Source organism: Cupressus sempervirens, chromosome 5 (assembly GCF_028749045.1).
Source record: "Cupressus sempervirens isolate cs-2001-9-10 chromosome 5, ASM2874904v1, whole genome shotgun sequence".
NCBI lineage: Eukaryota > Viridiplantae > Streptophyta > Pinopsida > Cupressales > Cupressaceae > Cupressus > Cupressus sempervirens.
The window spans coordinates 620223174-620295262 of NC_143122.1; the positions used below are offsets into that span (position 1 = coordinate 620223174).

Below are 72089 nucleotides of genomic sequence, written 5' to 3' on the forward strand. Positions count from 1 at the left end.
CTTTTAGTAGGGCAATGCTAGGATTTACTCTAGGCTTGACCGTTTTTATGCCAATAAGCTTTTCTTTTCTTTTTCTCTTGATAGTGTTGGCAATATTGTGCATGTCATTGCTACCACTTTATCCGATCATCATCCTATTCTGACTAAGGTCAACTTCATCAATAGTCCTATTCAGCAAGGGCCTAAAAGCATCAAGTTCATCCTTAATACCAACCTCCTAATGGATGAGGATATCCTTGCTGCTGTTTAGATTATTAGGGGTTTAAATAAAATTAATCTTCAACACCTATCCCATGTTGATAGATGAAATACTAACCTCTCGTCATGGAGGATTTTTCTGCAAACTATTGGGCAGAAAAAAGCTAAGGATTTTAGGTTTGTTGAAAAACAACTTTCTTTTGAGTTGCAAGTTGCTGAGGAGAACATTCAAGGTGACTCTTCTAACATGGCTCTTCTTTCCAGGGTTATGGCTACTGAAGATGCTCTTAGAAAGCATTAGTAGTTTAGAATTCGGGGAGCCAGGATCAGGTCTAGATCCCACTGGCTCCAGTGTGGGGATAGAGGTTCAATTTTTTTTAAAACCTTCTAAAGCATAAATGCATTAAAGAGTCTGTTGATAGACTTTCTATAGATAACTAGGGCATTTCTGATCCTGAGGCTATTACTCAGGCTTTTGCCAATTATTATGAGACTCTTTTTGCTTCAGAAGATTCTCCTGAGACGGAGCTGCATAGAGTTAGATTTGAGAATCTTATTCCTAAAAAATTAGATCTGGATGACATTGCTGTCCTTGCTAAAAATATTTCTGTTGAGGAGATTGAAGGAGCTATTAAGGCTCTGAATAATGAGAGAGCCTCGGGCCCAGATGGTTTCCCGATTGAATTCTATAAGTCCAACATTGGTTGGATATGTAAAGACCTCCTTGACCTTTATTCTGAGGCCTTAAATAATGGTACCTTGGGTCAGGACATTAATATAGGGGTTATTAAGCTTCTCCCCAAAGAGGGGGATAAGACTTTTCTTAGAAATTGGAGGCCTATTACCCTTTTGAACGTTTCCTACAAAATTATGGCTCTTAGGCTGGTTAATATTCTTCCTAAATTTGTTAACTCTACCCAAACTGGTTTCATTAAGGGTAGATATATCCTTGAGAATCTCATAACCTACTGGGAGGCTATGGACTGGTCTAGATACTCTCATCAAAACTCTGCCATGCTTCTTTTGGATTTTGAGAAGGCATATGACAGGGTTGAATGGAGATTTATCCTTATGATGTTGGATGCCTTTGGTTTTCCTCCTTTTTTTTGCAATATTGTGGCTATGCTTCTTAAAGATGCCTCTACTTAGGTTGAGGTCAATGGTATGCTTTCTGCTCCCTTCTCTCTTGGGAGATCTATTAGGCAAGGGTGCCCTCTGGCTCCTACCCTCTTTGTTATTGCTTCAGAGGCTCTATATTATATCCTTAGAGACAACTCCATATCTTAGGAAGTTAGAGGTATTTATTTGCCCAATAATGAGGAGCTCATCAACTATCAATTTGCAGATGATACCGCTTTATTCTTAGAGCTCTCAGAAAATAATTTCAATAACATGCAAGAGAAGCTCAATATGTTTTGCTCTATGTCTAGGGCTAGGATTTCTCAAACTAAATCAATTTGTTTAGGTTGGGATGAGTGGCCCCCGGACTAGTTTTTTCAATGTAATTTTCAATGGGGAGGTCCTAATAGGATTACTAGATATCTTGGCATACCTTTCTCTGTTGAGCCTGACCTCAAAGACATGTGGGCATGGGTAAAAGAGAAGATTGATAATAAACTGAACAAATGGCATAATAGGGCGTTATCTTTGGCTGGCAGAATTTAGGTGTGCCAGAAAATCTTGTCCTCTTACACTATATACTATTCTTCTGCTTGGTCTTTTAATAACTATCAGATTGCTAAAATTCAGAAGTCCATCAGACAATTTCTTTGGTCTGATGGCAAAGGAAATAGTAAGATTCATTTTGTTAAGTGGGCTTGGTGCCACACTGACAAGACCCTTGGGGGGCTTAGGCTGAAGGATTTAAAAACTCAAGGTATAGCCTTGTCTGCCAAATGGATTTTTCAGTCCATGGAGGGTGATGCTCCTTGGAAAGTGCTGGTTAGAATCAATATTGAGAGGGGTGTTCCGAGGAAAGCTAAGTCTTAGACTAGCCTCCCTTTTTGTGATCTCATTCTTGGTAACTTTAATGTTATGGTTCAAGGCTTTGCGGTTTTCAAGTCTTTGGAAGGCTTGGGATCATTTTAGGAAATTCATCACTAACAAGGAGTTTCACTCTAATTTTCAACTCCATGGTGAAAGATCCATTTGGTGGAATCTTCACCTAAATGGTAAACCTTTGGCCCTTACCCAAGGATGCTCTGCCAGACTGTGGTCTAAGAAAGGTATTAAACAATTTATGGATCTATTTGAATGTGATCAAATCATGACATGGGATGAGCTTAAGGATAAATATGACATCCCATATTCTCATAGAAGAACTTACAACATGATTGTGCAAGCTATTGTTGGTATTCGTACTGTTTGTCATGCTGATTCTCACAGGTACCTTAAGTGCAAATGGCCTAGTGGTATCATTACTACTCTACTTAAGGCCAAGAATATTTATAAAATCATTGAGCATAATACTGATATCATAGATCATATCAATGCTATTTGGTACTCTTCATACGAAGCTGATGTTTTGAAAAAATATTTTGAAATCTTATGGAAGAATCCCGTGGAACCCAAACTTAGATGCTTTAAGTGGTTACTTTTGTTGGACAAGTTGTCTGTGAAGCGAGATTTTGCTAACTTTGATATTTGCAATTTGTGTAAAGTTCCTGAAACTAGTAGACATATATTTCTTGACTGTATTTTTTCCAAGGAGATATAGAACATGTTTGGCATTGTTTATCCTATAAATGTTAATATTTTTTATATTATCTCTGGTCATATTAATGGTCTTCCTAAAGATACCAACTTTTTTTGGAATATTTTGTCATCTAACATTCTCTGGTAGATCTGGAAGTGCAGGAACAAGGAAAGGTATCAAGGTAAGCACAGGGATCTTACTGAGTTTTTTCGAAAACTCACATATATCAAAATATTCTTGCAGGTGCAGGCTACTATGGTGATTGAGTGGGACAAGATGAGGAGGTTCCTTCATGATGGGCATGCTACTTTTTACTATTATGAGCTCAAGCATGGACACCAGTGGCGAAGAACGTTGGATGATCTTCATATCTTTGAACAAGTGTGTAATAGGCTGAACAAAGAAATAAGAGAAAATGGGAATGCCATAAAAGAAGAATTATCTATGTTAATGGAGATTCAAGAGCACAAAAGTATTGTTTGGATGGAAGGTCCCTTAGGCTGGACTGCCTGGGTCGACACTCGCTATGATGCTCCCAGTTAGTTAGTTGTTCCTTCCTGTCTTTTTGTTATATGTATAGCTGATACTGTTCCTTCGTAGTGAGGTTTTGCCTCCTTTTGTATACTCGTGATGTAGCTCTGGTGTTTTTTTGGATCCTTTTGATTCTCTTATTTCTAATAGAAAAAAAAAATCCAACATTCTTGTAATGACCTATTTAAATAATTTTAAAATATTACAATATTATTTTTTATCACTACTAGCACTACACAATTACAATGGCAAGTACTTAGCCACTATGTTGCATTTGTTTTTTAAGGCTAGAGGGCTTTTTATAGTGACATCAATTTTGGTTGCAAACAATTAGACTTTTTAGAAAAAAATTGAATTAGAACTTTCTCCAATGTTATTTCAAATTTTTTACTATTTTCATTTTATTATGTAACAGATGAGAGTAGAGTCAACGTTAAAGTTTTGTGTCAATAAAAATGCCCAATTCGCAAAGGGCTTGAGGTGTTTCCATAAATTTATACATGCATCAATCAAAGACTTTGGCAGGCATCCAAGATTGTTTTTCGTTTCTTTTTCTCATTAAGAATTAGCCAATTTAGATTTATTTTTCATTACTTTGTCCATTAATTAACAAAGATCACTTGAATTTATTTTGTATCTCTGTTTTTGTTTTGATGGAAAAATCATTAACCGTGTAAAAAAGATATGCTAAGTTGGAGAATTAATTTGTACAATAAAATTTTAACATAGAAATTTGTCTTTTTCCTTTAACTTTATGACTTTATATTTTATTTTACAAAATTGATACCTCTCCACTTCTTTACATAGATTTGATAAAATATGGATATACTAGTTTTATTCCAACCAACTTAATCGAGACTTAGAAAAACTTAACCCTAGAAAGACTAATCATGCTATATTAACCATAATGCTAGCATTATCTTGTGCTTTTATCCTTCCCGAAATTTTGGGACACCCTACTTTGTTATAAAGGTTGTGGAAGGATAGTTGGCAGTTTTAACTTTATTTCCCCCACCAATATGTTTTTCATCTAATGGTGGGCTAAACATAATTAATTTTTCTTCTTCGTTGCACCTACCATTTGATTAGAATAAAATATATTAAAGAAAGCTTGAAAGAAAGACACTAAAATATATTAAAGAGAGCTTTAAAGAAAAAAAAATTAAAAATAATCTTATAGTTTAAACAATAAAAAATAATCTTATAGTTTCCATTTTTTTTAGGCCACTCAACTTTCATTAACGGTGTTTGTCCACACATTGGTGGAATCCTCAGGTCAGAAATATCTTCATTTTTATAAATATGATAATTAGCCTATTTCAACCTAAACATGTTTTTTCTTTCCTGTCTATAAAATGACAAATATTTTTCATTTTAACGTCGACAAAACCATAGCTGCCGTCAACTAACTGACAGCGGCGCAAATCCGTAATTAGTAGGTCCCGTGTTTTGCGAATCGCGCGATAAGCATTTTGTTATATAACCCTCGCCGTGTCTTTTGACGGTAACGTGAACTGACGCCGTTGTGTTTTCCTTTATTACCCTAACTGTATTTAGTGTATGTTGTGTTCTTCCTGCCGCGCTTGAGAAGGAGGCTGCCCTGTTTAACGGTCGTGTTTCTTGTCACAGGTATTTTGCGCCATCTGTTGATGACTCTCTTCTTTCAAATTTCGAATATTTTTTGTGCATTAGGAGTCGAATTTGTTTGTTTGGAGTCGTGCCATTTTTCTAATCTTGAATCGAAGAAATGAAAAGAGGGTTGGGGTTCATTGAGTGGTTGCGTGTTGAATCATTGAGATCGATAAATGCGAATGTCTGATCCTAATGGCAGTCTGTTAATGGCTCTCTGTGTTATTGTTTCCTTTTTTTTAATGTTCTATGCTTGCGTTATTTTTTTCCCTTCAATAAAATGTCACGATTAGACCTCAAAGTCTGCCAGTGAGCAGAATAGGTCAATAGCATTCAGCAACACACCGGAGTATGGTAGTACAGTCAAAGCACTGCAATTCTTGATCTTTATGAAAGCTAGAGGGAATAATAACATTTAGCAACACACCAGAGTATGAGAGATGAGTGTTAACAGACAAAGCACTGCAGTTCTAGATCTATATCAAAACTATAGGGGATAAGTGTTTGCTTTGATCGACACTAAACCTATTTAGGGACACGACTCAGAAGTTGTATATTCTAATTTCGTCCCTCTAAAATTAGAGTGAGAAGTTCTTACTTTGATAATAGTCGTCTCTAACTTTCGTTATAGATCAAATCTAAGACAGCTTAGATCTCAGTAGTTTTGCACTCTGAATTCCTACCTTTTAAAATCATAAATAGCAATTTTGACAGATTCGTAAATTTTGAGACTAGCTTATTTGACAAACTCACTGTTTAAATCAAGATTTTACTCCACATCAACAAATATGATGCGCCATCAGCAAGCATTTGTTAAGGTGTCACAAATCACAATAAAAAAGGGTTAGACTTAGTTGCCTATTAAGTCATGTTCTATTCGTGTGTCCATCTTGCATTGTATGGTTTGTTGCTTTTCGGATCTAATAAGCATATTTCCTTAAATTCTAAATAATAATTCTCTGACACTGGCAATCTTGAAGTCCCAGCCAATAGTGCTATAGTATTGAAAACAATGGTCCTTTATTCTACAAATGTTATTTCAACATTTGGATTGTGCTCAAGTATTGGGTCCTTTCCTTTAGAGAGGATATTTGAAGGTGTATTCTACATATATAGGTGAAGTGCCTCTAAATAAATCTGAAAGGGCAAGACTTTTATAGTTTGTCAAAAGAGAACATTGTCATGAGGTGCCAGAAACAGTTTGGTATCTGACTTATTTGTCACCAGGATTAAGATATACTTGTATTCATTGTGCTGTGATCTGGTCCACGCCATTAGGTTGTCCAGATGAAAATATCCCTGGCTTACCCTTATTTGTTGGGCCAAACCCTCAACAAAGCAAAAAAAAAAAGAAATGGAAAACTGCAAACTTACACAAAGTAAAGAAAGAGTAGAAAATGATTAGTATAGCCATAGTTATAGCTTCTTTCTTGCTGATTATTTAGGCTCTGAAGTGAGCAGGTCGCTATGTAGATGAAAGTAGGTCTGCTAAACAATGGCCCTTTATGTAGCTGAGTAAAAAGTGGGTGGATATTTAGAAAAAAGTGCCACAATAAATCTCTTGATTACTCAGGTTGTGAGAGAGAATTAGAATCATAGGTAAAGCTTTCTAAGTAAGAAGGTTTGAATCAAAGGAGGCCTCGCCCCAAATAGTGGCTATTTATAGACATTAATTCATTATCTCTGTTTTTAACAAGGGAAGTTGTACAGTTGAATACGAAATGCACAGGATAGGGTTAAATAATAAAGTGTATTAGGCGCACAAGTATGTCCATAGAACCCTATAATCTCAAAAGAAAGAGCTGTCCTTCATTATATATCTTGTAAGCTACTTTCTGGTCATGGCCATTAGAGTGCATGCCTTTATGTACCATTCTGTCCCTTTTTCTGACATAGGATCATTCCAGATGCTAGATTCTCTGGCCATGATTGTTAGCAGAAGGAAAACTGCTTTTTTATTTAGCAATCGTTAAACTCAATTATCTGCAGATCTCTATGGCAACTATTCACACCAACAGAAAATACCATTGAACTTGGGAACGTCCTATCAGGGATGATAGGTGATTGCTTACAATTATCAGAATCAAAGTTATGTGTTTGAGGCGAAAGACACAAATTGGTAGTTCATTTAAGAACTCTATTCTGATTATGTTCACAATACAACCTGGTAAATAATATAATGTCAAGACAGAATATCAAATTGAGGTAAGGTGAAGTTGAACCATCATTTTCTGATTGTATGCTAAGTGCTAACACCTTATCCACTTTCAAAGGATATATAAGCAATTTTCCTATAAGATAAACTAAAAATTGAAAAATCTTTCCTGGGAATATCTCGACGAGACAGAAATATAGAGTTTTCTTCATTTTTTCGCGATATTTTGGCCTAAAAATGCAGGAAAAAACAAAAATAAGAGAATTAATTGTGTTTTTAACAGTTAATGCTCTCATTATGTCTCATAAGTGGATAGAGGGCGAGAGTGAAATTAAACAGGTGTGCGCACTATGTATATTGAGATATGGAATTATCTCATTTATTTTGAGATTGCTGATTACATTGCAAACTTCATGGTGCATTACTACATGGTTTGATAGCATAGTTTGAACCCTCAAAATCAGTTACACACCACAAACTACAAACATTGAACTACAAAGTCAAACTGGGAAGAGTCAATGAGGCTAGCTACTCTGGAATATGATCAACTATTGGGTTGCAGTTCCTGATGCATTTGTAATGACTTGTACATAATGAAGTGGCAATAATCAAGCCTCTTTTTTATATGAACAAGGTAAATAGACGAGATTGTACTATATGAGTTGGATGTCATTGAAACGCTCAAAATCAATTACATACCACAAACTGCAAATTTCAAGATGCTAAGTAACACATAACAGGCGGAGAGCTGCTATGAATATGATAAATAATGGGGCTGCAGTTTCTGTTCTTTTTGCTATGAGTTATACATAATGAAATGATAATCATTATAATTAGGTTTTTATTATTGAACAAGGTAAATAAATTAGATTGTCTCTTACAAGCTGGCTGTGATCATATGCAGTATAAACTGGAGTGGTTTCAATCAGCTGGTTCAGTCATGCATTGTATGTCTATTCACTGCTAAATAATAAAATATAAGGTCCTTCATGCTTTCAGTCCAATGTGGACCCAGTCCAAATGGATCGGTTGATGTTAGTCAATTCCTAAGATACCGGTGAGTCTAGCAAATCACCGGATGCTGGTTCTGGTGCTTTTGGATGCGTGGATGCTGCACCAGTGCTCACAGGAAGCTCGTCCAACACCTGTGGATGTGCGCAGGATGCGTTTGAGAGCATCTGGAGAGAATCCAGACAGCATACGGGCGCATCTGTAGAGCATCCAGACTTTTTCAATGCCTATTCACTTGAGTAACTTTAAAAAACATGTTATTAACTTATTAGTATTACTGTAATTTCAGTTTGAACTATCAATGGTGAAGTATTATGCTATGGAATGGTTTATTTTTGTATATTTCTTGCATTTCTTTGTATACATAAATTATACTATACATATTATGTGTATACGTTTTTATAAATTTTTTTTATCAATGGACGCACACAAATGCATCCAAAATCCCCCCAAAAATTAATCACGCATCTGTGCATCAGCACCCCACACCCGCACCCGCATTCGAAGCAGCATCAGTAACTTAGGGGCAGTGTAACATGGGGACGTGTCCCCCCCCCCCCAAAACTGGGCCGTTTCGGAGACGGGGACGTCCCCGGGAAGGGGGGACGGCGTTTCGGGTGGCGCCACTTAGAGTGCCACCGCCGCCGGAGACGGCGAGACGTCTCCGAGACGGGGGAGACGTCTCCGAGACGGCTAGAGGTCTCTGAGTGTGGGGGTGCGGGGGGACGCCAAGTAGTCTCCTTCATTGAGGGGGGACGCCAAGAAGTCTCCTTCATTGTGGGGGGACGCCAAGGAGTCTCCATTGATTTGACATTTTGATTTGGACTCTAGGAGACTTGTAGTTTTTGTTTGCATTATATACTTATTTTGATATCATGATTCATGGCACATGATACTTATTGTAATCATCTTTATGTCATGACTCATATGATCATTGATTACTATTAGATAGTAGAATCTAGATACTCATACTATTGATTTGAAGGCTGATATATAGAGTTTAGACTAATATTTATTATTTGCTGATGTTCAATGTTCATTGTTTGTTTGTCATTTGATCATGAATCATGATATTCCAGTTGATATGGTATATGCTATACCATATGTATAGTATATACACCCCTACTCCTTCCACCACCCCCCCATCCCCTGCCATCCCCCTGCCGTCCCCAAATCAAGGCCCCTCTGTCCCCCCGTCTCGGAAACTTGTCCCCCCGTCCCCCCGTCCCCCCATCTCCTAGGGCGGTGTAACTATGCTTAGGGGTCAATTCTTATGCAACGGTTTAATGCTGTATATTGGTAGATAGGGGAAACACGAAGGCACCGTGTTTCTTACAAAGATCAAACACATCATCATCTCTATATGCTTAACCATTGCTTACGACAGAGTATCTGGTTTCTACAGCACTCAGAACAATCTTAACCATCATAATACCTTTATCAAGATATGTGCAAGGGTACTGACACAGCTCACACATTCTACTTCCTTTGAGCATATTGGAATCTGTACTAATTTTTTTAAGGTAGTCAAAGGGAAGTATGCACTTATATTCGCCCAAACAGAGATGACTTTCCAAGCCCTAATTCTGAATTCTAACATGGCTCTGTATAAACAGTGGTTTCCCTAATGTCATCTTTACACAAGATGCAAAGAGTACAAAGAGAACTAAAGAATCTCACATAAGAATAGGATACAGTTTCTGGAATTGAATGTCTGACATCCTGCTCGCTCCTAAATTTATTCAGCTGCTCTTCATAAGATACCTTTTCTATCCCAAAGATATCAATTTTTTTGGTGCTTGGGAACCCTAAAACCAGTCTGTTTTGTAGAATTAAGTTAAAATGAGTGAAGTAGAATTAAGTTAAAATGAGTGAAAAAGTCACATTTTACCTGTGTTACTGTTGTGCAGAAAAACCCTCGGATCTAGGTTGAGTTTGCATTTGGTATGGATCTTCTGTGGATTCCCTGTAGGGTGTCAAGGGTTCTGTGGTTTTGGCCAGGTCTGCTGCAGGGTGGTCTATTTTGTGGGACTTAGACAGAACCTCTGGAAAGCCTCTCTGAGATGTGGTGATGCCATTCTGGTGTCTCCAGCGGCGCCACCAGTCAGCTGCTGTTCTGGTGGAGATGGGGGGATGTCCTGACGTCTCCTGGGGGATGTTCTGGTGGAGATGGGGGGATGTCCCGACGTCTCATGGGGGATGGGATAAGTCCCCTGACCCCTCCAGGGGATGGCTGGGCGTTCCCTGTTCAACCAAAAAAATAAAGTTTTAAAAAAAAAACATTTTTTTAATATTCTATTGAGCGTATTGAGTATCATATCATGTTTCTCAATGTAATCATCTTTATGATGAGATACTAATACTTTTGATATCTATGACTATTATTATTTACTATTTACTAAGTTGCCAGTTCGGATGCAGGTTCAACATTTGTTCAATTTGTTCTGGGCTGGGTTTGGGTTCGTCTGCACAAGATATTTAAAAAAAAATAATTTATGTATAAATACGCTGCAGCAAATAAGCTCATATACCGCTATTCTAATATTAAAGCAACTTAGCAAAATGCACCACCACATATACTAACAATATTATAAATTTTTCCTGGGTATATTCTATACAATTTTTTATTACTTCTTTTCCAGTTCATGGGAAGAGGAACATGAAACCTATTGATAGAGATGCCAACAAAAAGAAGGAAAAACCTGGTACCAAGTGCTAACATTAATAACTATTAACAATACCAAAAGATTGAACTGCTAGCCTAAAAAGGTGAAGGAGACTAAGGGAATTGTGTCTTAGATCCGACAAATCTATTTGGACACTTCAACCACTGCCTACGTAAACAATATTAATTCCTTTTTTCTTAGTGCCATAGTAAATGGCAGGACAAGAAAAACTACATGATTGACTCAAGGGTTGCTATCAACATTATCTGCAATCTCATTTTTCTTCTGCATCCTGGAAGATAATAGATTGCTATTCCATCTCACTTGAATTGTACTTTATATCAACAAATTTAGACTGCAGATTGTGCCAGGCTTAAGCTTCTTATAATTTTAGGAAGAAAACAAGTATTATAATTATATAAGCATGCTGGAAACGAGCATGGAAATAATAAATTACAGCAATCAATATTAATATGACACATAATATGCTAAGCCCGCGTTTTTTTTTTAGAGTCAAAGATCAAGGGTTAGTATGCTAAGCTGGCATTTTTTATATAGTTGTCGTTTTCCCTGCCAAGTCCATGTTTCATTGTGGATGCCGTTTTTCCTTGCATATGGGTGTTTTAATGTCATGTATTACTATTACAAAATGCTGAGATATGAAGGCTACTTTAGGTTTGGGAAAACGAAATACAAAAAGCAATATTAAAACTTTAATAAATACTAAATATTAAAAAATGAAAGCCACTCCACGTGAAAGTCGGCCAAACATCCAAATTCGCCCAAAAGCAGACAAAATTTTCTCCAACTCACTTGGACATTTAAAATTCAGTTAAAGTCGTCGCTCATTACCAGGGTCTTGCTCAACGCTTTTACAGTGAGTTTGTCAGAAAAATATCGATTTGGCTTTGAATTTGAATGTGCACTAAATCGACTTTTGAATGCAGTGCAGACTATTTATATACTAGAAGTTAGAACTCATCCTTTTGCTCATTCGAGTATTTAAAATTTTAATCTCTATTGTTCAATGTTCTATGTTCCACTTTTATGTTCAATGTTCAATGCAATGTTCATGTATTTAAATTTTAGTAAATTTGTATTTTACATCTTTATGTCTTATATCGCTATACATATTTTGATAAATAGCATTTTAAGTAGCACATCTATAGTATATAGTATATACACCCCCCACTCCCGTCCCCCCAGGGCAGTGTAATTATGAGTTTTTCTGATAGTTTTTTCTTTATTTTCTATCAGATTCAAACATAATGTGAAATCCAAACTATATCTGATTGAGTCCAATCCATCTCTTCTATGTATAGCTGGTCCAATCCATGGTTATATGAATATCAATCATGGTGTAATGGCAAGTCCCAGGCTCTGTTGGTCATGGATCTGCTCTAGTGGGTGGACTCCTTGCTTTTTGTTAAAGTTTTTCTTCCCTGACAGTAGCTTATTTGATGATGGCCAATGTGTTATGGTGGTAGTATTGTTTGCAGTGCTGCCACTGTTTTAATTTTGTATTTTGCTAGTTTACTTCAATCTTGTTTTGGTATAAGCTTTCGGTTTTGGACAGCTGTTGGGTGTTTTAGATTTATGGTTGTTTTTACAGTAAGTCTTAATGTCATATTTTCAACCTTCAAATGTATGGTTTACCATATAAATGTATGTGAAATATGGTTTTATTAACATACACATTTAGTTTTTCTGCTGTGGTATTTGAAGTGAAAAATATATCATACACATAGAATTTTATAGTTTAAGTAAAATAATTTATATTGCAACTCGCACCTATGTTTGCTGAATTTAATCCCTGAAGTTTGAAATTTGGGGGACTTTTAAAATACATAAGAAATCACATTAGAATTTACCCCAAAAACTGTATGGAAAAACAGCCAGGCCTTTGTTTAATTAAAGTATATTTATTATAGTGTGTGGGAGTGGACTGTGATTGTTGGGGATGTCAAATGAGTGACAACTCTGTAATTTGAGGGGTTGGCCATGTTGTTTGTAGATAGCAATATATATTCAGAACTGCCTTCTGCAGGTAGTAGTGGCCGTGAGAGGCAGAGCTGATGGCAATAGCCAGCTGTGAGAGATGGCAGTGGGCATTCTCTTATTAGGTTACTCTGATTTTTTTTTTCAATTGGTAATAGGCCGAAGCCAAGATTAATTATTATGTGTTTTCATTAATTATTATTATTTATTTATTTAACTCGAGTAGATTCAAACACAAGATGTTTTAAAATTAAATACATTCATTTGGATAATAAATATTTTTAACTTTTATGATACTAACATTATATTAAAATTTTAATTTTAAAATTTTTTAGAATAAAAGTAGACATCCATTTCAATTATTTATATTTTAATAATTAATATATAGTACTTCAAACACTTAAAAATTGTAAACTCATTAACAATTTAAATTTTATTAATGTACGGTGACTTCAATCGTAATTATTTGAAGTATATCATTTCTGAACTTAATCTGATTTTTATCTTTGTCAAACTCAAACACAAACATGGACCTTGTGACATAGATTCATACTACCAATATATTATATTTTTAAATGAAATTCCTGCTTTGGGCTGCAAATATGTATATATTTATGACTTTTATGATTTTTGTATGGATATGCTCAAAAGGAAACCTGATCCCAATTATTGGCTGTACTAGCATACTCAAAGTCTGATCCCTTGGCAGTTTACAGCTTTTAATGGAACAAATTGAACACTTTTAAAAACTGTTGACCAAAATAGAGGTAAATGATTTCTTCATGCAAATACTTTCTGCAATCTGTGATCTGTTATTTCCGAGATATCACATTAATGCCTTCTTGTGGGGTGACCTCTTGCTTTGGCAACATGACTGAATAGTTAATTTTCCATCAAATTCACCTATGATTTGCACCCAGCCTCATTCATTTAGGTATACCACACCCAGGTTTAGATGTAATTTTCTTTATTCAATATTGAACTTGTGGATGTGAAGATGGGTTACAAAATTCTTGATGATAACCACTTAAACTTTATCCACTTAAACTTTATCCCATTTGACAGAGGACGTATGTTGAAATGTAAATTAATGTTGAAGATTTGGAGTATGTTAAACATGAAGTGATCGTTCCAATAAAGTACTGTTAGGAGGTGTTTGTAATGGCAATGATTGAGAACTGAATATACTAACATATGGAAATACACAGAAATTGCTCTTTACATAAATGGATATAAACTGTTTGACATTCATAATTTTATATATCAAGTGGTTTACAATGCTATGGTAGAGAGATGTATCAATTCATGAAAGAATTCTTTCTTCCAGTTCTGTGTCCGGACTCCATATATTGGTACTGGTCTCGAGGTGCGTGTTGGACCATAACTCATGGGTATTGAGTAATGCTAACAATAATAATAAATAAGACAAATTGTCTGTTCACATGCAATCTTAAATGAGTAATTACTTGGCTGTCTATAGGGTTTGTGAATATATGGCATATTAGACGGGTGTAATCTTGTGTTTGGTCAACTGTAATAAACATATTGCTTGGAGACCTTTTGGTCTTCATTTTTAATTCAGCAAATATGAGCATTATTCAAATATAAGTTTGTTCTTTCATAAGTAGTAAGAAAACATCTGCAAACTAGGGCAGCAATTAGCCAAAGGTTAAAAATCAAGATCTGGCAATTATTTTGGTCCAACTAAGAAGAGGCAAGCATGGAGAAACATATCTAGCAAATCATACTATCTACACTTTGACATTGTTTTGGTGATAAAGCCATAACATTTTAGCAGTTGCAAATTAGTCACACTTGCCTTCCTTGAATTCCAGAAGAGCAAAGTCTGGATTCTGTGGGCCCAATAAAAACACTACCTTAGAAGCATTTATGCTTCACATTGAGTGGGCGGACTTAGTTAAAATTGTTTGAACCAAAAGCTGCAAAGACATGAACAGAAAGCACTTTAAACTGTTTAACTTTCTGTCAAAAACATCATAGTTGCATGAACTTAATGAGATGCATTGGCAGATGTTGGGGTTTTCATCATAGTGGAATTGGACCATGTATACACCTGTATTTGGAGGCATTCTGCTTTTCAAAACATATGTATGGAGTAGACAGAATGCCTTTGTCGGTCAACCTTGCATTTGCCTGGCTCTGATAAGGAAGTTAAGCTCACTATAATTTTAAAATTTATTTTCCCTGGTCGTTGCACCCTTATTTCCTTTTGATATGCTTCTTTCCTTCGGCATTTCATAAATGTTCGGATCCTATAAAGGTACTCAGTTCAAACTCCCCATCAATACCTCAGTTGCTTTGAATTTGCCAAAAGCTCACAGAATATGCCCCATTGGTGCAGGGATTAGGAGAATTAAATTATGACTGATTGATATTCAAATTAGATTTTATGCTCTCTAAATGCACTGATTTCTTTTTTCATGTAATAATGAGACTTTTTCCCTTTTTTGCCCGAGTCCCGAGTCTGAGTAAAACTTTTGAGCTGCCAAATTGAATCTGAGTCTGAGTTTTCAAATCATATGTTCAACGCGCACAATTCTACTTTTCTAATCTAGAGCTGTGTAAATCAGTAGATGGTAGCTTGAAAAAACATGGGATTACTGAAAACTTGATTGATGCATCTTGTAAATGCGCTCCATTAATGTTTGTTTATTATTTGATATCAACCACATTCTTTTGAGAGCTATCACACTTTGAGTGTGGAGCCCCTATATCTGTAATGAATTCATCTTTGAATATTATTTCTTATGTGTATCAGCATTTCTAGTAATCACTCTTATCTATTATAGAAGCTAGATTCTTTCCTTATATGCACTTTTGAAGCTATGTTAATTTCATTTGTAGTGCCATCTCCCAGGAAGGACAGCCAACAATCTTTATTGAGATGGGCAAGGGACCTGGTCTCTTTTCAGACATTGGGAAGAAGGCTAAAGGTAATTTGGTGATCAACAATATATCTTTTGCTTTAGCAAATACAAAACATAATAGTGAATATCCTTAAGATTATTTACTCTTAAGATGTAACCTATTTTAAAATGCTTGAATTAACATTATTGTTTATTTCCTATGTATTTTGGAAGTTGAATTTTGTGACTTATTGGCTTTGAAAAGGATTTGTTAGGAAATACTGAGTTGTGGAACAGTTGACTCCAACATACTATCATTTGGAACATTGAATATAAGGCTCTTGGAGAGAGTTGTGATTCCAATTAAAACTATGTTCACCAGACATCTTATTGTAATAGGCCTTAACTGTAAAATATAACAGGTCTAAGAAGTTCTTATTTTATTTAGTCTTCTAGTTATCAGTAACTTATCGAAATTTCTAATTGATTACAGTTTTGTAATTACAGCCTTTTCTTTGTAGTTCATGCCATGGATAAGTATTAGTCATGATTAATAGCTAGAATCAGAAGGACTTTACTTTTTGATCATTATCTTAGTTATTTTTTGTTCTGCCCTCTTGGCATCCTGCCTCTATGCATACACTTATAACGATTGTCTTCCTAGAAAAATAAAAGAAAAATTGATCATTATCTTAGTTATTTTTTGTTCTCCCCTCTTGGCATCCTGCCTCTATGCATACACTTATAACGATTGTCTTCGTAGAAAAATAAAAGAGATTTTCTGCCGAATCAGGCTATGTGATGAACTGCTCGATGGACTTTGACTCAACATGCTCTAGATAAAATTATAGTATTCGTTGTGTGATATCAGCATTAGCATCTGACCAATACCATTAATGCTAGTTGTATCAATAAAAAACTTTACCAAAGAATTTAACTATGGAGAGTGCTTGTAAAAATAAGAAATCTATGAATTCTAAGCTAGGCAAGGATATACTTTAGGATATTTTGTTGCCTTTTACAATTTATTTGTTCCTTAAAAAGCTGTAACTGGTCAACGCTTATCTGATTTGATATTAAATTGCCATAGTCTGTTCCCAACTGTTTGATTTGAGTGAAACACTTGTCAAGGATCAAAGGTTCCAACTTCAATTATAGGAATGTTACCTCTGAACCTTTGAGAAGTAAGAAGAATTTGTAGCATTAAGTGTGTACATTTAGACAACTAGTGTAGGAGTAGCCATAATTACTAATTACTAACGTAGTTACATTTAGTTAGAGTCAGTTAAATGTGGGAATGAATACGAGAGTTATCAGTTAGGAATTTCCATCAATTGTGGATTGGATTGTCTATGATCGAGGAAGCAAAAAGTATATAGACAGCATTAGGAGGAAAGAAAAACAAACTTCTGAGAATTAAAACAAAATTCAACATCATTCCGAGGAATGTGATGCTGCTTTCAGCAGTTTTCGTGCTTGGAGACAAATACCTCCAGGTCTGTCGATTGATTACCTTGGGAATGGAAAGTAGTTCGTGGTACAGGGTGTCAGTAGGACCCTCCAGAACATCAAAGTCTTCAGATTTGTATGCCAGGGGGCATCATGAGAATAATCAGAGGCATGGTGGGTGTGCCTAGTGTTGGCTTGCCTTTGGCACCCAAGGTTTAAACTTTTAAAACCGAGCTCCATGGGGAAACCTTCTTAATTTCTTTCAGCATACTATATTTGTTTTGGACTGATAATCCGTTTATAAAACTTTGTGAGAAAGAAACATTAGAGAGGGGAATTGAACTTGAACTTCGAACCTCAAAGGTTCAAAGTTCAAAATTCGAAGTTCAAATTTCACATCTACTAATTCAGAAATGCAGCTCATGCTTCAATTTATTAATGTTGGCCTTTCGAGCCCCTTTGTGGATCAGCATCCAGTGAATACCGAAGTGCAAACTTCCAACTCAAATCACAACTTATCAAACTAATTAACCAGAGCCAAACTCGTCAGTTCATCCATCCATCCATCTATTCATGTTAACTTGTGAAACCTAATCATAAATCAACTCATAAAGGCATCCACACAAGTAACACCAACATAAAGATATTTGCCCTATTCTGAAATGCGCCCGGTTAAGAGCTTAGCCTTGTTAGGAGCTTGCAATAATGTCTGGTTGGGAACATACCCTATTAGGAGTCACCTGGTTAAGGGATTTACCTCTAGCACTATTAGGAGCTTTACCTTGTTAGGAGTAACCTTATGAAAGGATTTTCTAACTCAAATTAATGAGCCAACCTGGTTAAAGAAATTAACTTTAGATCCCACTCACCCTGTTAAAAATGACCTTGTCAGAGGTTTTAACTTGTCAACCTGTTAGGATTAACCCTGTAGAATGATATGAAAATAGAACTTCATAGTTGCTTGTACAGATCCTTTTAGTTCACCATGTGCATCTCCATGCAGACTTTTACCTATCAACTTAGATTGTACAACCCTTGTCAATCACAACTCTTCAACCAATAACTCCATACCTACTCTTGCAAAATAACTCTGCCATATACAAATACTTTTTTTCATCATTAGGTAACCCTAACCCTGAACATGTCACCATGGAAATCCAGCAACGTTTGACCAAAGTGTTTTACACAACCCTAATCCATCATTAGCTGTCACCACACGATCAACATCTTCCATTGCACATTGATCTAATGTCACACATCTATCCATTTCACCTTTTCCAATGATCAAACACAGTTCCAAATAATTCTATCACAATCTTCAATGTATAGCCGATCAATCAAATATCTTTGCTTCCATGTCATCGCCACATCATCAACCAACTCACCAACTTGAAAGATCTATCAGAATTGGCCTACATTCTACCGTTTCAAGATCAAACTTAAAATTCAACTTGTTCTTGGTTTTTCTTCTTATCAATCAAAAGCATACCTTCTTGTAAACCAAATCGAACATAAAACTTATAAATCCTGAATTTTATCACTTGAAACGACAAAGATTTGCTGACCAACCTGATAAGACTTTCACTTTAATGCTTCATAACCCGCTCACTCAATACTGATATGCAGTACATGAAATTGCAAACTTAGCAACTAGAGACATCTCTATGTCTCCCATATCAATCACACACGCTAACTCATCATACAAATCAACCGCACACTTAATTTTTCACCTGCACAGTAAAAGCTTAACTTCTTGAACAATAGTTCAACACAAACTATCAGGTTGACATCAATGACAACACGATAATTGATTGAATTTTCATCAAACATGTGCTTTAACAGTTTTTTGGGAGAAAAATGTTCAGGATAGAGTGCTAGGACGACAATGTGGAGCATCATCAGGAGCATCAATGATTTCAGAGCCGCATGCTGAAGGGCGTCACCAGAAAAAGTGGAGGCATACTGGTCGTGCTTGGTACATTGTATCAGTCCAGTGAATTTGAATGAATTATGTATTTTGAATAAAATATAAAATAAATATCTTGTTAGCGTAGTTCTGGGTATTGCATATATGTATCGAACTCGTAGAAGTTATATTATGTATGCTTTTGGTTGAGGTTGTTAAAAATCTCATACATTCCTGAGAATCCTGACCATCAAAAGTCTTCAAGGTTGCATGGGGACAGGGGTACTTGGGTACTTAGATTACGGGTACGGGTACGACTATTTTCAAAATAGGTGACCTGTGGGGGTATGCCAATTTTTTGTATAATTTAATATTTATAAAAAATCTGAAAAAATGGGTGACAACAATGGTTTTTCAAAAGAAGAACAGTGATGTTTGTAGATTTAATGTATTGGTTTCAGTTTCAGTTTTGCAATATGTTCGTACAAATAATATATGCTAAATGTTTAGATGCATACAGAGAAGGCAGACTTTAAACATGAACAAGAAGATCATAAATCATATAACAACATATTGCAAACGCTAAACTTTTAACTTGAGCAGTGATAAAAGTTTACTGTTAATCGGTATTTTATGAAAGTTTCAAACTGATTACGTTCTGAATTAAGCTTAATAAACAACAACCTGATATGCAAACAAAAAACCAAAACAAAAATCAGAAATCTCAATCAATGTCCTTAGCTATGATGCTCTTTGCTGAGTACTCGGTACTTGGGTACGCGTCTCGGGGTGTGGGTATGCATACCCATGCAACCTAATCAAAAGACCTGATAAGCATGGATTTTCCTATGCAGTACTACCTACTCGAAGCTCTGTAATAAATATACATCTTTGAGTTTACACAAGCAGAAAGTTGGGGTCGGGGGGGGGGGGGGGGATCGTATTGATAGGTATTTTGTGTGAAGCAGTCATCAAGTAGCCATTACATGTTTGTTTGTTACATCCAAGGCAGTGATAGATGGTCACAATATGCTCAGATAAAGTCTTGAATTTATCTCGTTCCTTCCACACAGGACCATGAAGGCCCTTCTTGAGAGTAAAAAAGAAAGCATTCATTTACTGCATGCTTGCTATTGAATTGTTCCGTTCCAAAGTTACCATTGCTTTTCATATTGTTTTACAGTTTGATTTAGGCTGTTGTTTTTATTGGTTAAGGATTATTTTCTGGTAATCACCTTATGCAGGTTTGGTACACACTTTGACTGTTCTAACCAAGCTTGTATGTCACGCTTTTTGAGAAATCCTCTCTCAATGCTTGTCCCTGCATCATACACATTTCATATTTCTGTTGTTTTACATGGTTTTATGCTATGTTACCAGGCCTTCAAATCTGAGCCTGTATGCTCCGGGAATGTAGGGGCTAGGGATTGCCCACTGTTGCACCTGGGAGTGCCCCCTCGGGCTTTACCAGGTGCTTTTATAGGAGCCATTGATGTTGGAATAAGATTACGGACCTCTTTGATGAATTTTTTTAATAAAATTGTGTTGCTACTGTTCCTGAAATTGATTGGTCTCATCTCTTGCCACTTCTGCAGGGTGATAGCAGCTGCTTTTTTGATTCTACAGATTAGATTCTTGGAATGCGGGATCCAATTTCTGCATTTTTTAGTATAATTTTATTTATTATTTTGTTGTGTGTATAGGGAGAGAGATGTACATAATGCTGTGTCTTTGTCTGTATGCAGTAATTTCTTCTGGGGTTCAAAATATCAAATGTGACAATGTCAGATGTTTGGTATAGCACTCTGAGAATTCTTGAAAACTGCCTGTCAAGTTTGGCATTTTTTGTTGTTCCTCACGGGCCATATTTTGAAAGTTTGTCTTCTTTGGTCATCTTTAGTATGTAAATTACTCCTGCTTGGTATGCACAAGTGAGACTCTTGGTAATTTACTGTTTACATGGCTGTGGTTATTCCTCCTGAGATAAAAACAAATCTTGGGTCATCAGGGTTGACTTTTGACAATGACCTGAAACATTTGTGCTGTTAGAAAATATGATCAGCATTCAAGATTGAGCCAGGGCAACCTATATTGGATTTGGGTGGCTAATAAGTAAGGTTGGATGATTGTGTGCTGAACCTTACTAGCTTATAAAAACAAAATTTATAAATTGTTTTGCTCACTATAGAGGGTTATATGGTTAATATAACCTACACTATACAAACTAGTGCCATCTATTACATTGGCCTTCTTAGTATGAATTTTCTGTGTGCTTTTATTTCATACAAATAGGTTTCTACTTTATTAATTCCCCTATTATTTAATTTTTAAAATCTTCATGTTGATCCACAAATTCGACATGTTACTATTTCAGCTAAATTTGGCACTGATATCACAAATCATAGAAAGCATATTCATTTGTTCATGCTTCAACTTTTAAGTGAATTTACTTTAAGTACATGTTTTTTCATGTTATAACAATATTGCTATTTCTCTAGATAATTCAATTTTCACAAAATATGTATTTAGCACATGGCTTTTGGATCTATGAACCTTTGTTATAGACCTCTCTCTTACATTATCAGAAAATGTCTTTCAGATCTTCTTACAAAGGACTACAATTATGACCACAAGTTTACTGTGACTACATATAGTGAGACTGGTCTGGTGAGATTCTGTTTTCCAGGTTTGCATGGTTTTTGTGAAAATTATTTCTGGTTATAATTTTTCTGGCTATCTTCGTTCATGTCTTTATATAATTGGATATCATGGTGATATTCTCACTTTCCAGGCTTTATTTATTGAAGTTTTGAAACATTTTTATAGCCAGCCGTGAATATCCGACAAACTCAGGAATTGTTCATATCTTTACTGTCAAACAAAAATATCATGTACTGTACCAAAATGTGTCTTAGAACTTTTCGATATGTGTAATCTCTTTTTTGCTTTGTGGTCTTAAGTAAAGCCAATGCACAACTTACATCTCAGCCTTTAATTCTTTAAAAGAATATCTTGGAAATAACTCTAAGCATCTTTCACACTGATATTTTGTCCAGTTGCTTCAATTAGTTGACTGCGGACAAGTAAAATGTGCACTCTCACTAGAATTAGTTGCCTTTTCTCCCAACCCACATTTTTAATTGGAGTCTCAAATTCAACCCTCATAGGCAAATTCTGGTCCTCTTTGTTACTTATATTGTGAGAATTCAATGACACTGCAGAACAATTTTTTTGGCTTAAAGTATAAATCATGCATATGACAGTATGCAAGGACTTAAGACACAAGGACATTTTTGTATTTTCCTTCAAGTTGTACAAAACATAGAAGCAAAGGCTACCCAAAATAAAGAATCCTTGTCTGTCAGCCTTTGTCAAACAAGGATTTAACGTTTTTTTTTTTCAATGCCACATGGAGCACAAAAGTAGAGGATACTTGAAAGATTGCACTCTAATTTGACTTGTATTGACTCTCTTGCAATGCGAATTTGCAAATAAACATTTAAATAATTAAAATCAATTTGACAACCTAAAACTTTAGTCATAAATATAAAACTAAAAGTTAAACCCCTATGCTTGTTTCAAAAAGCAAGAGCACACAAGGAGATCATTGAAGATGCAAAACAACAAGCACACATCTCCTAGGGGTTATTATAATCGAAGCAATCCAAGGTCTAAAATGTAGTGGTTGAGGTCACATTGCATGGGATTGCCCAAGATTTTAGGTTAGTGTACTATTTCTTTGTAAATAGTGCAAAGGATACACAAAATAAAGAATCCTTGTCTGTCAGCCTTTGTCGAACAAGGATTTAACATTTTTTTTTCAATGCCACATGGAGCACAAAAGTAGAGGATACTTGAAAGATTGCACTCTAATTTGACTTGTATTGACTCTCTTGCAATGCGAATTTGCAAATAAACATTTAAATAATTAAAATCAATTTGACAACCTAAAACTTTAGTCATAAACATAAAACTAAAAGTTAAACCCCTATGCTTGTTTCGAAAAGCAAGAACACACAAGGAGATCATTGAAGATGCAAAACAACAAGCACACATCTCCTAGGGGTTATTATAATCGAAGCAATCCAAGGTCTAAAATGTAGTGGTTGAGGTCACATTGCATGGGATTGCCCAAGATTTTAGGTTAGTGTACTATTTCTTTGTAAATAGTGCAAACACGGAGGTCATGATGATGTTAGATGTTGACAAGCGACAATATGATTGGCATAGAGAAAGTGATGAAATATGGGTTACTTGAGCACAAGCAAGGAAAGTTGTGACTTTGGATATCACAGTGTGAAGAAAGAATCAAGGTGAAGAATGCTACGGATAATGAATATTATCAAATGCAAATGCAGGTACGGTAATGATTGAGTTGAAGAGAGTTATTGCAAGGCAAGTACTTCAAAGTCAAACCATACTTGGAAACCTTGGACTCAACTAAAATTCAGCTTTCCCTAAATTAATTAGAAATGCTTTTTTTTGTTGTTGTTGAAAAGCTCAATGAGGAGATGCATCTAATGAGTAAATAAATGAGCACATAAAAGAACAAACTAGGTCTAGTTATATTTGATTGATTAAAATGTAAATTGTGTACAAAATGGTATCCTGACATGGAATGTTGGTGGGTGATAGCTTGATATTTTAAAACATAATTAAAATAGCACTTTGTTATTATAAAACTAAAACGAAAAGTTATATAAAGCAATTATATCTTTCGCTTCCCAACTCTAGTAAATACTAAAGGGAGAAGTTGAATGAGAGGGTCTAGTCCTAGGAGTTCATGACAGCTACACAACCTCGCTTGGCGTGATGGGCTATAGTTTGACCTCCACCTTGTATGCAGATGCTCTTGGCACTAGCATGACTCATCATCCTTAACCTCCCCATCCTTGTTATTGTCATCCAACGTGAATCCAAATTAACTGCACTTCTCCATTGCATACCTCTCCAATTCATAGTTTTTAGTGTTTGTAAACAATGTAGGCTGGTCTTGCATTGTCCAATCACTAAAGATCTATATCATTTAATTCCATTGGACCACTTGGTATTTCCTCTACCTTCCTCATATGCAAACGAATATTATATTGCACAAAGACAAGGTCACTGAAGCATTTCTATGCTGTAACTTATTCTTTTGCTTTGTGTGGATAGCCCCAAACAAGCTCCTATTGCATTCACATTTGGATGAATAACGAGGGTGGCATAAGCAAGGCCAAATCTTCGGAGATTTGGGATATTTTCACCCTAAATTTTCCACCAAGATTGTGCAAAATATAATATTGACCAGTCAAAAGTCAAACTTAAAACACATTTTATCAAATTATCAATAGTTGTAAACTTGTAAGTTTGAAATTTATAGCTTGTAAGATGAATGTCAGAGACTCCAAACATTATACATGGTGTTTGACTGGTTCTTCCTTTTTTAGCCAGTTTTGAAGAGAGTAGCTTAACTCTTGATTCCCTATCACTTTCCAATTCAGCCGCAATGAGGTCTTTGACCTCAACCTCGGGTGTCATCTGTTGAATGCATGAAGTGAGGCCCTCCATAACATGTCCATTGGAATTTGAGAATGAAGTTGAGAAAAAATGAGGGTTGAGGAAGTATCTAGTTGCGTGAATGGGTTGGTCGAGCTGATTCTTCTACCTCCTATTAATAATCTCCCTTATGGAGTCAAATCTGAGGTTTTCTCCCTTTTAATAATTTTTGATACTCTTTGACCATACCCTATCCATACCTCATAAAGATACCCCATTGCGGTTTGTTCCTCATCTACTGATTGGGAAACTCTAACCAAGACCTATGACACCTATTATATTAAAAATGAAAAGGTTAATCATTGAAGCTGCAAATTTATAACAGAAGACTTGAATAAAAAAATCAAAATATTCAATTTGAAAATAAATTCAAGTTTTAAAGTTACCTTTACAATTTGTGTAGCTGTTTGTGCAAATAGTTTGCCAAAGCCTATGCATGCAACACCAACATCTTCAAGCTTCTTCAGAGAAGTTTAGTCTCGCCTTGCTCGGCTCACAAACATTTGTTTCAAAGCCATCAATATATGAAAAGTGATTTGCCATGTTAGGAAACTTGTTGCAAACCTTGTGTTGCCTGATCTTATCAACTTTTTTCCTTGGGTGAGTTCTTTCATCAAGTGAAGAATTGAAGGGTGATTGTAGACATTTCGTGAACATCCTTGCATCCTCTAAATTTGATCTCATCCGATTTACTTTGCTTATGTTCTTGAAAAGAAGGTCAAAGGCATGATTTACAAGGTGTCTAAAAAAGTGTTTTGCGTTTCTCTTGGAGGATTCTATCACTCATACCATACCCTGTTGTATTAGCAGTTATTTGGTACCTCATTTTTAATTTCCACATCCATGACAACTTCCTTGAAGATTAGAGTCATTGTTTTTGCATTTTTCTCTTTATTAGAGGCATTACCGATTTTAATAAAACCACATTTTTGCAAGCAACAAAAAAATTAATAGTGAATCTGTATTTTTTCTGTTTCCTTTTTTCCTGTTCCACCATTTTTCTTGCCCCATCAACTGCACTAATGAGTATCTGACAACTATGAAGTGAAATGAAGTATGCAATTTTGTTGTTTAAACAAAAATAACTTAAATTCAACATAAATTACTATAATAAAATACAAAATATCAGCACATGCAATGGCTACATGCACATGTGCCTCCCTACTCCACCTCCAATTATGGTTGTGCTCCATATGTGTTTCCGGGTACAAAATAATTTCTTGTTGAGAGCGTTACAGATGTTGCTGCTCTATTGGAAGTAGATGAATGTAATCTCCCCTGCTAGTCTTTGGCCTGTTATAAGCAGAATCATGCCCTATTTAATATAATTGTGGCCTAAAATGAACCGAGTTACATTGAATCAAATTTATGTTATTTCATTATTCAAAGAGGAAATTTATACATGCGCAGAACATATTAATCAATCTTAAACATATCAATCAATCTTACTTTATTTTCTTTACTATCCATACTACCCTTGTTACCATTTCAGTCCGAGAAGAAAAGATTAGGACGTGACCAAGTTGCATGGATACCAATCACAATATGTTGCCTCAAAGTTTACAGATCCAAGCCTTATCCTGTCTTGGGACTATGCCTTCAAGGTTTTAAAGGGATGTTGATCCCTATCCTATTGTGAGAATCAACCTATTGGCTGGATGCCTTTCCTTGTAAACACTTCAGAGTCCCTTCCTCTTCAGGTACTAAATAGGAACGAATCTGGACATCGACAAATATGATTAAATACTATATGTATAAAGTTATAAACATACATATAATTCTGATTTTATTATTATTATTTACTTACATACAGATGATATAATATTAATATACACGTTTATGCATTATGATCCTGCTATATATATATATAATACAGTTTACATAAGTCTAATATGATTTTATGTATAACGTATGCATAGACTATATCGAATTCAGACATAATATTTTGTGAGTAAATACTTTCCATAACTATGTCACGGCTTTATTTGTGTATGCATAGACTATATCGAATTCAGACATAATATTTTGTGAGTAAATACTTTCCATAACTATGTCACGGCTTTATTTGTTATCACACTATGCTTACATAGTCACTGTCTTATTTAGAGTACCATTATTTTTTATACCATTACCTTATTCTTTCTTATTCCTTGTAAAGAGTAACAATTATATTTTACAACTCTTATTCTTTGATGATCTTCTAAATCGATGCTTGAAGGAGTGATTAAGACTGCCCTTTTATATTGTGCGCTTGGAAGGACAAGTCACTCAGCCAATAGACATGTCCTGTATCTTTTCATAATTGTCATTCTTTATAACTAATTGTACCATTTCAATATTAAGGCTAATCGCTGCATCTACAATAATCAATGCACCCCTTGATCTCTCATCAAAGATAATAGATTATTATTCTGTCTCTTCATTAAGGTTATCTCCATTTGTAATTGCTGACCATTAGTTGACTGCATATCTCATTATTACGTTAGTAGTTTGTGTCGTTGATTGCTACAACTTAATATCGATTAGTCTAGATGTAATGCTTAATACGCCTAGCAATGGCTGTAATTAACATCTCTTTATAACAATGATTATCTGTAGGATTATATCTGTCCATGCTTAAGTCATATTAATAGTGATATTCTAACTCTTTCATAATTGGTATATGCATACAGATCACATACCACTTCTTTTATCCTTAATATACTCTTTTCATCAATGGTGAATCCACCTTATTCAACTAATCATAGACATCTCTGTATCAACAATCTCTTCTTCCTTTAATAGTTAGCGCACTCTCCATGAAAACACTGATGGACTTGTCATCATGCAATGATTGAGTTAATGTTTTATTTCTTATTAATTATTGGTGCTTATCCTAATCGGCACCATTTCATTATTACAATCAGTGATCATTATTATGTCCGGTCTAGCCATTGGTTAGTCAATATATTAAAGGTAAGTGGCCTGGTAAGTGTTTGAGTGATGTTTTAACAGAGGATGCCGCTTTTAATCTTATTGATGTTTCTTATCTAATGTGTTATTTAAGTTGCAGTTCTTAAGCATATGTGGCCTTGCGTGTAAGTTCTCATAAATATGATGGTTGCTGCCTTAGATTATTAGTGATGGACAGTTGTGTTTAAGATTTGATATTAGAATAATATTAAGAATTGATTACTAATTATAATATTAACATATTAAAATATTATATGTGTTATGTATTTTAATTCTATTATTATTGGTTATTGAATACTATTTCTTGGAAGGGGATATTATTGTTAAGGTCTTCTGCGAGGGTCATGACAATGAAATGGCACTCGAGGTATTGGTGCTGTATTTGTGGATACATGGGCCACGAACGGAGTCTTCTATGCTCTGAAGTGCTTCTTCATTTGATTCAAGGTTGAGTAGATTACCTTGATAAGCAACTGTGGATGTTGCCATGGCTAGCTTTTTCCCTCTCCTTTTACAATTTTTTCTTTTTTCTTCATTTGTAAATATGGTACTCATTTGTCTTTTTATTTCCTTTTAGTGATGCCAGTAAGGTGGTAATGGAGTCTTTCTATGTCTCCATGAAATACTTCATATTCAAGTAGCGGCACTTGACAGGGGTATATTTCCAAGCAATGTATTTGTCTCTTTTAGATCTGTCCGTACAAATGATGATTGCAGCACCAACATTGACGGGGTACACCCTGAAGCTGAACCGGATGTAGAACCTTCTCTGTTTTCCTTTAACAAAATAACCTGCACATGCAAAGTGAAAGCTCCGGTTAATATTTTAATTGAAAATTAAGAAAACAAATTAAATTTAGATTAATTAAAATCAGTAAAACATTAATCTAAATCAAGAATTAAAAAAATTCTATTAAAAAAAGGGTTTTAAGGAAAGTAGCAGGGCTTAAAAAATTGTGAAGTTGAGAAAACAATTAAATAATAATAAAATTGTTAAAAAATGGTGATAAATCTTGTTTTTTTGGAATTCACCTCAATTTAGGATTGGCGTTACTATTCTCAATCCTACAAGCATACAAAGAATTTAGATATTCACAAAGGCTCATGGCTTTGACACCATTTATAAAATCCCTTTTTTGATTAAGCCAATTATATATATATATATATATATTTTAATATGATGTTCTTGATAATAAATCCTACAACCATATAGGGAACACCATTGTGTACATATATCTTTACAGGCAAATAATATTAGTAAGCTTAATATATAGCAACTTAAAGGCAATCTTTCTATGCTATTGAGCAAATCTTGAACATAGGGATTGAGTCTTGAAAGCTTGGCCAAGCTAACCTTATACTAAGCCCAAGAGCAGAACTTTGCCCCCCTTTGCCTTGGTGGCAGGACTTGACATCTATGCAAGGTGGCCTACTTAGTGGGACGATTGCCTTGCTTCCTTACTATACTTCATCCCTTCTAGTCGATTAGCTCAGCTAGTAGGCGTGATGGGTAGATCATAGTGGGTTTCTTGATTGATCCAATCTAAGCTCAAGAGCAGGATTTTGACACTGTTGGCCTTGGCGGGGCAGGACTTTGACATCCACCATGGTGGTCACTGTGATGGCTACCTCTTACCTACATCTCTTATAGCCGATCAATGCATCACAGTAAAAAGATAGTAGTGGGTCCTCAACTGGTCCAATCTAAGCCCAAGAATGGGACTTTGATCTCTTGGCCTTGCTGGCAGGACTTTGACATCCACCAACGTGGTCTACTTAGATGGCAGTCTTATACTCTCTTATCTACACATCCTTTCATTTCTATTGAGGTTCCTCTTATCTACACATCCTCAATATTCATACTTATTGTTAATATCATGTTGGTTCTTATAATTCAAATATATTAGATCATTTAGTTTATAATTTGAATAAATAATCCACATACATATGATGTAATTTATATATACACAATAATTCTGATTTCATTCCGATTATCATTCATACATATATACAAGTATATTTTTTCTTTCCATTTTATATAAATAAATATATATTTATATATAAATATAATTCTGAATTATGTTATATATATATATACACACACACACACACACACAAAAGTATATTCTCCATTTCAATATTATATAGATAAAAGAGTCAAGACTATAATGATTCTTAATCTCTAATGAGATTCAGATATAATGTTCTCTGTTCTATATTAACTCATAGCTGTTACTAACAATTTATATTTTATTCATTTCATTTCAACTCTTCCTGTAAAGAGCACCACATATATTTTATATTTTCTTCCACCTGAAATACATCCCTTAAATTTCTTATGTTTCTATTATTCCCTGTGATCGGTACTCCTATTTATATGTTCCTTAATTAGATGCCTATTTAATGAATGAGGTGGAGCTGGATTGACAAGACATATTGGAAAGGACATACCACATCTCTTAGTAATCATCTCCCTTAACAACAATTTTATCTATGTCCTTTCATCGTGTCTTTCAATTGTACATATGCAAAGACTAATCTTTGTTCATAGGATCTCTCTCATTTTTCTTTTTCTTAACTTTTCTGTTAATGCGGCACTTTTTTTTGCTGACTTGTCTGCCTTGTATTGAATTGCTGACTAATGCTAATCTGTCCCATTTCTTTTGCTTATTTTAACCATAAACCAAAACTGTAAAGTGTAAACTGATGTATTTTCTCTGCTCACCACTCAGCATCTTCATTGCTGTGATAAACTCTCTTTTAGTACTCTCATTGGGGACTTATTATTTGCAGCCCTGGACATCATTATTTTGGTGGCTCTTACATACTATTCCATGATGAAAATGCTGTATTCATTTTCTGGATATTTCATTGTTATATATATTTCTTGTCAAGAAGTTTTGACTATTAATTTATATTTAATTTTATCTTTCAACGACATAACAAATTTATTATTTATTTATATTTTAGTATTACTATTTATTTATTAATTATAAATTTTAAGTGTTCAAATATCAATTATTTAAAAATTCCATCTTTGAAATGTTATTATTTTGGTGAATTGGGAGCATTTCATTCATACTACAGTGAGATGACGAACTCGCTTAATTTCCTTAGTTGCCGGATTCCTCCTAGACAAACTGGATTTGAATCCGATCTGGATCTGGATTCGGGCTTGGATCCTCAATGAGGACCTGGGCACAATCCTTGATTCTGCCTACCCACAGATCCTGACGCATCCATAGGCAGAATCAAGGATCCTGCTTGGATCCTCAAGGCTTCAAGCCACAGCCCGAGGATCCAGCACAGATCTGTGGGTATACAAGGCACAAAAATATAAAATGTGGGACCCAAGTTAAGAATTTTAACGTGTTTTTTTTTTCAAACCCTAAAAACGACCCATTTATTCATGATACTTCATTTGCTCTCTCAAGGCTCCAAGCTAAAGCCCAAGGATCCAGCGCAGATCTGCGGGAATACAAGGCACAAAAACATAAAATGGGGGGCCCAAGTTAAGATTTTAATGTTTTTTTTCCAAACCCTAAAAACGACCCATTTATTCATGATACAAGTTCATTTGCTCTCTCAAGGCTCCAAGCCACAGCCCGAGGATCCAGTGCAGATCTGCGGGAATGCAAGACACAAAAACATAAAATGGGGGGCCTAAGTTAAGATTTTAATGTTTTTTTTTTCAAACCCTAAAAACGACCCTTTTATTCACGATACAAGTTCATTTGCTCTCTCATAGTTGCTAGTTTGAAGTGAAGTGCTTGGATTGGATTTAATTATCAAGTATTCTAGATTCATAGATCCATACTAGAATCATAAATTCATCCTATGAAATGATTTAGTTTTAGAATTATGTATGTTTGTCTTATTTTCTAAGGTAATTTCAACATGGCTATAGATATTTTATGATATTGCTATTAGGATTTAACTGTGTGATTTTTGAGTCATACTCATTGACCCATATTTCATGAGTGGTGGTTTTTGAGCCATACTCATTGACCCATATTTCATGAGTAGTGGTTCATTGAACTCATCTCTCATGAGAATGAATGGAACACTTAACACTCATTGGATCTAGGCGATGCTCATAGAGGTGAAGCATTGAGACTTCCCAAGAGGTCACCCATCCCAGTACTACAGAGTTTCCTCCATTGTTAAACCCACTCTGCATGCAACCCTATTTGCAAAACCTTCACGAAGAGTTGTGCCTTATGAACCATTCATTAGAAAGCCCCTTAAGCTCATCAATCAATAAGTAGGAGATGTTTTCTACAACAAGTCAAATTGTGATATTGCTCTTAGGATTTAACTGTGTGAGTTTTGAGTCAAATTCATTGATCCATATTTCATGAGTAGTGGTTCACCAAACCCATCTCTCATGAGAATGAATGGAGCACTTAGTACTCATTGGATCTAGGTGATGCTCACAGAGGTGAAGCATCGAGACTTCTCGGGGGGTCACCCATCCCAGTACTACTCCAGCTCGAGCGCGCTCAACTACGAAGTTTCCTCCATGGTTAAATCCACTCTGCTTGCAACCCCATTTGCAAAACCTTCACGAAGTGTTGTGCCTTGTGAACCATTCATTAGAAAGCTCCTTAGCTCATCAATTGATAAGTAGGAGATATTGTCTACAAGTCAAATTGTGATATTGCTATAAGGATTTAATTGTGTGATTTTTGAGTCAAACTCTTTGACCCATATTTCATTAGCAGTGGTTCACCGAGCCCATCTCTCATGAGAATGAATGGAACACTTAGCACTCATTGGATCTAGGCGATATGCTCACAGAGGTGAAGCCTTGGGACTTGACGGGAGGTCACCCATCCCAATACTACTCCAGCTCGAGTCCGCTTAACTACAGAGTTTCCTCCATGGTGAAATCCACTCTGCTTGCAACTCCATCTACACAACCTTCACCAAGTGTTATACCTTATGAACCATTCATTAGAAAGCCCCTTAAGCTCATCAATTGATAAGTAGGATATATTTTCTACAGCAAGTCAAATTGTGATATTGCTATTAGGATTTAACTGTGTGATTTTTGAGTCAAACTCATTGACTCATATTTCATGTGTAGTGGTCCACCGAACCCATCTCCAATGAGACATTTGTTATTGGGTCAACCTAGATATTGCTGAGTCCAAGTTGGGTATGCACGTGGTGTGGAAAATTATGTAAATTGATGGAGATATGACATGCTCCTGCCAGTGAATATTTGAGATGAGAAATGGATCCAACTTTTAGGATTAGATTCTCTAAATCCAGTACTTATGATGTCCTTTTCAGGTGTTAGAGGAAGTACATCCCAGGTTCACCTATTAGTAGGTATGAGAGGGTCGATGACAGATCCTTAAGGATTAGCAAGATTTCTGTCACCAATTTGTCTCTAATGTGGGGATGTGTTTTTAATATGTTCTATGAGTACTGGCGTTAGTGTGGAGACATATAGATGCTAAGAAGCATCATTTGAATCTCTTGACATCTGGAGGTGTCCTCATATGCACTTTTTTACATGAGGCAAGTACCAGGGGGTTAGAGTACAACTATTCTGATTACAATGGGTGTTTCTGTTGAATTTTGATGTGTTGATTTTTACAAAACAAAAGAATACTTGATTATTCATTTTTTTGTGTTCCTTTTTTCACTTCTGAGGTCTATCTGTGCACTATGAACACCAAAGTTGTTGATGGTTGACTGTTTCACTCTCAATCAGCACAAGCCAAAATAAGTGAATTTTAAAATGTAGTAGTCAATTTTTCACTTATGTTTATTTTTGCCAAAAATGAATTTTTGGGTATTATATTTTAAAAAGGATTATATTTTATTCTTTTGTTTGTCCTGCTGTATCCTCTTCTACCTTAAAAGAGACGAAAACAATTAGAATCCACAAAACTAGATACTTCGTCTTTTTTTTACACTAACCTGTTTTCCTTGCAGGTTTTTTGGTTCTCTCTCTTTCTACAGTGTTGTTTGAAATGAATCTCTTCTTATTAAAGGGGGTTGTATAGGGAATCATATGTGATCCACAAGCCTTTCCTCATGTACCGTCCCAGGAGTCTGCCGCCTATACTGTAAATAAGCACGAAAGAGAAATGCCTGAACATTCCCTGGAAACATGATAAGTTTGGATGATGAGTTTTGGGTAAGGAAAAAATTGAAGCTGAAAGGCTCTGTTTACATGACTGGTTTTGACACTTCAAAGCAGTCATTGGATATAGTATCTTGGAACCAAATCATGAACTGAGAAACACCTCATGTAGTAAAGCAATAGTGGAGACAAGTCTTATAGGACAATCAATATAACATTATAATACTTGCCTAATTTCTAATTGAGAAATATCTGTCTGTGCACACAACAAAGGCAAGTAAAATATATTCACTAAATTTTGGCCTTGTGCTAGTTGACGGTGAAACGGTCGAAACCATCAATTTAGTGCATATATTTCATTGACTTTCACACAATTGAGTGAAGGTCTCACTTACGGCCACATCTCAGTGGAGGGACTCTGGTCACTGATCAATTGATGGGTTAATAATGATGACTCACGTGTGTCTTTACCTGATAAATACACAACTAGATAAGAGATGTAGGATATTGACTAGCTTTCTTCCTTGGATGTTATTAGGAGAATTCAGAATGAGCATAAAATTGTTAAAACCACAAGGATGAATGACTAATTTGAAATTCTTACAATCATTTTGTTTAATATGCCACCTATGCTATGTGGTAGTTTTTGCTTTCAGTTCCTAATCCTGATGTGCAATTTATTAATAAGTCTACAATATTGCCTTCATTTATTGTTGTGTTCACTGCCTACTGAATATGCATTCTGGTGAACTAGATATAATTATTAGAAGGATGTCAAACTTGAACAACGATTGTACTCTAGTCTTTGAGTTAATTTTACCTTTAAATCTGGAGTACAGAATTTTACACATTGAAGTAATATTCTTCAAATTGTTAAATTCTATTTTCGTTGTTGGAGACAACTAACTTCATTTTGCATGATATACAGGCCTTTACATCAACTGGTTTAAAGAAAGGGGAGTCTTTTGCTGGTGATCTGAAGACAGAGTACAAGTATCAAAACACAACTGTTGATGTGAAAGTTGATACTAATTCCACTGTATGTGCTAAATTGGCTGATCAATGAAGATTTAAATCTTTGTAAACATTTTTGTTTGATATTAATATTTTCTTTGATGAAGCTTCTATTATGAAAAGAATGGTGTGAAACTTTGTCAGTTCATTTCTAATAGAACTATGTTTGACTGGGATCTTTTCTAATACATTTCTGCAAGATTCTGACAAAAGTGTTTATCAAATAGATCTCCACAAATATCACTCTTGATCAATTTGTTCCCCATGCGAAGACTGTTTTCAGCTTCAAAATACCAGATCAGAAGTCTGGCAAGGTTAGTTCATTCCTCTAGTGATGAGAAATAAAGGCATGTCTGTTGAATCTCACACAATTCAATTACATTTTAGGAGAATATGGTTAATCAAACACTCAAGCTGAATGTTATTAGAGGGTTTTGTTTCTTTCGTGTTTTCTGAAAATTTTGACTGTTCAATTATAAGTTACTTTTGAATTGTCTATGGCAGGTTGACTTGCAGTACCTTCATGATAATGTTGGGTTGAGTTCAAGCATTGGCTTGACACCAACTCCTATTGTAGAGTTCTCAGGGGCACTTGGAACAGGTGAATATTCAGTTGGTGGAGAGTTGGCATTTGACACTGCGTCTGGAACGTTTACGAAGTACAGTGCAGGCGTGGGTGTCTCAAAGCCAGAATTTTCCGCGTCTGTCATATTGTATACAGTTGACCTTAGTCTTGTGCATTTAACAGAAATTCCTTTGATTGATATTCTTCATACAGAAGTTAATATTGACTTATGATTGTCTTAAATTTTTTAGAAATAAACTTAGGTTAACTATATTTGTCTTACTGTCTCAGAACTGACAAGGGAGATACTGTGAAAGGATCATACATTCACCTTGTGAACCCTGTTACAAAAACCTCGGTTGCTGCTGAAATTATGCATAAGATCTCGAAAAATGAGAATACCTTTACTGTGGGGAGTTCTCATTCTATCGATTATTTGACCACCATGAAAACCCGAGTTACCAATCAGGGCAAACTCGGTGCACTTCTTCAGCATGAATGGAGGCCCAAATCCCTCATTACTATATCTGGAGAAGTAGACACCAAGGCTTTGGACAAGAATGCCAAAATTGGTTTAGCGTTGGCACTGAAGCCTTGAGAAGTAGAGTATCTTTTTGAATGGATATTTAGGCTGTTTTTGATTCTTATCAGATATCATTTCTATCTTTTTTCAAACAGTCATCTGAAGGCATATTTGAAGTACTGAAATTTGTTTTCAAGTCTTAAAGAAACTTGAATATGCTCTGGTCTAATATTTTGTTTCCAATGAATTGTCACAAGAATAAGATTGTATGAAATCTTCGCTGTTCAAATTGGCTTCTGGGGGAAGTCATTAGCGTGAATGATATTTATTTATTCGGTTTACTTAAAAGCCCAATTCCTTTTTGTACTGAAATAATGAAGTCATTGTTCTAATAGTGGCCCGGATTTTTTTTCCTCCAACTCCGTTGGAAACCACTATTTAGGATATTGTTTTTAGAGCAATAGCAAGTTGTAAGCAGTGTGATTTGTATTTTTACCATTTTGCTTTGCAAAGAAATGAAAAATTGGGTTTTTTTGGCTAGTAGCGTTGATGGAAATCCCTTTAGCATAAAACCTTGGGAGTGAATTCATTAAAATGCCCTAATCGTCTCCAACACGCAAATTTCTCAAATTAAAAAATAAATTGGTTGTACCTATTGAGAGGACCAAAGAAGAGAACATACCCGCAACTGCCTATGATGGTGGTCTGTTTCTCTTGGCCTTGGTTGTAATTCCTATATATGGCACAACACTGATTTTAGAAGGCGACTTGGTGGACTTTCACTTTCATGGCCGCGTTAATACTCATAAATAGAGTGAGTGCTCCAAATATGCGAGGGTAATAAGGCAGAGGGCTCTATGTTATTCATTGCGCAACCTCGTTAATTGAACCTCCTATATTGCTTCCAAACACAGCTATAAGCAGAGTTGAGGAAACGTTTGTTACTCAAATATGTAAGAAGATAATGTGTACAATAAAGATGAATCATTTCACAAAGCATCTTCTCTAACGCAGAAGGCTAAATCAATTGTATTATCTAGTTATCGCCACGTAATAGTTGGTTTATATTATTAATATGTAAATTTGGAGCAATATGGTGGCACTACATGTACATAAAATAAATTGTATATCATAAATCAAGCGCTCAATACATAGTGAATCATACTCAAACAATCCAATGGTTTTGGAAAAATATGTATCGTCTCATCAGTAGTATGGCGTATACACATGCGTGACACATTTAAATGACTATTTGTAGAATGTCTCATTGTCTCGTAGCTGTCATAATTTGGCATGTTTGACCAGCCATCTTAGGTATGTATTTATGGACACGCTCTTATGGTGTGTCATAAATGGTCTTGAATAGAATTTTTTGATCTGTGTTTTATAATCACGTTGAGTTACTATTACAAAGGATTTTATAATTAGTGGATTTTATAATTGCTTTAAAGTGGATTTTGTAATTGCTTTAAACACTTTTCAAAGATACTCAGAAGGCGGGTTGTTGCATTGTTTAGAGTCAAACATTTAATAGATATGAACGTTATAATATAAAGTTGTTTAGAGTAAAACATTTAATAGATATAAACATTATAATATAAAGTGGGTATGATGTATGCTTGCATTTTTGTAGAGATTGATATCTTTAAGGGGCTTCTTGAAATGATTAAGTTGGCCTCTCCAAATGGTTTTTGGATTCAACTTATTGATTATGAGGGTATTCTTTTTAGGTGTAGGAAATGCTATAAGACTGACCATCTCGTTGTGCGATGCTCCTCTGATAAGGTTAGAATTGAAGAAATCACCTTCTTGGTGGTTGGGGGTTTGGGATGATCACTACACGGTTCAAAAAGTATCCATAGTTGTGGATTGGTTGGATAGCTCTTCTTAGAATGATCTTTCTTTGGTGGAGGATGTTGTTGTCTTTGATGATTCAAATGTTGTCCCAATGGTGGTGACCAAGAATGTTGCAATTGTCCCTTCATCTGCTGTTGAGATTGTTGATTCAAATGTTGTCCCTCTAGTGCCTCTATTTCATGATGGTGCTGCTGTCCTTTCTTTTGTCGCTGTCTAAAAAGCGGGTGTTGGTGCTGTTTCAACTATTTTATCTCGTGCAGCGAGGGTGTTGGGGGTTGGTTGTGCGGCTGCATGCCCTGATTGACAGAAGGTTGTTGGGAAGGTGGATGATGGATGGACATCAGTAAAAGAAAAAAAAGTCAAGTCTTCCAAACCTTCATTTGATATGTCTTTACGTTCTCAATAGACGAGACCAAAATATAAATCTTGATGGTTGATATTGTATAAGGTTTCGGGTCCTTTCAAAATCTGTTGCTTGCTTGCTTGTTTAGAGGCTGTCCCTTTTTATATGACTCTCTTGGCTTGCTTTGGCCCATTGTTTCTTTGTTGTTTGTTTTGGTTCAGGACTTAATGCCTATTACTTTTATAAATTGATGGGTTTCAGGCACATGTTAAAACCTATTTTACTTAATAAAAAAAAATTATAATATAAAGTTGAGACACATTATTATATATTTAGTTGCCAAGCACCTTGCACAAAGTAATAAGGGAACTAAAACATTGAGAACAATATGTATAGACTAATTGAACCACCTAGAGTTATTTTACAAGGTTCCCAAGGTTCATCTAAACGGCAATATATTCTAATATCAATCTTTTGCCCTCTACCATGTCTCACATGAAATATTATTGGAGATTGGAATGTTTCATTGGTGTATATCTTTGCTAGATAGAAAACAGTTGATTATTATACTAAACTATAATAGATCTCCAAGTCAACCTAACTTTTAAATACAATTTGTGAAGTTAAATGGCCTATCTATAGAATTGAGTTGTTGCATATACTTAGCTTTAGTTGTGATCAAAACATCTATAGCTTGCTACTCATTCATATAATTGATTGCAATATTAAATAAGTAAATCCACATGTCTTGATGGGTCTTAAAATCTTTGCATTGTTAGATTACTGAGTGGGTGTAACTTTCAGTGTTATCTCACTGTTTCTTAATATATCGAGTATCAGAGCAATCATCATGCAACACAATAAACATCCACACATTTGACACAAGTATTTAACATGAAAACCTTGTGAAGAGAAAAATCACCTAAGAGCTGACAACCCAAATATTTTCACTTGTTTGAAGTGAGCTCTGTTAAGAGCTAGCTGTGTTAAAGGTTACATGCACATTTTTAGTGTGACCTTGTTAGAGGGTTTTCACCAAAGATCAACTAGACCTTATCACTCCGTGACATTTCTAAAGAGTGCCTTGTTAAAGGTTACATGCACATTTTTAATGTGACCTTGTTAGAGGATTTTCACCAAAGATCATCTAGACCTTATCATTCCTTGACATTTCTAAAGAGTGGTTTGATCTAAAGGATTTATAAACATTACAATTGAATGTAATCATATAAGATTTCAAAGACTTGTTAGGTCGACTCGGTTAAGAGATACAATGGTGAGAAAGCAACAATGGAACGATTTGTTAGGTTTTAGCACTACCTTGCTTGTTCAGATATTTGCTTTGCTCTATCTCTTCCTTTTGATCCCTTTTTGGCTGATCCACACACTTCACACTTCAACTAAACACTTCCACTTCTTCGTCTTCACACTACTATTCAGCTTGGTTCGCCTTCTGTCAACAATATCAATAATGTTAGCAACAATCAACGACATCAACAACAAGAAACATCTTGTTCATCTCTTTAAATAGATAACTTTTTCTATTCTAGAATGTTCTAGATTTTGCCGCTTGATCATGAGCGTAGATCTCGATTAGATTTGAATTCAATGAATCTAGAAGCTCAGGAAATAGATTTCCTCCATGAACTTTGTGCTCCATCTAAAAAACTGTTAAATCTTATCCATTAGATCATCTTTTCTCTTTGAAGTACTCTAACCATTGATCTCATAATTGACTCCATTCTTACCCTTGAAACTTCTCAAACATTCTTAATTTTTACCAAATGTTGGCCTCAGATTCATCTTTTACAAACTTGTTCTTCATGTTCATTCTTGATGATCATTACAACTCGCTTGGTCAATACTTAAATTGGTTAACACTGAAATTATTTGGTTAACACTAAACTTCAACACTTCTTTTTCAAAATGCTCGATCACAACTATAGTGACTCGTTTAATATTGTATTCCTTCATATATTGACCAAACTATCTTGTACATACATTTTGCTTAAGATTATGTAAAGCAAACAAACCAACATTATACCATAATCTAACTCATTCAAGTGCCCATTATATACCATACACTTAACAACACTCTAACATCATTGTACTTTTTTCAAATCCTCTTCATCAATCAAATGATATGACACTTAGTGAATTAGCATAATGTCTAACCAAGGCTTGACATCGATGACAACATAACAATTGATGTGACTCTTACACATACATTAATCAACATTATTAGTTGGGGCTAACAATCTCCCCCTTTGGCTTTGATGGCAACACATAAACATAAGATTTTACATTACAACATATTACATCATAAGATAATCAAATGTATGCATTGACAACAACACAACTCTTCACCTCTCTGGCTTTATCCAGATTCTTTGCAATAGGCTCAACATTTCTAGCTCGATGTCTACTTTGAGAAATTCTCCCCTTTTGGATGTACTTCACTTTCTATTCAACAACATCCATAGCAACTTGTAGAACTCCCCCTTACAATATTAGACTCTCTCCCTTTAGTCTATCTCCCCCTTTGATGACAATGTCAAAGGTAACTATATGTTCCAATGTGAATCTTACTAAACTTTGTAGTTGTACCTTGCATGTACTTCTTACATTAGTTTCATTCCAGTATCTTTCACAAATTCAGGAAGCCATCCCTTAAGAGTGAACTCTTGCATCAACTCTATGAAAGATATATTTGTTTATCCATGAATTGATTCAATATGCATATTTTCTTAGTGAATCTTGGATAGGGGAAGGATCCCTAACTTACCTCTTAGATACTCAAAAGCATACTTAGGCAGTGGTTTTGTGAATATGTCTGCTTAGACTTCACATACTCTAGTTGTACTTGCTTCTCTTGTACTTGTTCCCTCAAAAAATGATATTTGATAGATACATGCTTGGATTTTGCATGTATCATAGGATTCTTGAATATGTTTATTGCACTTCTCTTATCACAATAGATAGTGATAGGCTCAATAAATTCCTCTTGCATTCCTTCCAATAATTGCTTGACCCAAACAATATTTGAACAACTAATTACAACAACATACTCAACTTCTATTGTAGATTGTGATATGCAACTTTGTTTCTTTCTCAACCATGTAACATGTCTTTCTCCTAAAAAGAAAACTCCACCATTTGTACTTTTCTTGCCCAATCAACATTAGTGCAAAATGTTCCAAATCACCTTCTTGTTTGTACTATAATCCATATTCTTTCATTCCTTTAAGGTATTTGAATATCCTTTTAACAACAACCATGTGTGTTTCCTTAGGATTAGAAATAAACCTTGCAACTATACCAATTGCATGTGCAATATTAGGGCTACTATTCAAAACACATTGTAACTTTCCAATCATTGATTGATATTGTGTCATCACTCCAGCAGTAGTATCCTCCTTAGATAATTTGCATCCTGTCACCATAGGTGTCCCAACTTGTTCATGTATTTTTCAGAGATTCACCTTTATTTTGGTTTCCATTTTCTGTGGAACCATTGGCTTTGATTTTCCCGTTAGCCCAAAATTGCCTAAGTACATAGCATGCAAAGTTGTCCTAAAGCTAAATTGTCCTTTTTGTTTTTGATTGTTCAGGCCTTTTTCATTTAATTAAGTTTTGAACCTTTGAACTTCTTGAACTATCGAATCTCTTTGAAATTTTGAACCCTTTTGAACCTTCTGAATCACTTTGAACCTAGTTTAAATCGGTTCAAAATGGTTTGACACTTCAAGAGTGTTTTTTTGAGAGATGCATAGGTGGGACCTGATACATGCAAGTGTCAAAGATGAAGGAGGTTAAACATAATGAATATAGAAGTGGACCCCATGTACGTCCTGATGATGCAAGAAAAAGAAAAGAGGACGCATGGATTAATGATAAAAAGGGCAATTATGACAGAGTTTGGTTTGTTTGAAATCATCAAATGGAAAGCTCCCGCAAAACAAGGCTTATGAAATTGAGGAAGTTAAGCACGTGTCAAGGTAATTATGATGAGGTAAAAAGCAAAGAGCATAAAAGGATGTTTATTTATGGTAATTACTGCGATGAGTCTTGTCGTACTGAATTGCCAGACAAGCTAATATTGCCGAAATCCCATTCTCCATATTAATTAAGTATTCACATTATTTAAACACACTCATCCTCAATGTTAAGTCCATTTCCAGTTTGAATACTAGCTATGGAGATACACAAGATAGAGAGTTTAGGAGGTTCAGGAGAGTGACTTACTACAAGTTCAAGGCAATTTTTTGACATTTCTTCACTTCAAGTTTCTAGTTCTTAGTAAACTTCTCTTTGGGCTTAATTGAGAATTGCAATTTTCTTCAAGAATTGGGAAAAATGAAATCATCTCTACATTTTTCAGTAACAAAGTTAGTATGGATTGCAAGAGTCCCTTGTTAACTGATATAGATTTAAGGGGGGTCAATATAGATGATGTTTGAGATAAAATTTAGTCAAATGTGGAAGCCGATTTCATGGGGGAAATCATGAATAGTGGGATATTACAAGCTGCAAATTTCCCTCGAGCCGTTATCAACCCTGTACTAGTTCAGGAATGCGCTAACCACTATAACATTAGGTCTTGATGCATTAGGAGAAATGATGAAAGCATTTTTCTTTCAGTAGACTGAGACGCCATCACCTTGGTGTTTAAGATACCACATGAAACATTCATTGATTTTACCGCTACCCAATCCAATGGCAAGTTCACTTAAAATTATGAAAAGAATCATTCTGTCATAGCTTGCCAGTGGATTGAGAAATTCTCCAAGGGAGGTTCACAACTTCCAAAAGGTTTAAATAAAGATCATATGAAGCCTCACATTTATGATTTGGTGATCATGTTACATAGAATCAAAGGTTCACTAGAAGTATACCTTTTCGAAGACTAGATGTATCATTTTATTGATATTATTCTAGATGGAAGATAATATTTGGATTGGGCTAAAATTATAGCAAGTTCTATGAGGGATCAATTGAAGCTAACACAAACCATAAATAAAAGCTTCTCTATGTCTTTGTACCTCATCTATTGCCTAGCTATGAATATTGGAGCTGATTTGTATGATTTTGATTTCAAATTTTGTCAAGCTAGACAAGGGTTTGACAATAAAGGATTTGTTGGGAAAGTCCTAGAAGTGGGAGATCATTTCTCATCTATACCCTACTTAGACGATTATTGGGAGGATTGGCTGAACGAAAGAGAAGTTCAAAGGAGGAGCCATTCTAGGATGGTGTTATCACAGGTTTTGGCCTTTAAGTTGAAACTGAACCTCAACGAAGTTCAAGAGGATGGTTCAGGAATCATTGAACTTGAATACCTCAAACAACAAGATCATCCCCTATCTCCTATTGATTGGTTTGAACCCAAAATTGATGACATAATGCAAAGAACTAATGCTGTTATTGAGTGCATCAAAGCATGGATTCAACATAAGAGGAAACAAGTGACATCTCAGTCTCAAAGTGAAGACACAATCCAAGAATCTCCTTCTTCCTCTAGTGCTAATATAATCTTTTCCACTGATTTTGCAAGTAACAAAATGGGCTTGAAGGTAGTGATTGCTGAACCGGTTCAAAATCAGCTCGTTGTGCAAAGCACAAGGTCCAAGTCGAGGTTCATGAAACAAGGCAACATGGTGACACAAGAACAAACCAAAATAGATATTGATGTAGATAAAGAACAAGGTGAAGGTTTAATGGATAATGAACAACAAGTTCAAGCCACTTTGGATAACATTTCCAGGTTCTGCATTCATTGAGCACACCCATAAAAGATCTGGCAAAGACCGAACCTTCCTCAAAGGTACCAAATTGGTTGGCTAACTCTGTTAGCAAGAAAAGAATCTTGGTTCTGTTCTTTGTACCTACAAAGGATATGATGAAGAAATATATTGCTAAAGCCTCGAAGCCACAAGAATGAAAAAATCTACTTGCTTAATATTGAATGCCAAAACAAGAGAAGTAACATCAAAAGTTGCTTGGTATAAGCCCAAAGGCACTTCCACAGATTTGGATGTTATAGATTTTGAGATCACCAAGGTAGGCCTAGGAGTATTAAATAGGGGAACCAAAGAGCACTGGTTGAGTGAATCCACTCAGCATATGTTAATTCAATCCCAGAAGGACGCAAAGGAAAAGAAAGAATTGAAGCATCTATCAATAGGATGGGCAGAGTATATTGATTCCTTGGATGGTTATGGTGTTTTACCTCTGGTTTAGGCACCCCAAATCTTTGATCCAATGCCACTAGACAACAAAAGGATGTTGAACCAAATTCAACGTGGCAAAATCCTTGCTATAGTTGTAGATGAATGGATAGATGATGTAATTCAAAAAGGTAAAGAATTCCTCCAACAATGTGTAATAGTCTTTAATGAAGTTGGTGCTTTTTCTAAATGACGTGCACTTGAAAATACCTGCTTGGGGAATAGAGGAAGGTAAATGGTCAGTTGTGATTATACATATCTTAGACATAGAACAATATGGCGTGGAAAAGTTCTTAGTCAAGAACCCTTTCAAACTAGTACATTCTAGCAAACTGTATGTGACAAAAAGAAACATGACTTGGAGATACTCAATCTATAGGTATGCTATTACCTATTCTCAAAGTATTGAAATTGAAATCAAGCACATATATACTGGGTGTATATAGATATGCAAATAATAAGCCCTAACAACATGATTCAATTTGATGCAGGGAACTCTGATATTGAACCTTTGTTCAAGTCTTTTGAGGCTGATTTAAGGGGTGATCACCAAAGAAATAATTAATCTCATGCCTGTAGATTTTACAAGGGTAGCACATATTGAGTCTATATTGATTCTATGTATGGATCACTTGCCAGAGCATATGGGACAACTCAACATAATGAAATGGGATCAAGACATGTGGAAGGCGCCACTACTGAGCCTAAGGACTACCAATTCAAGTGCACTTCACGAGTTTGTAAGTGTCTACTGTGGGTGGAAGTTGGCTCATGATACAAGTGGTGACGAAGATCAAGTTGGGAATGAAGGCCATGGTTCTCTGACATAATGGGTTCCTTTATGTTTTGTTTTAAGTACTTTTGAACTCAGGGGATGTGTGTCCCATGTTGAGCTTTTCTGTTTTAATAACTACTTTTGTTAACTATTGGGGGGGTTGGGTTTTTAGGGAGACCCCCTCTAACATAAACTATTTAAGGTAGATCTGAAAGACTTATTAGGGGTTAGGATAAAGGAAGTAAATTTTTTTTTTTTTGTCTTTGTTAGTCTATGGCCAAACATTATCTTTTTGACAGTTATAATAGAACCAAATTAATATCTGGTATGTGGTAGATATTTTGCAATTGAACTGAGAATCATTGCAAGATAAATGAATTATGAGATTAATTTGAATCTATGTTTAAGATTATGTGTTTAGTTTAAGGATTCATTGCATATCCAATGGGGAAGCCGCATCTCATAAGAATTCAGAGGGGAGGTAGTAATTGAACCTGCTCAACTGTTGTGAACTTTTTTGTCTTCAATATAAAGAGGGAGATAGAGTCAATAAAGAATCCTTGGTACGAAGAAAAATTTGTTCACCAACAAATTTTTGGCGACTCTACTGGGGAGTCAAATGAGTGACGACCTAGTTTGCATAGAAATTTTGATGATGATCAATCATTGTTTTAGTACATTATGATGTGTTTCTTAGACTACAAACTAATTTAGGATTTCATGACATACAAGAAGATATTGTTTCTAATTTATATCTAGTGGCTTAGAATTTGAGAATAAGTAATAGACAATATCAACAAGTGTTGAGACTCCTTCAAAGAGAGAAAGAAATATCTAAAAGATTGAGAGGCATCCCTATTGTTCAAGAATAAGTAGTAGTAGATAGGGTTGGCTAGGGCCCTAGAAGGAATTAATTTTTTTTCTTAGTGGTGTGATAAACTAGCAATACCAAAATATACTAGGGCCAATAGGTATGGAGTCATAGATCAAGAATTTGAAGCGATAAGAAATTTGAATTTTGCTCTTGATCACACTCAAAGGAGGAGGAAAGTAAAATATGTTAGTAGACCCTCCTCGCCACCTCTTGTATCTTAGCCCTCACTAACAGTATAAGAACTCACCACCCCAAGCACTACAAGACCTCTATATATAAATATTCAACCATTGAACTTTGTGTTACAAAATATGGCTACAAATCCTTGGGGAAAAATAAGAGGCCATTTGAATGTAGGGCCAAACCTTGGAGCTCTACCTAAAGGGGCTCAAGATGTGCTATCGATTTTTAGAGGTCATGGTAAAGTCTTTGATAAAGATCATATTAGTGCTTTTGATTTTGTGTGTGGAATTCTAGACGTTCCTACTAAGGATGTGGTCATTTGCCTTTTTGTCAGAACTCTTACCAATGTGGAAACCGAGTGGTTTCATCATCTTCCTCATGCTTTTCTAACCACTTGGGATGAAATGGTAGCAAAAATTAAAACACAATTTAGGACTCCAGGAGATGAGCATACCCTGCTTCTTCAGTTAGGCCAATAGAGGAAAGAGATACAAGAACCTATGAGGGAGTTTGTGTCAAATTTCAACAAGATTGTGCAAAAAATACCTGCCACATCCATGCCAAGTGTCATAAATAAGAAAGGGTTCTTTCTTAATGCCATGCCTCCCAACATCAGTTTTCATCTATGGAAGGATGGAGTCCAATATTTTGTAGCAGCTCAATGGCTAGCTATTGAACTAGAAGATGTACTCATTACAACTGGCGAATGGAAAAGAGATGTCCAAACTTTTGGAGCTTCATCATCAATTGCTATCCACCCTATTGTTCAAAGATTAGTGAATGACATGATCACCCTGAAAAGGTAGAGGCAAACTAATCCCCCATATCAAAACCCATATCAAGATGTAGGATGAAAGAAATACAATTCACCCCAATGGAAGAACATATCATACCAACAACCCTGCCTCCAAATTGAAGCCACCCCAAGTAAAGAAACTACGTGTTCCTTTCAGTTAATGACTGACCATGAAGGAGCCACTTGTCTAGATTGGTTGAGGTTCTTGCAAATACACACTACAAAAGATGAACTTGGAGAAGCACATGTAGAAGAGCTGAATCCAGATGTGTTTGGAAGTTATGGTTCTTTTTATTTGGAATATGAGTCTAACGGTGATGAAAGAAGAGATATCCTGGAAGCTTTGAATGATCCTTATTATGTGGTTTTGACTAGAAACCAAAGAACTCCTAAATCTCTCTTTGGTTCAAAAATTCTATTTGCATAATCTTCTAACCTATCTTCACTAATCTCATATCCTAAAGGTTCAATGAATACCTCTCTTGGTTCTACTCCTTCCATGCAAGTTAAATATGTTTCAACCACGAAGAAAATATGATCTTTATATTTTTCTACAATATATTTAGGGATCCAAAACCTTTGTTTCATCTTAGATTGAAAATATTTGATCATTCTTGTTATGTCATCAACAATTCTCTCTACAGACTACTTTCTAAAGTAATAAGTAACCAATTTCATAGTGCATTTTTTAGAGATCTATTCATAACTAGGCATACCAGGAAATGTGCCCATTATTTGGAAGAAAATATGGATAAGAAGTAGCTCAAACCTATAGGGTGTGTATTTATCCTTCTTGACCCTCTTAAAATTTTGAATTAGCTTATATTTTAATATCTCACACATGTTTACTTTTTCTCTATCTAGTATCATCTTATAGGTATCATGGATAAATCTAATTGACATAGAATTAGGTCTTGAACTGTAGTTCATTTGATATCCAATTATCTTTCTTACTAATCTCACATCAGTTTTCTTGACTTTATCTTTCTTCATGCCTCTTCCATCTTATGTGGATACAATATAAGTTTCCACTAATTTCTTAACTTGTGACATAGCAATGAGCAGATTCAAGAGGAATTAATCCAACTCAAACCAGCGAACATCCCTTTCTCAGAGTTACACATGGAAGTAACATACAAATTCAATAAGCAATCGAGAACAAGAGACTAGATTTTGTGCAACCATATGATATGTAGATTCAAGAGGAATTAATCCAACTCAAACTAGTGAACATCATCTGCTTAGAGTTATGCATGAAAGAAAAATACAAATTAAATAAACAACAGAGAAAAAGAGAGTAGATTCTATGCAACCATATGATATAATCGGAAAATGAATCCAGACATGCCCAATTGTGAGGCCTTCTGGGTTACGGCCATATACAAAGAATTATGAAATCAAATCCAAACTCACATCTATCCTTCTTCTATAAGATCTTCTCATGATCTATATTCTATCTCATATCCTAATAATAATGATTTCCTACATCAATCCAAGCTTCTTATATAGCTAGCTAAGCCACAAGTCGGCTGGTCAAGCATTTAATTATATTATAGGTCCTCCTTGGAAGAGTAAACCAAAACAATAGAAAATATGAATGAAACTTAATACCGAGCCATATTTAGGTCCACACATGATCCAAGAACATGTCCCTATCTTAAAAAGATCCCATTTCCTAATACGAAATTGCACAAGATGAAAACTCCACATGTTTCTGCGAAAACTACCCAAAAATTGATGTTTGAGGAAAACAACGATATCTCTTAACTCTAATTGAATTAGAACTTGTGCTTTGAAATTAAGGTATTAATTTAGGTTCCCCAAAACCTCTTAATAGTGAAAAGGCTAATTAATTAAGGAGAGGTGTGCATCCATCGTGAAAGTCATGCACAAAAATCCATTGCAAAACTGGTAGAAAATCAATGCGTTAGAAAAACATCCATATCTACCAAAAAATGATGAACTAGGACTTACACCTTTAACCATAGATATTAATCTAGGTACTCGTAAATCCATGAAATTTTTAGCTTTTTAATCATTGCGCAAAATTAGTTACAATGCTTGCAATAGGCACCCAAAATATAGAAAAATACAGTTCCAACAACAATGCTACTTTACAAACAGATAAATGTTTTTGGTTGATGCAAGATTGCTCCAAGACCCAAGATGCTCCTGCATCAGATGTTAGAGTAATCAGATATTTCATTATTAATTAAATCATTTTGATTTAATTATTAAGTCACTTATTATCTCTAGTTTACTTAAGCTAAACTTTAGGCATATAATAATTAATTCTTCCAATAATTATTATCATGCAACCTAGGTTTTACTTTGTTAGGGTTTTGATCTCCTTTTATAAGGATTGATCTCTTTGTAATTTTATTCATTCACTTTTGATAATAGCAATTTCTCTTTTTTCTCATCAAGAATGTCTCATCTATTGATCTCACATTTCCAGCCTCCATAGCTTTTATTTCTCTCTTTCCGTGACAAGCGTTTGCATGCAGATGATTCTTGGGAGCTATGGGGTTGATCTTTCATCAACTTCAACATGGTATCAATAATTTTTTATCTTAATCAACAAATAATCTAGGTAGAATGATAGAACAAAATATGCAACTATAGGAAGAAAAAATTAGAATAAAAGATGAAAAATAGAACTTCACATTAATTACAATGAAAGAATTACAATAATATAGGCTTCCTCAAAGCATAAAGCAAAGGAAAAATAGGAATAAAACTGAAAAAATCAAAAGTATTCCTTAGTTAGCTTATATACTAAGAAAAGAAGCTTTATCCAATAAAGCACGGATAAAAACAAAAGACATGCTAAGCTTTATTTTCTAACACCACCCCTTAAGTCTAACTAAGGAAACAAAAGCCTAAGAATAGGAAAGAGGAAAGAGGGAAAACCTAGTAGGAACAAACCCCCACCTCAAAATATGCATTAGAAAAGTATCTTTTGATATACAAGAAAAGTGTGAATGACTGTCGAATGATAACTATCATAGTGTTGAATAAGCCTCCTTTGAAACGAGGATGAAAATCAGGATCAATCTGCATGAGTACCCCCAATAAAACTACTCAAATAATGAGCATATGGAAAGCTAGGAAAAACATCTGTCAATCGAAGATATAGAAGACAATAATTTGCATAGAAGCCCCCAACCAATAAATAGATGGAAAACAAAGACACAAAATCTATTAGATAAGGATGTAGAGGACACATAAATCTATATGAGTGACCCGACCGACACCACTCAACCATGTAAAAATAAATCGCTAGTTAAAAATATAGGTGCCAATTATCTATACAATTGATCAAGTATGGAACCAAGGAAGCATCAACACAAAAAGTAGAAAACTCTCCAAAATCTTGAAATGAAAGGCATAACAGGTCCATTGAAATTGTGTGTCACTAAGAAAAAGATGAAGGCAAGACTCATGCAAAAAGAGCACGATCTTAGCTTGTCTGTGATGGACCAACAAAATTCAGTTCAACCTTTGTTGCCATTACTATTCCATGCAAGTATCTACTTCTAAGTCGAAACAAAATCTTTGACTTCCATTTAAAATAGCAATATAACTTCAAGTAAGAAAAGGTGGAAAACTCCATTCTTCAAAAGCTCTAAGTTTCTTCAATACCTACAACAAAAAATTTCATTCTCCTTTCTAGTGGCCATGAGCTCTGACACCATGTAAAATTTTAGCTTAATCAACAAATAATCTAGCTAGAATGATAGAACAAAATATGCAGTTGTAGGAAGAAAAATTCAAACCAGAAGATGAAAAATGGAATTTCACATTAATTAAAATGAAAGAATTACAATAATTTAGGCTTCCTCAAAGCATAAAGTAGAGGAAAAACATGAATAAAATAGAAAAAATTAGAAGTATTCCTTAGTTACCTTATTTACTAAGAAAAGAAGCTTTATTCAATGAAGCATGGAAAAAAGCAAAAAATATTCTAAGCCTTATTTTCTAACATCAGACACTTGGGGTTAATAAAGAATTGATGTCCACATCAAGTACTACTTATATTTTGACCTGAATCATAAAGATCCAACTCAGCTTGTGTAATCCAAGAACTATCTTCAATTGGCTTGTCTTTCCACTAAACTAGATATTCCAAATACTCTTTTCCTTTGGTGCTTTTGCTTATCTTGGTATCCAAAAATCTTTCAATGCCATCAAATTTCTTCTTACTTATAACTTCCTAAGGTTTATCAGGTATAGGAAAAGGTGAATACAATCCCAAATTCTAACTAGTTCCTTTTGTTATTTGACAAATTCTCCAACTTCTTACCATTCTCTATACATCCTTATAAACTTGTGGCCAAAAGTATCACTCTAAAATTAGTTTCACTATCTTATCAATCCCAAAATGCCCAACAAGTTTACCACTATGTTTCTCCTTCATTATGTTTTCTCTCATAAATCCTCTAGGTATACATAACTGATAAACAACATATCTTCTTGAATGAAATAATCAACTCATTTATTACTTATTGTTTGTTCTTTACAAGCTTTCCAAGGTTATGAAAAATCAAGATTAGTTGCATATAATGAATTCTTCAAATCACCGAAACCAAGTACCTCAACTCTCATCTCTATTAGTAAATTTCTTCTTCGGCTCAAGGCATCATCAAATTTATTCAACTATCCACTTTTATGCTTCAATGAAAAGGAAAAACTTTGCAAAAACTCAACCCACTTCATATGTCTCTGATTCAACTTATGCTGACTTCCCAAATACTGCAAGGCTTTATGGTCAGTATAGAACACAAAATCTTTAGGCATCAAATAATGTCTCCATTTCTTCAAATCTTGAACAATAGCATAGAATTCCTAATCATAAACTGAATATTTTATCTTAGAATCATTCAACTTCTCACTAAAGAAATCTACAAGTCTTCCTTCTTGACTCAAAACAACTCCAATTGCACTTCCACTAGCATTACATTCAACTTGAAAAACTTTACTAAAATTAGGCAAAGCAAGTGTAGGCAATTCTGCAATCTTTTGTTTCAACGTTTCAAAACTTCTTTGTGCTCCATGTGTTCATTTGAAATCCTTTTTATCTCCTGTCATAGTTTTAGTCATAGCATTACAAATAGAATTGAAATTTCTAATAAAATTTTTATAAAAACTTTCCAATCCATGAAATGATCTTACCTCTCCAAAATTCTATGGTGTAGGCCAATCAAGGATAACTCTCACCTTTTTAGGGTCCATCTTTAGTCCATTAGTTGAAATTGCAAAACCAAGGTATACAATTTCTTCCTTCATGAATGAACATTTCTTCAAATTAATCAACAACTTTTCTTCTTTCAATTTCTGCAATACTTGTTTGACGTGTTGAAGACATTCTTCCTTACTCTTACTGAATATCAAAATGTCATCAAGGTATACAATAAAAAATTTACTCAAAAATTTCTTCAAAACCTCATTCATCAACCTCATGAAAGTACTAGGTGCATTAGTCAAATCAAAGGGCATAACCAACCATTCATACAATCCTTCATTAGTCTTAAAAGAAATTTTCCATTCATCTTCTTCTCTAATTCTAATATGATGATAACCACTTTTAAAATCAATCCCACTCCAACTATCCATTATGTCATCCATCCTAGGCAGTGAAAATGTGTACTTCACTATTATCTTATTTATAGCTCTAGAATCAGTGCAAATTCTCCATTCTCCATTCTTTTAGGTGCTAACACAATAGGTATTACACAAGGAATCAAACTTTCTCTAATTAGACCTCTCTCTAGTAATTCTTGCACTTGTCTATTCAGCTCAATCTTTTCATTAGGTGTCAATCTCTGTGGTTCTTTATTAGGCAAACTAGCTCCATGTATCAAATCCATACAATGACTTCTACTTCTCATAGGAGGCAAACTAGTAGGTACATTATTAGAAATATATCATGAAATTCAGTCAACAAAGGTTCAATCTCAACTACATGTTCCAATTGATCTTGTTTCTCAGTTTTTCTAGGAATCAAAGCATAACAAACATTTTGTTCTTTCATTTCCTTTACAAAATTTTTACCATCTACCAAACATACTTTGACTGTAGTACAGTGACTTTCATCAAACTTTTCCACCAAAGACAACAATATTCATTTCTTTCCTTCCATCCAAATCTTATACTGATTCAATCTATCATCATGCAAAGCTTTTCTATCATACTGCCAAGGTCTACCCAAAAGAATGTGATGACAATCCATATGCATAATATCACACAAGACTTCATCATGATAATTACCAATTTTAAATTTGATAAGACATTTTTCACTTATAAGTAAGTTATGCTCCTTCTGGATCCAAGCAACATGGTAAGGCTTAGGATGTCTCAATCTTTGCAACTGCAATTTGTTAATCAGCTCTTCAGATGCTAAATTATCTAAACTTCCATCATCAATTATTACTTTGCAACATTTTCCAACAATCTTACATATGGTTTTAAACAAAATTCTTCTCAAAATAAGTTCCTCATATCTTATTCATTCCAAAAAATCCTTCTTAACATCAGATTCTCACCATTTTTAGGCTCATTAGGTGTTTCAACAACTTCTTCACAATCTAAAATATTTTTTCTATTATCAACAATCTTCTTTCTAGAGTTAGTACATTCAAAGGCCCTATGTCCTTCTTCATCACATTTGTAACAAGTACCTTTAAACCAAGATCTCTCTTCTCTTTTTCCACTATTATTATTCCTAGAGTAACTAGTATAACTACCTCTAGAGTAATTACCTCTTTTAGTAGGTTCATCTTTCCATCTTTTATCTTGCATTATGCCATTAGATCTACTACTTTCTCCATAGGGACTACCTCTGCTTCTTTGAAATCTGCCACCTATTCCTCGTGGCCTTTGATCATGTCTCTTTGACAATCTTTCTTCATCTTTCAAAGCAAATTGATATGCCTCTTCCACGCTATCCATTTTAATATAGTTGATCTAATCTTGAATTGATACTCTCATTCCATTCATATATCTAGCCACTTTCTCAACTTTATTATCAACATGTCCATATTTGATATCCAGCTTGTAGAATTCTTCAGTATATTCCTTCACACTCATTTCCTTTTGTCTCAAATTTTGCACATTTCTTAACAAACTAACCTGGTAGTCTATTAGGAGAAACTTCTTCTTCATCTTTCCAAACATCTTCATCCATGTTTTGATCTTTTCTTTTCCTCTCTTTTGTCTATCAGTTTGCAAATGATCCCACCAAAGAGATGCATGACCTTTCAACTTCGTGACTACAATCTTAACCTTCTTATTATCAGGAGCACCTTCATACTCAAAATACCTTTCCATCTCAGTGATCCAATCTAGCAATGCGTCAGTCTCAAGTATTCCATCATAGTGAGAAACTTCAACAATAGGTCTTTCCTCATCTTGTTCAACTTTAGGTATAGGTTCAAGATTATGTGGTGTCTCTTCTTCATCACTAACATCTTCAAGATGTACACCTCTTCTTTGCGATGTCTCCTCAACTTCAAGTTTGGTTGCAATCTGTCTCAACATATTCATTATAGAATTATCAGTATTTCCTCTACCATGAACCATCTTGACAATAGTTCCTACAAGTTCATAACCCTCTACAAGTTATAGGTTAGATTTCGGATCTGCCACCCTATAACTAATCTAATAAGGTTCTACCACTCTGCTTTGATACCACTTGAAGATTCAAGAGGAATTAATCCAACTCAAACCAGTGAACATCCCCTACTCAGAGTTACACATGGAAGCAACATACAAATTAAATAAACAATAGAGAACAAGAGACCAAATTCTATGCAACTATATGATATAATTAGAAAATGAATCCAAACATTCTTGACTGTGAGGCCTTCCATGTTACGGCCATATACAAAAAATTATGAAATCAAATCCAAACTCACATATAGCCTTCTTCTCTAGGTTCTTCTCATGATCTATATTATACCTCATATCCTAATAATAATGATTTCCTACATCAATCCAAGCTTCTTATATAGCTTGCTAAGCCACAAGATTGCTAGTCAAGCATTTAATTACATTATAGGTCCTCCTTGGAAGAGTAAACCAAAACTATAGAAAATATGAATGAAACTTAATACCAAGCCATATTTAGGTCCACACATGATCCAAGAACATGACCCTATCTTAAAAAGATCCCATTTCCTCATATGAAATTGTGCAAGATGAAAACTCCACACATTTCTGTGAAAATTTCCTGAAAATCAATGTTTGAGGAAAATAATGATATCTCTTAGCTCTGATTGAATTAGAAATTTTTATTTGAATTAAAGGTATTAATTTAGGTTCCTTACAATCCCTTAAGTTTGAAAAGTTTGATTGATTAAGGAGAAAAGCACATCCATCCTGAAAGTCCTGCATAGAAATCCATTGTGAAATTGGCAGAAAATTGATGTGTTAGAAAAACATCCATATCTCCCAAAACATGATGAATTAGGACTTAAACCTTTAACCATAGATATTAATCTAGGCCCTCTTCAATCCTTTAAATTTCCAGCTTTTGAATCATTGAAAAAATTAGTTGCAATAACCACAATAGGCACACAAAATACAAAAAAATATAGTTCCAACAAATAGAGAAATGTTTTTGGTTGATGCAAGATTGCTCCAAGACCCAAGATAATCTTGCATAAAATTTCTTTGAAATAGGGTTTATACGATAATATCTCAAACTATTTAACTTTAGAATAATATCATCTATTATCAGTATAGGAATATATCTAATCCAAAGTCTATTATTGTGAATCTTAATATGGTTTAGGTCCATCCGGGCTACTCAAAATTGTAATAAAACACATTTTCTGTGATTTTTAGATCACTCAAGTGTTCAAATATTTGCTTTAAATTCTTTTCATTTTTATATACTTTTTCCAAATAACAAATTATATCACTATCCCCAAATCTCTCAAATTTACAATGAATGTAAGCACAAACATCCTTAACATTCAAAACTCCATCCATAATTCATAAAAATGCCCCTATTGGGCCATCTCCTAAGGATATGAAAGGGTGTTTCTTAATGTGATATTAGGGATCTCTTTCACATCACATACTACACAAGTTGTGATGATATTCAACTACAAATGCAAATAAAATCATGACATCATAGATAGTATAAATACCTTTTTCTTTATGACTAGGGCCTTCACATAAATTCTCTTCAAATCTATGAATTTAGCTCCAAATTCTTCTACTAGCTCTCTTTCTCTTTAATAGTGTGTAAATGGTGATGAATACATTTATTTCCAATCCTTAAATCTCAACAAAATCTGACCTGCAATAAATTCATAGTGCACACAACTCCAATAGCTATTCTTGTACCAGTAATCTTCAAATATTCAATGAACTCAAATATTCTCATAAAAAATTATGCAGTGTTATATTTAGATACCATAATGTGATTCCAAGCTACTATCGATCTTATAGTTTTTAGTTCCAATCATTCAGGTGTCTGATAGATTTCAGGTGCAATATCCCCTATTTAAGCTATATAGATATTAATTCAAGTTGATATAGGGGGTTCAATACTTAGTACTATTACCATATTATTCTTAGCTGTTCCTTTTGGCTTCTTAATCCATACTTTTGTATTTGTAGGTGTTCCTTCCTTCGCAAATGACTTATTGACATTTTCTGCTTTCTTGCCTTTTACACTCTCATTCCTTCTTACATTGTTATTCATGTGCCTTCTAAGATTTGGTGTCCTCATATTTTGTGATCTTATTTTAGGTGTTGTCATATTGCTATTAAAATCATTTAGTCTGCAAAATTTTGTTGTATGTCCTAAGTTGATAAAACGATTACATCTCATAACTCTATTTCCATATCGAGGTTGAAATAGATTAATCTAAAGTCTGCAATCTCTTGCAATATGTCCAAAGTTGTTTCATTTATAACACATAACTCCATTTTTATTCATTCCCATAGGTTTATATCTGCAATGTTAGTTCTTTCATGCATTCCATCATTAAATCTAGGTATTCTACTCTCACTAGATCTATGTCCATAGATAAAGCAATTATAACAATAACTAGAAAGGGTTTATAATACTTACCTATACAATCCTTCTTCATGTGTCCAACTTGATTTCATGCAAAAAATCTTGCATTGAATTGTCTCCTTGGAACTTTAGGTTGTTCAGGTTAATTAGGCACTTGTTTGTTCAGATCTTCTTGTTGACTAGGTTGATGATTCACAAGTTCTTGTTCTTCTATGAATTTAGATCGTTTAGATGATCCTCCTTCAACATATTCAATTCCTATTATATCTCCAATAGATCTTTGTGCCATAATTTTTTCATCAAGTTTCTTTGTACTTATATATAACTTCTCAAGATGTTTCTTGGTTTGTGTAAGCTCTCCTTTTACAATTGTATTGTACTTCTCTCGTTCTTCATATTTCAATCTTGTAGTGTCAAGTTCAAATGGTATGTTATTAATTTGTAATCTCAGATCTCAATTCTGACTATTTATTTTTCTCATCTTCCATCATACACATATTCAGCGTTGTGATTCCAAGTTCATGCCTGAGAATTCCATTCTCCTTTTTAAGCTTTATAGTTGTTTCATAATCCTTGTTTCGTTCAACTGATTCCTTCTTCTTGGATCTTCAATTTTGGATATGATCTTTTAACTTCTGAATAAAGTCTTGTGTATCTTTAAGCTTGATTTTTAACTTGTTCCTTTCATCATTATCCAGATCTAATTCCTCAAAAGTTGCTTCAAGATTCTTTTGCTAGTGTTCTAAATCCATAGAGATCTACCTCAAGTTGTTAAACTTCTTTTGAGTAATTGTGATTTGATACCAATTGCTAGAGAGTAAAGTTTGTTGATATAATTAAGGGGGGTGGGGTTAAATAGTTATGTACTTCAAATAATTTTCTTCCCAATTATGGATATCATTTAAAAATATTAAACCTACATAAATTAGTAAACTAAAAATTAAAACCATGGACAAAATAAAGAAACTCATCACACCATATTTGTTAGCTAGGGAGACCCCAACCAAGGGAAAATCCTAGTGGACATGGTGCCCACAAAATGATCCACTAATCAAAAGTATCTTGTGAAAAATATTGACCCTATTAGGAGTCTATTAAATTCATATAGTGTATCTATCCTTGTTAAAGGACTAGGCCTTGTTAGAAGCCTCAAACCTATAAGGATTTGTAATTACACTCAAAAAAAAAGTTGAGCCCACTTTCTAAACATGCATATATAACTTTACAAGCTAAAGATACAAAACCTTTGATTCTATTGATATCTTCTTCTGATTAGTCCTTGTAGTTCCTCTTTACAAAAAATATTCATACATTGTTATACTCTTTTCTAGCATACAAGTTTACATCTATAACAAAAATACAAAGTTCACACATATTAATCATGTCATTACAATATCATTGTCAACTTTTCTAAACAAAAGAATAACCTTTAAACCCAAAGATTTGATCCGCCGACCTTGTGCTACCTTGCAAATTACCCAATCTTAAAATTAGGTATTTAGACATGAGGATTAACATCTAGGATTTTGTCCCTACCTTGTTAAGCAATTATTTTTTCAAGCCAAAATAATTCCTTAACCAAAAACTCAATACTTTTCCAATTGTCTTGTTCTGCGTTGTTATACCTATCTCTAGAATCCTTCGTAAACTTATGCAAATATTAACATAATGTTTAGTGTCCTTGCACAAGTCATCTAAAATATATTTACTATCTTCCTTTAAGCTTGAATAACCTAATATGCTTCCTATGAAGCTCACCAAACAAAATTTATCTACCTATTCTCTGTTAACCAACATTATACTTAGACAAATTTCTAAGTATACTTGCTCCAAACTTAACTTTGACTTCTGCTATCTCAAAATCAGTGACATGTTTCCATAAATGAAAACCCTAATAACTACCCTTAGCTAAATTACCAATATCTTCTTCTCATCTTATCATGATTTTATTAGGTAATTCCTTAGGAATATTATTTTTTAGCTAAGTGGAGAATATTCCATATTTGTTAAAATGAGATATAATTCCATCTTCAATAATCCTTTTATCTTCATCAGAACATTTAGAAAATTAATTTCAATTATCAATCCAATAGTTCCACATTGTTTTATGGCTTCTACAAATTTAGTATTTGTTCTAGGGATTCTAATAGTTTGTTTACCTTTTTTAGTTTCAATATTTCCTTCATCAATTGTGGTTTTATTCTTCATATTACCTATATGAGATGATTCTCTTGTTTGACTTCTTGTTGTTCTCCTAGGATAACATTTAGTATCCTTGGAAGTTTTAGACCTTTTCCTTTTGACAAGTGGTTTTTCCTCAACTTATTTATCAATGGCTAGCTTTTTATCCATTTTTCTTTTTATCTTAGCATATGTCTCCGGAATTGATCTTGACTTTTGTCTTCTTGTTGTACTACCCCCTTTACCTATAGCTTTCTCATCTTATTATTAATTTTTTTTTGATTTTCCTTTCTTCTTCTTTTGTTTTGATGTGACTCTCTTGTATACTTCTTAGTAAGTCTTGAACCTTTCTGCTTCCAATTATTTAGGTAAACTTAACAAATGATCAATATTTATTGCTAATTAAATTTCATGTGTTTCATATCCTAATGATGGTATCCATGATGTCCTTGGTTTAGACTATAGGAAACCTATAGATTTTTCTAAATATGGTGCAAACTATAGGAAATCTTGTCCCTTCTTTAGAGTGCAACTCCATTCTCCATGTCAAAATGGCTATTCTAGTCCTCCATAAAACATATTAATCAGGTTCCTTTATTTTTGACCTCCTTCACATTAAGAATTCAATCACTATAAAGATACTCACTGAGTATTAAACTTGCATATGATTTTACAATCGTTGTTAGTGCTGCAGGATCTTATCATATCACCTTTTATTTTATATGAACTAAATATCACATATATTCTATCAAATAGTTTGTTAGTTCTCTATTTTGGTTATGCAATATGGATTTATATCATTGTGTTAGTTTGTGGTGACTGATTAGGGAAGTACTGTACATTCTCCATAATTTATCAACATTTTGGGCCGACATGTTGTAACTAATTTTAACCCTAAAGTGACAAAAATACTTGTATAAAATGGCTTAGGGTTATGGATTTCATAAGGTGTGATGTGATAATAGCTTCTTGCAGTAGTATTGAGCTATAAGTAATTACAGATTGTAATCAAGTTGTAATCAGTAGATAATAAAATATTGGACTCATTGTTGGTGGACGTAGCCCAAGGATTGGGTGAATTGTATTGAATCTTTCTGTCTTTTGTTCTCTTTCTGTACATTATTATTTTCTAATATTGGTTATATTTACATGCATTTTTTATTTCTATCTCTTTAAATCTTAACAAGTGGTATGAGAGCCTAGTTTTTCTATTGTCCTCTACAAGAAAGTAATTTAGTTGAGTGGGAGCAATGGTAGATGAGGGTAAGCTGAAGGTTGAGAAGTTTAATGGGCAGAACTTTTAGTTATGAAAGATGCAAATGGAGGACTATCTTTATCAGAAGGATTTATGGTGGCCATTACAAGGAAAAATGAAGAAACAAACCACTATGATAGATGAGGACTGAGAGATTTTAGACATAACGGCACTTGGAAGTATTCATTTATGCATGGGACAATCAGTGGTGTTTAATATTACAAAAGTAAATATGACTAAAGAGTTGATGCAAACCTTAGTGAAACTGTATGAAAAGCTCTTCACTTCAAATAGAGTATTTTTCATGAAGCGTTTATTTAATATGAAGATGGCAGAAGGTGGATCTATTGTAGATCATTTCAATGAGTTCAATATGGTTACTAGTCAGTCATCTTATATGAATATTAATTTTGATGAATAAATTAGGGCTCTCTTGATTTTGTGTTCTTTTCTTGAAAGTTGGAATGACTTGGTCACTAATGTGAGTAATTTTTTTTTCTAGGTCTAATACCCTAAAATTTGCTGATGTGATTGGTACAATTCTGAGTGAGGAAAATCATAGGAAAATATTAGGTGGATCTACATCAGAAAGTGTTTTGAATGCACAAAGTAGAGGTAGAATGATTGAGAGAGGAAATAATTCTAGAAATCACGAGAAACCAAGAGGAAAATAAAAGGGGAAGAGCTCTCAATCAAGAGGACCAAAAGATTACTAGCACTATGGAAAAATAGGGCACAAGAAGAAACATTGCTCAACTCAAAAGAATAATGAAAGAGATTAACAAGCAGGGAACAATAAGGAAAATGTAGTAAGTAAAAAATCTGAAGAGGATTCTTTTCTTCTTTCTTTAGAAAGTGTTGATGATTCATGGGTTTTAGATTCGAGGGATTTATTTCATACTACTCCCCATAGAGGTTATTTCCTACATAATTTCCAAGGGGATTTTGGGCTTGTTTATTTAGGGGATAATGAACCCTTCTAGATTGTAGGAAAGAGGAAAAATAAGATGAAGTTGTAGAATGGGAATCATTGGCTACTACAAGAGGTAAGATATGTTCCAAGGTTGAGTAGGAATTTAATTTTAGCAAGGCAATTGGGGGATGAGGGTTGCATAGTTACTTTTAATGATAAAAATTTAAAGGTTTCAAAAGATTCCCTTGTAGTAGAAAAAGGTGTGAAAGTAGGCACCTTATATCTTTTTATAGGTTATATTGTTCCTTCTACTTTAAATGTTTAAGAGAAAAATGAGTGTTCAAGAACAATTGTTGTGATTGGGCAGGGAGAACAAATAGGTTTTGTAGATTTTGATACAATGGTATGACACAACAGACTTGGGTTCATGAGTAGGAAGGGTATGAAATTAATTTATTCAAAGAAAGTTTTATGAGGTTTGAAATGCGTCAATATGGATTTCTGTGAAAGTTGTGAGCATGGAAAACAAAAGAGAGTGAGTTTTGTGAAGAGTAGGAAGGAAAAATAAAATGAGAAATTAGAGCTTCTGTATACAGATGTATGGAGGTTAGCTCAGGTATCTTTCCTTTGTGGCTCTCATTATTATGTTACATTCATTGATGATGAAACTAGAAAAGTATGAGTTTATTTCCTTAGATAGGAATTTGATGTATCTCAAACTGTTAAGAAATGGAAATGCTTGGTTGAAATGAGACTGGTGAAAGGTTAAAATGTCTCAGATATGATAATGGTGGTGAGTATTTCAGAAATGAATTTGAAGATTATTTTTCTAGTAATGGTATTCATAGACATAAAATAATTCCAATGATGCTATAGGAAAATGAAGTGGTTGAATGCATGAACAAGACAATAATGGAGTGTGAAAGGAGCACGATATTTCATGCTCAGATACCCTTAAATATGTGGGAAGAGGATGTCAATACTACTATATATTTGATTAATAGAAGTCCCTCTACTCCTTTGGGTTGTGGTATTCCAGAAGAAGCATGAACTGGTAGGAAGGTGCATTATTATTTTCTCAAAATATTTGGTTGTGAAGATTTTGCACATATATATTTTGAAAATAGAACCAAGCTGGAAGCTAAGTCAAAGAAATGTATATTTGTTGGATATGGAATTGATGAATTTGGTTATAGGCTTTGGGATTTTGAAAACCATAAAATTGTAAGAACTAGGAATGTCATATTCAATGAGAAAGTGTTGTAAAAAAGATTTGTTGCAGCAGTACGAGAAAAAAGAAAATGATTATGTAGTGTTGGATGATACTTGAAAGGATGATGCTCTAGTAGTCCCTCATGCTCTGCAAGAACTGCAACAACAAATACTACACACCCCAATCAATGTTAGATGGTCAACAAGGTTATTTAGACCTCTAGACATATTTTCTCCCTATTTGTATTCTATTTTATTAATAGATGTTGGTGAACTTGAATATTATGATGAAGCTATATAGGTGGATATAAAGATTTAGTGGGAGTCAAAAATGCAAGAATAAATGGACTCCTCACTGAAAAATAAGACTTGAGATTTATGTAAGTTGCCTACAAGTAAAAGGGCTTTACATAATAAATGTGTTTATAGGTAGAAAGAAGAGGACAAATGTAAGAATTTTTTTAAAGCCAGGTTAGTTGTAAAAGGATTTGCACAAAAAAAGGGCATTGATTTTGATGAGATATTTTCTCATGTTGTTAAAATGAATTCCATTCCTACTATTTTAAGTATTGTGGCTACTGAAGATTTGCACTTGGAGAAGCTTGATGTTAAAATAGCCTTTCTTCATGGTGATTTGGATGAAGAGATATATATGGCACAACTGCAAGGATCTAAGGTTAAAGATAAGGAGAATTTAGTGTGTAGATTGAAGAAAAGTTTATATGGCTCGAAGAAAGAACTTTAGCAATGGTATCTTAAATTTGATAATTTTATGATGAATATGGTTACACTTAGTTTCATTTAAACCATTGTGTTTATTTTAAGAGGTTGAATGATGATAGATACAATGTTTATATGTTGATGATATGCTTGTAGGTAGGTCTAACATGGATCACATTAAGGGGTTGAAATGATAGTTAGCACATTTATTTGCTATAAAGGCTTTGGGGGCAACAAAACAAATCCTTGTATGAATATTTGTAGATATAGGAAAAGAAGAAAATTAACTTTATCTTAGGCTGATAATATTGAGAAGGTGCTACAACATTTCTCTATGGAGAATGCTAAAGATGTTAGGACACATTTACTTGGTCATTTAAAATTGACTAAGGAGATGTGTCCAAAGGCACATGAAGAAGAGGGAAAAATGTCCAAGGTACCCTATGCTTCAACTATAGGAAGTTTGATGTATTCTATGGCATATATTAGGCTAGATATTGCACATGTAGTGGGAGTTGTTAGTAGATATATGAGTCATCCTAGAATTGAGCATTGGAATGTAGTCAATTGGATTTTTAGATATCTGAGAGGAATATCTAGTAAATGTTTACATTTTGGGGGCTCTACAACTCATTTACAAGGTTACAATGACTTATATCTCATAGGGGATCTTCATACCAGGAAAAGTACTATAGGTTATGTATTTACTATTGGTGGGGCAACAATGAACTGGGTTTCTTAGTTATAGAAGATGAATGCTTTATCCACTACAGAGGTAGAGTATGTTTCTGCTACATAGGCAACTAAGGAGATGATATGGATTTAATTATTCTTAGAAGAATTGGGGCACCCATAGAGGGATAATTACTTATTTACATATAGTTAGGATGTGATTCATCTTGCCATGAATTCTACTTTGCATTCAAAGACAAACACATTCAGTTGCAATACCATTTCATTTGATCAGTTTTAGATGATGGAAATATTGTAATTAATTTTAACCCTAAAGTGACAAAAATACTTGTGAAATGGCCTAGGGTTAGGGATTTCATAAGGTGTGATGCGATAGTAGCTTCTTGCAGTAATATTGAGTTATAAGGGATTACAAATTATAATCATGTTGTAGTCACTGGATAATAAAATAGTAGACTCATTCTTGGTGGATGTAGCCTAGAGATTGGATGAACCACATTAAATCTTTGTGTCTTGTGTGTTCTCTTCTGTGTGCATTATTCTTTTATGATATTGGTTATATTTTCATGTATTTGTTATTTTTGTCTTTATAAATCTTAACACATTGTCGACCTTATTGTGCTTATGAGCCCTTTAATGTTTAATTGTGAGCATGCATTCTTAACGCGGTGCTCTGCTGGAAAAGACACATTGCATTCTCATGATCATATGTTTGATCACTTACCTTGGTTTATGACTATAGACTTGTACTGGGCATTCAACTTTTAGTCATAGCAACTTGCATTCTTAGATGTAACAATCACATCCCATACAAGGATTGGAATATGAATCTATTCTATTGTAAGCATTGTCTTAGTTGTTGTGAGTATTAGATATATAAATCAACCCCAATGTAGAGGAATTTAGACCATAGCATTTGGAAATATCATATCACTATCCGCAATAATTACTATTATTTCCATCAAACAAAATGCAGGCATTTGCACCTCAACCAATTCATCTAATGAGACCTCTTCAATTATGCACATTGAACACCTTCTTAACATGTGCATCAAGATGGAAATCTACTAGTTAAAGATCATGTCAGTTCCATTAATATGGAGGGAAAGAGATTGGGATTCACATGAGCCCAAAATTTGAAATTGATGTCCCTTTAGATGGATTAAAGGGCTCCCCTGTTTCATCAATTTGATTACAAATGATCTACAAATTTAGGATCTTGAAACATCATGAGACTTTGGATGCATAAATCACACATTTCACAATGTTCATGAGTTTTTAAATAATCACCAAGGGCGATCTCATGATTCCACATTTGATAGAGACATTTTTTTTCCACATATTTATGGTATCATTCTAGGAAACATTAGTAAGATCAATCATACTTACTCATTCCATGCATTTGGGGTCTAATGTATTGAAAATGATTTCACATCTCTATACACATAAATTTTTCACCTATTGTTAATGATTTCATGTAGTCCCAATATGCTGGCAATACTTCCATCATAACTATTTATATTGGCAAATAACTATCTTTGTAACTGAAGGATTATCATATAGATTTTGATCCTTCTTGAAATCTTCATGGTGTATCAAGCTTATGATGTGAATTAAACTTCCATTATATCACCAATTATGGTCTATTATACGTAATCAGAGCTTATGAGGAGTTTACACCTGCCATTTGCAAGGTATTGTATGTTATTTTTGTTTTACTTGATAACACTAATTTTTAGTGCAAAGAGGGAATTTGTGAAGTCATATTATTTGAGAAAGTGTTCACTGAGCCTAGTGACCCACTATACAAATGAGCTCCTGTGTAATGCTCCACTAGGGAACCCAAGAGAAATTAACCTATTATGTCACTAAGTTTACTAAACATTTTTTTGTAAAATATTAAAATAATCAAGAGATAACATAGTAGAAGCAATAAATCATGTATATACATAAGAAGTAAAATAAGAATTACATCTCTCATGGGTTCCATAATATTGAATCACACACATAGGTTTTAATAAGATTAAATTTGATAAGTAAACCAAGCCCAGGTTACAAAATAACCATAAGTACAAAATCACATGAAATAATATACAAGCACGTAAGATGCCATATGGCATAACTAGAATGCATAATCATCCTTTATACAAGTCATAGGGTGTGAAATGCTAAAAGAATATACATCATGATAAGATACATCTCATAGGATCTCAAATAATCAAAGTACAATATACTAGAATATGACCATAAAACATAATCACATGATAAGAAGAATAGAAGAACTACACAAGGTACATCCATCATTGACATCCAACTACCTGATCTCAATGGTATAAGAAACACTAATACCCAACCTCATGGAACCTAAATGACCCACTCCCACCATGATGAGAAGATAATCTCAAGTTCTAAATGGGTAACAATCCAAAAGTCATAACAAGAATTTAGTTCAAGGAATCTTGATAGCAATCTATCTCAATGGGACCTAGAATACAAGTAAAATCTAATCCTAGAGGCAACAAAGACACATAGGAAACCTAATATATATGTTAGAAATTTTCATCACATGAATCAACTCTAAGGTTACCTTGGAAGTCTTCTTGGACTCCATCCCCCTAGTGACTCTATGTGACATCAATATCCTTTCTTACAGACACAACATAGTAATGAGGCAAGGTTGCAACCAAGCATTTTCTCTACTTCCATCCTAGCCTATACTAGCACTTGAGGCATGGACAAGGTAATACACTGACTCTTGTTAATTCATTTTAATTCCATTATTGAAATGTTATCACTTATTAATACAACTTACAATGGGTTACCTAGATAACCTCTTTAAGGCTCCAAAATCCATTGCAAGCCACTTCTCAACATACACATAGATACCCTACTCTAAGCTCATAAAAAGTATATCTCATAAAATCATAATATTCACCTCAGTCCTATACAAGCAACTCAAAAGCAACAATTAATATTTGATCAAAACCTTGTAGGTTACACCAAGAAAATCACAATATTCACCTTAGTCCTATACAAGCAATTGGAAAGCACCAATAGATAATTGATTGAAACTCTCATAGGTTACACAAATAAAATCATGATACATGAGCTTACAAAAAAGAACTCAATCTTGTCATAGAAATACATGAATATAGCACATTGGTTGGGAATAAAATAATCGTGACAAAACAACATCACATAACAACATCATAAAACAATCACTTCCCAACCCTTTGCTAAACAATCCTATTTGGCCAAACCACAAGGTTTCCCCAAAAACCCATCACAAGATAAAACTCAAAATCTCAACAAGTATATAAAACAAGTGTAGTTAATCAACCATTTTAGTTTTCATTATAATTTCATAAGAATAATTTTGCGATAAAGTTTCAAATTTTTATTTCATAATCATTTCACAGTTGGATAAATGTTGTCAATCATACAATATTATTATGTTATTAATTTAAACAATATTAAATCATGAATGATTTAATTAATAACATAAATGTATATTATTAGATTAAATCTTAGTATCAATTTCATTTCTAAAATATTAATTTGACTTCTATTTAAGTCTAATATTAATATTTACTTTTCCTTTAATTCATAATGCAACTCGAGATAATCTCAAACTTGAAATTGTAATTATAATTAAACTATTTACAATTTCTTTCATAATATTTAAATATTCCTAATTAGATGATTATATAGTTAACTTAACTATGACTCTTCTTAAAATATAGCTACATCACAAATATATATTGATTAACTTACAACTCCACTTGCATTAATAAGTATATAACAAGTTATAACTCACTAAGAGTTTTAAAAAAAGAATTAATAATAAAAACCCACTTATAAGAAAATAAGTAGTATTTATTTATTTAATTTTCAAAATAAATAATTAATCATACATTAAATTTTTTTTTTCAAAAATTAGATTATATTTTTATAAAATAAAGATAAACATGCAATCAGTATTTTCACATGCCTTTGATCTCTTAGATCATGCAACCATAATATACTTCTAGTTTTCTATATTAGTATATTTGTTTTCACATGCATGTATAAGTTTAGTTACAACATGCTTTCCTCTCAATTAATCTTTTGCTTTTCCAATAAATTTTGCAATTAAGTTATTTTAGATATAAGAAGAATATTTATCATTTTTTAGAAAATTCATTATAATCACATGAAAAATTTAAAGTTCAAACCCTAGTTGTTCAATTTGTTGTTTTCTTCCAATTTTCTATAGTCAAATTTTCCCTATATTAGCAAGGGTTTTAAAAGAATACAATTATAATAATTTTCTAATTTTTTCTATACTTTTCCTTAGTCATATTTTTTTTGATTAATAAAATTTCCTTTTCAAAATTGAAAACATAATTCTTTATCCAAAAATTAATACAATGAATTAATAAGCATTATGCAGGGACCCAGGAAGACACAAAGTAGACAGATCTTTCAATAAAATTCTACAATAGGTTTTCAAACCCTACCTCCAAACAACAACTACAATTTGAGACAACCGTGAATGCATGCAAATCAAAACCCTCTAAAACTTTCAACAGTTCTTTTACTCCAATTCCAAAATATGCTCCCCAAAACCTATGTGTGTAGGAATGAACTTGAATCTCTTAATAGATAGTTTTACTCTAGCAGGGTTTCCGATTTTTGAACATGCAAATGCCTCTTCTTAAAATAAATTTTTATTATTTTAATTTATTTAATTCCCTTGTGCATGCTTTTTTCCTTTAATAAGAATAAACTTTATTTTAGTTATTTCCACTTTATCTTTTAATAAGAAAGACATTTTTAGAAAACATATTTATTAATTTAACTAATAATAATATTTAAAGTCCATTATTTAAATACAACTTCTAAATTTATTATTATTATATTAAATAAATATAATTGAATCAATTTTTTTGATCGATAAACGACCAAAGCCTTGTATTATATTGAATAAAATAAAGTTGAATTTACAAAATTCTCTGTTTAAACGGGCATTGCTAGGAAAGAATGGAGTAAGAAAACCTCCAGTCTTGCCCAGGACGAGGTTTTGCCCAAGACCAAATACCTATATTATACAATTAAAAAGGAGCATACCCCAGTTTATATAAAACTTCGTATAGGTTTATACAAAATTAGATGAAACTGTTAGAAATGTTTTAGAATAACTGAGAGGGGGGGTGAATTAGTTATTCAAGGTACAACATGTAAAATTCAAACTTTTCAGCAAGTAAAGTGTGCCAATTTAACTATTTATTCATCTAGGCTTTAACTTTCCTATTCAGCAAGTTACTGTAAATCAACATGCAAGCATAACACATAAAAAGATCAACACATAACACAGTGATTTACGTGGAAACTCAATTTGGGAAAAATCACTAGTAACATGCTACTCCATTCTCACTCTTCTAAAGTAATGCCCTATGAAAGGCCTGCCCTATTAAAGGCTACAAAACACTGTTAAATGTGACCTGGTTAAAGGATTTAACCACCTAGTTAGAAGTGGACCTGGTTAAAGGACTTTACCACATTCACTTGGAATGCCACCCTATTAAAGGATTTACAAATGGTTGTTAGACCAACCTAAGTCCATAGGATCTTCTTCTGTCCTAACTGATACAATTTCTAGAGAGTAACAATAAGGGGTTTTGACCTGATTATAAAATACAACTCAACTTACAGATCTCAGATCACTTCTCAGCTCATATCTTTGCCTGGCTTTTAGTCTCTGCAACTCTGACAGCTTGCCCTCCTTTCAAGCTTAGTCTCCTTCAGTCTCCATGCTCACTGTACCAGTACAATCATCTCTCTCTGACCACTTGTCAAAGTAGAGTCTTTGTACTCTGTTCTTCCTTCTCCTAGATGTCTTCTCCTTGACACCCTTCTAACTACTTTGCAATTTGGCACACTAGCAGTTCTTGCTTCTTGGTCTACGACTCCATAAATAGAAGTTTTGGAGTTTCTTTTCTCGCTCTATTCTTCCCTCCTTTAATTTCAATTCATATGGATTGGGTAGGATTCATTGAATCTGACCCATATTATGTTCCTTCTAGAAACATCACGAAGAATCCTCTTGAATTCACTCAAAAATGGTTTACATAGAATTCTATGCCACCAGCTCATCATCCTTATCCTCCAACTAGTTCAAAAAATTCAAGGTAACAACTTTGTTGGCTTAGATTTGGTGAATCTTTGACTTTTAAAATAATGCAGCAACTCGACACTATTGAAATTTTGGTGCTCGACACATATTGTGTTACTCAGCACCAACTATATTTTTACTGATGCTCGGCACCTGAAGTTCACTCGGCACCTACTAAGATTTTTTGATGCTCGACACTTGTTACTTTTCTCGACACTTGAACTTCACTTGGCACTTGAAGTTCACTCGACACACACTAGATTTTTCATTTGCTTGGTTTCAACCACTAATACATTTGGCATCGATTTGCGACGGCTATGTGTCACAATTATGACAGTAATGTGTCGCAACTGTGACAGTAATAGATATCGCTATTTTTTAGTCACAAATTATGACGTCTATCCTATGCCATCGCAATTATGACACATGCCCATCACTATGCAGTCACTTTATTGTGACATCAACTGCGTCGTAATTCTTGGGGCCGATGTTGCAATAGCGACAGACATCCAGGTACTTGCAATAGTAGTGGGGCATCACCGCTACAGTGACCCCCTCACAATTCTTGTGGGTGATGTTGCAATTGCGATGGTAGTTGGACGTTGCCGCTATAGCAACCTCGTCACAATTCTTGTGGCTGATGTCACAATAGCGACAAATACAAAGTAAAACTAAAAAAATAAATTTTCTAGCTTCCAGCTACATCAAACCAAATCAAATCTCCTAAACCCTGCATAACTTCATTTGGTCACATCTTATATTTGAGCAAGATGGTGTCTTACTAGTGCTCCTTCCATTATTTCATGATATATTATTATCAGGCCATCCAATCGACTATAAGACAAAGATGATTCCTGAACAATCGAATTAGCAATACAATTGATCTGCATTATATTTGGACACTTGGTTTGAGGTTCATCTCATCGATTCCCATTCATCACATGATCTTTATCTAATTAGACCTCGATAGAAAACATTGAGATTTCCTGAGCCCCAAGCCCAAATTGTGCAGGCTTCAATCTCCACATATCATAAAGCCTGTATATAGAGTTGAGCATCCCGTAGTTGGAAGCTTCACCTGCATTAGCTCTCGGATGGCATGAGAATGCTCAACTCTATATACAGGCTTTATGATATGTGGAGATTGAAGCTTGCATGATTTGGGCTTGGGGCTCAGGAAATCTCAATGTTTTCTATCTAGGTCTAATCAGATAAAGATCTTGTGATGAATGGGAATAGATGAGATGAACTTCAAACCAAGTGTCCAAATGCAATGCAGATCGAACGTATTGCTAATTCAATTGTTCAGGAATCATCTTTTTCCTATAGCCGATTGGATGGCTTGATAATAATATATCATGAAATAATGGAAGGAGCACCAATAAGACACCATCCTACTCAAATATAAGATGTGACCAAATGAAGTTACGTAGGGTTTAAGAGTCTTGATTTGGTTTGATGTTGGAGGTAGTTGAGAATGACGTAGCTGGAAGCTTCACCTCCCTTGTCTCCTCCCTTTGCCTCACTCCTTCTCAGGCCTTAATATGTCATACTTATGTTGCTTAAATCATTGAGTACTGACAATTTTGTTAAAATTGATTCCTTACATTTCTCTTTTCAGAAGCTTTCTTATAAAGATAAACTATGATAGAAACAATCTCTTGAACATGCACACACTTTTTCGGCTATGGTGGACTAGGAATGTGCAATATATATTTTGTGCACTACAATATCATGTAGTGAAACCGATTATACAAATATAGAAGTAGTGAAACCATGGAAGCAAAAGCTAGTAAAATTGGGAAGGTTCAATGAAAACAAATATTATGAAGAAAGATTGCAACGATGTGGCATTAGATTGAATACATCGATATATGTAATTAGATCAAAAATATCTCTGGATATTAATGCCAGTAAAGCAACATCATAATTTTTTGAGATGTGCGTATTGATCTCATCATTTTTTATTTAATTAACGTTACTTGAATGATTTGAACAAAAACTTACAAAGAATAATAAAGCTACTTTGATTTTTAATCCATGTCACTCAGGTAGAAAAAATACAGAACAACTTTC

General features: G+C 34.2%; 1 protein-coding gene across 3 annotated transcripts; it reads left to right on the plus strand.

The window, feature by feature from the left end:
• The first annotated feature begins 4989 nt into the window (after positions 1-4989).
• On the plus strand, positions 4990-36189 carry LOC149557423 (mitochondrial outer membrane protein porin of 36 kDa-like). 3 transcript variants are annotated; one of them, XM_089832069.1, is made up of 7 exons: positions 4990-5053; positions 15749-15837; positions 21705-21772; positions 34624-34734; positions 34937-35023; positions 35214-35422; positions 35566-36189. In XM_089832069.1, exons 2-7 carry the CDS (start codon positions 15789-15791, stop codon positions 35870-35872), a joined length of 831 nt encoding a protein of 276 aa, XP_089688195.1. In that variant the 5' UTR covers positions 4990-5053; positions 15749-15788; the 3' UTR covers positions 35873-36189. The 3 variants fall into 3 exon arrangements, with proteins under 3 accessions (XP_089688195.1, XP_089688196.1, XP_089688193.1); XM_089832070.1 differs by having other exon boundaries at positions 15762-15837; XM_089832067.1 differs by lacking the exons at positions 4990-5053; positions 15749-15837 and adding an exon at positions 20491-20576 and having other exon boundaries at positions 20701-21772.
• The last annotated feature ends 35900 nt before the right edge of the window (positions 36190-72089 follow it).

Coding starts and splice junctions, on each gene's coding strand:
- LOC149557423 (XM_089832067.1), top strand. CDS start 21,638: ATGGCTTTTGGATCTATGAACCTTTGTTATAGACCTCTCTCTTACATT. Junction 34,735..34,936: donor AAGTTGATACTAATTCCACT/GTATGTGCTAAA, acceptor TTTATCAAATAG/ATCTCCACAAATATCACTCT. Junction 35,024..35,213: donor CAGATCAGAAGTCTGGCAAG/GTTAGTTCATTC, acceptor TGTCTATGGCAG/GTTGACTTGCAGTACCTTCA.